The 71,311-nt window shown below is 45.8% G+C and overlaps 1 protein-coding gene across 1 annotated transcript; it reads left to right on the top strand.

Annotated features, from left to right (window-relative positions):
- The first annotated feature begins 30,811 nt into the window (after nt 1–30,811).
- On the top strand, nt 30,812–66,357 carry Atp6v1c1 (ATPase H+ transporting V1 subunit C1). The gene is made up of 13 exons (XM_059247275.1): nt 30,812–31,017; nt 45,242–45,405; nt 47,372–47,439; nt 49,593–49,678; nt 51,241–51,335; nt 52,059–52,150; nt 53,703–53,801; nt 55,080–55,148; nt 60,409–60,501; nt 60,605–60,698; nt 62,144–62,241; nt 64,089–64,215; nt 65,489–66,357. The coding sequence occupies exons 2-13, from the start codon at nt 45,274–45,276 to the stop codon at nt 65,582–65,584; spliced, it is 1,149 nt and encodes a 382-aa protein (XP_059103258.1). The 5' UTR covers nt 30,812–31,017; nt 45,242–45,273; the 3' UTR covers nt 65,585–66,357.
- The last annotated feature ends 4,954 nt before the right edge of the window (nt 66,358–71,311 follow it).

The raw sequence follows: 71,311 nt of genomic DNA, 5'->3' as shown, positions 1-71,311 counted from the left end.
GATAGGCGGAGGTTCTTTGGAGTCAGAGATTCGTCAGGTTCAAGAGTGCACGTGGGCAGGAGAGAGAGACTCGGAAAGGGAGGGTTCAGAGCTCAGGTAAAAGCATGGGGATAAGGTAACTCTTTCCATTTGCCCGTTCGCTGGCAGAAGTTAGATAATTCCCATGAAATATCAGGGTTCAAGCAGCCAATATGCAGCCATATTTTGGGGGGATATTTAGGCATTTCTCAGAGGAGGAGTGGGACCAAGGGGAAGAAGTCTCTATGTCACGTGACTGCAGCTGAGAGGAAAATAAAATAAAAAATTAAAATAACAGATGGGATCCAAGACTCCCAACCTGGGTGTCTCTGAGGGTAGGTAGTCTGTGGACTGGAATAAATTAACAGCACAAGTTACCCCACCCTCCGTCAAGGGAGGGGCAAGCTGTGGGGGGGATACATACCGGAGGAACCCCCGAGGGTCTGGCATGAGAAATACATCCAAGAAACCTCAGTACAGGGTCCTGGACGCAGAGCGCTGGGAGAGCCTGCTTCGTCATAGTGCCGATGTTGGTTTTAAATAATATGACAATCTATTACTGTTAAAGGCTCTCAACAATTGGTCACCTGTGTCTCCTGGATGCTAAACTAATAAAGGAAACAGGTGCCTTAAAATAATCTGTCTCTGATAAGGCTTATCTCAGGTAAAAATTAAAAGCATGTTCCAGGGCTGGAGAGATGGCTCAGAGGTTAAGAAAGCATGTTCCAAATCTCTCTCTCTCTCTCTCTCTCTCTCTCTCTCTCTCTCTCTCTCTCTCTCTCACACACACACACACACACACACACACACACACACACACACTAACCAATATAAGCAGAGTAGTAAAACATTACAATAATATGGTCACCAGCTCAAGATTTTATATTTCCCATGGCTGCTTCTTAACATGTTTAAAAAATTTTCCGAGCTCCAGAAAATCTATCTGGACAGGTTAGTGAGCGCCAAGCTCTGGAACCAGCTTAAATCCATCTGGACAGGTCAGATCTGCTTCAGATAGGTGCAACCCAAACTTTCCTCATCTTGGGACTCCCTCTCTCACCCTGGAGACCTCACCAAAGAAAAAAATAAAAATAATAATAATAATTTTTTCTAAGCTTTTCTCTGTCTCACCAGCATCCTGTCAGACACCAGCAGCCAGAGTCCCAGGCCGAGAGGGATGATGGACAGGTTCAAGGCAGCAGACAACAGCCCACCATCCCAGGATGCCTGTCTACCTCAGAAGCCCCCTTCCCTACCCCCCAAGAGTCAACCAATGCCGACCAAGTCAGTTGAAAGCAGTTTTTCCGGGAGAAACGACACCCTTTTTCCTGTTCACCTGCTTTTTTATAATAAGCAAAATGTCTGGAATGTGGGCTGGAGAGATGGCTCAGTGGTTAAGAGCACTGGCTGCTCTTCCAAAGGTCCTGAGTTCAGTTCCCAGAAACCACATGGTGGCTCACAACAATCTATAATGAGATCTGGTGCCCTCTTCTGGTCTACAGGCATACATGCAGAACACTGTATACATAATAGATAGATAGATAGATAGATAGATAGATAGATAGATAAATAAATAAATAAATAAATATATTTTTTTTAAAAAAAGTCTGGAATGTTAGGATTCTGCCACTCCAGCTTTATGCCCTCACATGTGCAATTCAGGAGCCAAGCAGGGGGTCTTGTGCCTTACGTTATCCATGTGCTGCATGATCTCGCAGATGTGTACAGCGCGGTCACACAGTCAGTACAAGCCCACATGCGCATGTGCAGGGGAATCCTTAAAAAGCCGGTCACAGCATGCCTGTGATCCCAGCGCTTCCCTGGTGGAGCAGAGGATGAAGAGAATATAAGTGTTGACGGGGCTGGTGTGGACTGCAGCACCGTTGACTCCAGCCGCACACTGCTCTGTGCGTGGTTTTGTGGCTCCCAGTGAAGAGTGCTTTTCCTTGAGTACTGACATTGTGCGTGCCCTTGTAGCTGTTGTATTGTGTCTACAGAATGTTTAAAAACAAAGGCCAGTCACAGACTCCTCCCTTCTCTTCTGCTCTCCCCCCTCCCACATGTCTTTCACAGGCCTGGTCACTCTCTTCTGTCCACCCCCCCCCCAATAAAGCTCTGATACTGGGTTTTGTTGCGCCTCATGACCTTTCCTCACAGCGTAAAAGCGCTGCATTTACAACCAACAGAAACAACTTGTGCCTGGTGCATGGCACCATTCCCTGGCAGGATCCTGGACTAACTAAGTGAAGAAGTGAGCTGAGCGTAGGTGTTCATCAATTTCTGCTTCCTGATTGTAGATTCAGTGTTGTCAGGTCCAAAGGAAACTCCAGTTCCCCAAACTCCAAAAGGCAGTTCAGACATGCAGAAATGAGCTCAAGCCGGACTCTAGGATTTCTGGCAGTGAGATAAAAGCCAGCATTCCTTAAGAACTTGTGAAACTGGTTCCCATCTGCCAAAAGGAGTCATTTCTCTTACCTCTGGCAGAAGGGACATACGACTACCTGTGGCGCCTATCATCATCATCATCATCATCATCATCATCATCATCTCAAAGCGCATCGGCCTCCAGGCTCCCTCAACATCATGAGTACCTATTATACATTTCAGCGTCCACACGAGCATCCTAGCCCTTTTCACCTCCTCCTCTACCTTAAACTCCCTCCAGCTCACGCACTTCCCTCCCCAGCCTTATAACCCAGCCGTTCTCTCTTACTCCCACTTCTTATCTCTCTCTTATTCTCTCTTTTGTGCTCTTTTCTCTCTTGCTATCTTGCTGTCTCCACTATTCTCTCCCACTCTGCCATTTCCCTAGGCCTGGCCATGTCCAGTCTGCTGGTCATGTTCAATCTACTTTTTCCTGCCTCTGCTCTGGACTCTTCCAGATGCCTCTGTCTGTCCGCTCTCATGCCTACAATAAAACCTTGACCGTACCATGGAGCAGCCACAGAAGTTTCTTTACTGCACCGCCCCACCCCACCCCCACACACATACAGATGTGACTAGCTACTTCAAGCTCCACTCCCTAGACTTTCCCGCTTTGATGGAGGGACCTTGAACTATGAACCATAACTAACCTTTTCTCCTGAAAATTGCTTTGGTCACACAGTGTTTTACCACAGCAACAGAAACGAAACTAAGACATCATCCCTCCCAAGTTTTCCTCCCTACACTGATGCAAAAACATTGCCATCTTGTGGAAGTTGTTAATTTCTCTGGATTTAGTGTCTTCGGTTACACATGAGTGACCCCTCTCTTTCTCACAAACTTCCCACTAGGATCCATCAAAGTAAAAGCCGTGAACTCGGCAGTGTTCTTGCTATGTGGCATCTTATGGTGTGGAAGAGCAATGGAGGAAACCAGCACCTAAGTCCCTTCCTCTTGGTACCATCTCCCATGCCCCTCCCCACCCTACCTGGACACTCAGCTACCTAGGCGCTCCCAGCACAGTCGCTCTCAGAAAGAGACCGTTTTCTTCCTGAATCTGTTGTAGTTGGTTATCACCACAGGGAGAGCTGCCAGAAAGGAGCCAATGTAGACTCTGTGGGAGCCACGGGCTGGAGAAACATCTCTTGGTTTCAGATGCATTGTGAACGTACAGGAAGAGCTCTACTCTTTCTATTTTTCCCTTTCTATTTGGAACTTTATTTTTTAGATTTACTTATTTTTTAATGTGTATGAGTATTTTGCCTGTGTGTATTATGTTCACCACACATGTGCCTGGTAACCTCAGAGGTTAGAAGAGAGTGTCAGATGCTCTGAAACTGGAGTTACAAATGGTTATGAGCCATCCTGTGGGTGCTAAGGACCAAATAAGGGCCTTGGCAAGAGCAGCAAATGCTCTTACCTGCTGAGCCACCAACATCTGACCTCCCCAGGTGTCTTAGGTAGGGTTTCTATTGCTGTGAAGAAACACCATGACCATGGCAATTCTTAAAAAGAAACATTTAATTAGGGAGGTGGCTTACAGTTTCAGAGGTTCAGTCCATTATCATCATGGTGAGAAGCATGGTGGCATGCGGGCAGACATGGTGCTGGAGAGGAAGCTGAGAGTTCTTACATCTTGACTCACAGACAACAGGAAGTGGTCTGTCCCACTGGGCATGGCTTGAGGGTATATGTGACCTCAAAGCCCGCCTCCATAGTGACACTTCCTCCAACAAGGCCACCCCTCCTAAAAGAGCCACTCCCTTTGGGGGCCATTTTCTTTCAAACCACCACACCATGTGTGTACACATATAAATAAATACATTTATATTGTTTGAAGACATTTGCTACAGAGGTCATGGGAAATTGACAGCATCAAGAGTCTTCAATTTGCTCCCTGAGCAGGTGGGAGCATGCCCATCTGTGTAGGTATGATGGGAATATGCCCATCTGTGTAGGTATGATGGGAATATGCCCATCTGTGTAGGTATGATGGGAATATGCCCATCTGTGTAGGTATGATGGAAACATGCCCACCTGTGTAGATATGATGGGAACATGTGCACCTGTGTAGATATGATGGGAACATGTGCACCTGTGTAGGTATGATGGAACATGCCCACCTGTGTAGGTATGATGGAACATGCCCACCTGTGTAGGTATGATGGAACATGCCCACCTGCGTAGGTATGATGGAAACATGCCCACCTGTGTAGGTATGATGGAACATGCCCACCTGTGTAGGTATGATGGGAACATGCCCACCTGTGTAGGTATGATGGGAATATGCCCACCTGTGTAGGTATGATGGAAACATGCCCACCTGTGTAGGTATGATGGAACATGCCCACCTGTGTAGGTATGATGGAACATGTGCACCTGTGTAGGTATGATGGAACATGCCCACCTGTGTAGGTATGATGGGAATATGCCCACCTGTGTAGGTATGATGGAAACATGCCCACCTGTGTAGGTATGATGGAACATGCCCACCTGTGTAGGTATGATGGAACATGTGCACCTGTGTAGGTATGATGGGAATATGCCCACCTGTGTAGGTATGATGGGAACATGCCCATCTGTGTAGGTATGATGGGAATATGCCCATCTGTGTAGGTATGATGGGAATATGCCCACCTGTGTAGGTATGATGGGAACATGCCCACCTGTGTAGGTATGATGGAACATGCCCATCTGTGTAGGTATGATGGAACATGCCCATCTGTGTAGGTATGATGGGAATATGCCCACCTGTGTAGATATGATGGAAACATGCCCACCTGTGTAGGTATGATGGGAATATGCCCACCTGTGTAGGTATGATGGGAACATGCCCATCTGTGTAGGTATGATGGGAATATGCCCATCTGTGTAGGTATGATGAGAACATGCCCACCTGTGTAGGTATGATGGAACATGCCCACCTGTGTAGGTATGATGGAACATGCCCATCTGTGTAGATATGATGGGAACATGTGCACCTGTGTAGGTATGATGGAACATGCCCACCTGTGTAGGTATGATGGAACATGCCCACCTGTGTAGGTATGATGGGAACATGTGCACCTGTGTAGGTATGATGGAACATGCCCACCTGTGTAGATGTGATGGGAACATGCCCACCTGTGTAGGTATGATGGAACATGCCCACTTGTGTAGGTATGATGGGAACATGCCCACCTGTGTAGATGTGATGGGAACATGCCCACCTGTGTAGGTATGATGGAACATGCCCACCTGTGTAGGTATGATGGAACATGCCCATCTGTGTAGGTATGATGGAACATGCCCACCTGTGTAGATGTGATGGGAATATGCCCACCTGTGTAGATATGATGGGAACATGTGCACCTGTGTAGGTATGATGGAACATGCCCATCTGTGTAGGTATGATGGAACATGCCCATCTGTGTAGGTATGATGGGAACATGTGCACCTGTGTAGGTATGATGGAACATGCCCACCTGTGTAGATATGATGGGAACATGTGCACCTGTGTAGGTATGATGGAACATGCCCATCTGTGTAGGTATGATGGAACATGCCCACCTGTGTAGCGACAGCAGTAAGCAAAGGTGTCTGGCAGCACTTCTACTGAAACCAACCTGGAACTGTCATTTGTTCCCTAATCTTTTCCCATCTCTTGTTTACACTGTGTCTTGACAGTGCAGCGTCCCTCTGTTCAGCCTGCGGAGTATGCTGCGTCTTGTCAGTCAGATGGCAAATTCTCCGGCGTGTGTCTTCTTTTACTAACTATGCGTTTTGAGAAATTGCATTTTAGGTGGATACTGATTGCTTGCATTATAATAATTAAAAGTAGCCTTTGTGTAGAATTTTTACAGCTTAGTCTTTAGTAAACTTAAGCCCACCCCCTTTCTAGTCAAGACTGATTCTCCACTGTGTTTATTGTATTTGTTTGTTTGAGAAAGGGTCTCACTACGTAGTCCTGGCTGGCCTGGAACTCACTCTGTAGACCAGGCTAGCCTTGGACTCACAGAGATCCACCTGCCTCTGCCTCCTGAATGCTGGCATTAAAGGCGTGTGTCACCACACTAGGCTTGATGGTTGTTTTTGAGACAGAGTCTCAGGTATTCCAGGCTGGCTTTAAACTTGATGCATATCAGAGGCTGACCTTGAACTATTGATCTTGCACTCACCTCCAAGGTTCTGGGATGTAGACATTTTGACTGTATATGCCACTGCATCCAGTTTCTCTACTGGGTTTTAGAAAAGAGGCCGGCTTGGTCTGTGTAGCAAATTTAAGACTAGCCTGGGTTGTAGAGTGAGACCCTGTCTTTTCTTTTTATTATTATTTTTAAAGGAATTAATTCAAACGATGTAAGATGGAGAAACACAGCAGAGGTTCTAGAGCTTTCTGCTCTCCATTCTGGTCCAGGATGACCTCACTCCTTCTTGTGTAAACAGGGGTTGTAACAATACTGTATTAGTTTGCCCAGGGTGCTGTAGAAAATACAGTGAACTTGGCAGCTTACAAACAAGAAAAATGTGTATCATCCAGTTCTGGAGACTCTGGGCAGTGGCTTGAAGCTCCAGAAACAAGTAAAATATATTGATAAATGTGACCACATAGATCAATACAAACCCAACACTGCTGTGTTTTTAGATTGTAGCTTCTCTCCCCATGAGTTAACATGCAAATATGTATAAACAATAACTATAGGCCTTTGTTAATAAACCTGCAATGCATAAAGATATGATCTGTGAGGACAACAGCATAAAAGGGGATGAGACTGTATGGGAGCTGTGTTTTTAAATTCATATTAAAGCAATATGAATTCAAAACATTGTTTATTTCTTTCTAAAAATCAAAGACTAGGGAGATGTCTCGTTGGTTAAGAGTACTTGTTGCTCTTGCAGAGGCCCTGGGTTTGGTTCCCAGCACCCACATGGTGGCTGGCAAGTGTCCATCAGTCCAGTTCCATGGATTGATGCATTCTTCTGACCTCTGCAGGCACCAAACATGGGCAGTGCACGTACATACAGGCAGCCACAACACTCATACAAATAAGACAAAAACAAGAACAACTTCAACATTAAACAAAAATCAAACAGAAGGAAGCCATCACAGAGGAACGAGGGACTCTGATTTCATTTCCAGCCCTCTCTTGTGGTTAACCCTGCAGTCATCTGGTGAAATCAAGATGTGGCCTATCTCAGACATGCTTCTCAAGCAGCTGGGCATAAATACAGGAGCCAGTTCTGTTCTGTTCTCTGCCTTTTCAGACTTTCCTACTCTCTGTAGGTCGTTTCAGGAGAGACCTTGTATTAAAAACCAAGAACAGAGCTGTACGAGCGTGAGGACCTGAGTTCAGATCCCCCAGAACCCACCTGAAAAATGGATAGTGTAGTGTGCATCTGCAATCCCAGTACTGGAGGTGGAAACAGGAGGCTCCCCCGGGGCTGACTTGTTGGCCAGCTAGTCTAGTGGAATTGGTGGGCTCCAGCATCCGTGAGAGACCCTGCCTCAAAAGATCAAGGTGGGCCTGAAAGGTGGACCAACTTCCACAGCAAGATGTTTTGTTTTGTTTTTGATTGTTTTTATTCCTTTGGAGGGGAAGATTGCAAGGGCAGAGGGTGGATATGGAGGGAAGGGGAGATGAATGGAACTGGGGTACATGATGTGAAATTCACATAGAAGCAATAAAAAGTTTTTTAAAAATGGTGCTCATAAACGCATAGGGAGTGTTGCTTTAGGAGGTGTGGCCTTGTTGGAGTAGGTGTGGTTTTGTTGGAGGAAGTGTGTCCCTTGGGGGTGGGCTCTGGGGTCTCAGAAGCTCAAGCCAAGCCTAGTGGCTCAGTATCTCTTCCTGCTGCCTGTGTATCCATATGTAGAACTCTCAGCTCCTTCTCCAGCCCAAATGCTGTCTGCCCAAATGCTACTATGTGCCACCATGATGATAATAGACTAAAAACCTCTGAACTATAAACCAGCCCCAGTTAAATGTTTTCCTTTATAAGAATTGCCATGGTCATGGTGTCTCTTCACAGCAGTAAAACTCTGAGACAGTTCTCAACAACTGAACCAGCTAAAAATCAAACAAATCATCAGGCAGTTATGGTGATATATTGTATATCCCAATAAAGCTTGCCTGAGGATCAGAGGAAAGAGCCAGCCACTAGATTAGATATAGAGGCCAGACAGTGGTGGCACACATCCTTAATCCTGGCATTTGGGAGGCAGAGATCCGTCTGGATCTCTGTGAGTTCAAGACCATACTGGAAATAGAGCCAGGCAGTGGTGGCACACACTTTTAATCTTAGTACTGGAAAGCACACACGCCTTTAATCTCAGGAAGTGACAGCAGGGTGGAGAAAGGTAGATAAGGCGTGAGGAAACAGGAACTAAGGCAGTTCAGCTGAGACCCTTTCTGGTGAGGACTCAGAGGGTTTCAGTCTGAGGATTCACAGGGTTGACTGAGGTTGGCTGTGGCTTGCTCTGCTTCTCTGATCTTTCAGCTTTTACCCCAATATCTGGCTCTGGAGTTTTTGTTAAAAGACCATCTAAGATTGAACAACAGGCAGTCCTGTAATCCCAGCACTCAGAAGGCTGAAGCAGGAAGATTCTGAGTTCTACAAATTCAGGGCCAACCTGATGTCACTAAAAAATCCTTTCTAGAGATTAGACATAGCAAAGTCTACCCCTCCTCTCATGGTCCCAAAATATAACAAACCAAAACACAATCCTGCCAAAATCCACTCTGGGGAACCAATGGATTATGAGATTTCCTTACAGAGCATAGGTGAGGTATGAACACCCCCTTCAGTCGCACCCCATCCCACAACAAGCTGTATCTGCTGAAAAGCCTTTCCCAGAAGGAATGAGGCCTTAGGACAGGTTTCTCAACCTGTGGCTCATGACCCCATTTGGGGCTAGCATATCAGATATTTGCATTACATTCCATAACAGTTGCAAAATTATAGTTATGAAGTAGCAATGAAAATAATTTTATGGTTGGGGATCATCACAACATAAAGAACTATATTAAAGGGTCACAGCATTAGGAAGGTTGAGAACCACTTCCTTAGATGGAGCCCCTCCCTAATCTCTATCCCTCTATCCCCTCCCCTAGACTGTGTGCAAAGTGGCCAGGTGGTAGGGAAAAGCTAGATAATCAGGGGGCAATCCCATGTTCTCCTCTGCCTCTAGGGAGGGTATAAACTGTCATCAAGCTCAGCTGGGATCATATTTTTGCAAGGGGGCACAGCTGAATGCTGGCACCATGATGACAGTTGCTTGTAGACAGTTACTCATGACCCCTGGGTTACATAAGGGAAACCTGATCTACACAGTGAGGTCCTGTCTCAATAAAACTGCTATTACTGGAGCTAGGAGGTTTGCCAGTGGTTAAGAGTGTTGGCTAGTCCTCCAGAAGACCTGGGTTCTATTCCCAGCATTGGTGTGGCAATTCCCAGCTGTCTGCAACTCCAGTCCCAGAGGTTCTGATGCCTTCTGGTCTCTTCAGGCACTGCATACGTATGGTACCCAGACATACATCCAGGCAAAACACTCACATGCATAAAATAAAGTCTCAAAAAAATTTAAAAACCACTACTAGTAGTAATAGTAGTCATAATAATAAAAAGCAAATGAACCAAAATGGAATTGTCTTAATTAGGGTTTCTATAGCAGTGAAGAGACACTATGACCATGGCACCTCTTTAAAGGAAAACATTTAATTGGGGGTTGGCTTATAGTTCAGAGATTTAGTCTATTATGGTCATAGAAGGAAGCATGGTGGCATGCAGGCAGACATGGTGCTGGGGTAGTAGCTGAGAGTTCTATATCTTGATAGGCAGGCAGCAGAAAGAGATAATGACCCTGGGCCTAGCTAGAGCATTTGAAATCTCAAACCTACCCCAGAGACACAATTCCTCCAACATGGCCACACCAACTCCAACAAGGCCACATTTCCTGATAGTGCCACCCCCTTTGAGCCTATGGAGGTCATTTCCATTGAAACCACCACAGGAATTCAAACTGGCTTGTCTGTTTGTCTGAAGCAGGCTCCCACTATAGCATTGTGCTGTTTATACTCACCCCAGACTCTGGGAGAGGAGATCTAATAAACAACGCCTCCTCAGTAGGATTGACATCATCTCCTGCTATAATACGTTTTTTTTAAGTGTACACACACACACACACACACACACACACACACACACACACACACACACAGTGCTCTGCCTGCATATATGCCTGAAAGCCAGAAGAGGGCACCAGATCTCATTATAGATGGTTATGAGCATCAGCCACCATGTGGGTGCTGAGAACTGAACTCAGGACCTCTGGAAGAGCAGTCAGTGTTCTTAACCACCGAGCCATCTCTCCAGCCCTATCATACAGGTTGTATTAGTTATTTTTCTCTTTGCTGCGACCAAATACCTGGAGAAAGCAATCTAAGAAAGAAAAGGTCTATTTTGGCTTGCAGTCCATCATGTTGGCAAGGCATGGTTGCAGGAACAGCTCTAGCTGTGGCCGCAGCCAGAAGTAGCTGGTCACATTATGTCAACAGGCAGGAAGCAGAGAGCCGTGAACACTGGGGCTTAGCTTGCTCTCTCTCTTTTCTTCTTTTTATTCGGTTTGGGATCTCAGCTCATTGGATGATGCTACTATAGTCAGGGTGAGTATTGCTTCCTCAATGAAACCCGTATGGAAATGCCCAACAGACATGCTCAGAGGTGCGTGTCCTATGTGACTCCAAATCCAGTGAAGTTGAAGATGAAAATTAACCATTACACAGATTAGCGGGCTGGGTCAATATTTAACTTTTGTCCAGGTTATATGAGGTAACAGTGGAACTGTCAAAACTCTTAGTCTCCACTGGCTTTTCATCAAGAAATAGGATGGCCCAAGGATATGGTTTAATGAACTCTTCTGCAGATAAAGATGTACCATGGGGGTGCACACAAAAGTCTATTGGGTGACTTCACTTCTGAGCCATTAACTAGACATAAGCATCAGTAGTGTCTAACTGGGTGATTGAAGCCAAATTATCACATGTTATAAGACTGCCAAATATACAGGTAGATTGACATCCTTGCAAATTGCTGTTGGTTCTGCTGCATAGCTTCCTTGTCAGTCAGCAGACCTGGGCATCTGTAGTTGAGTTAGATTAAATAAAGAATATAAATAAATGAGTCTCTAGAAGTTTAACTCTACAACAGTCTAAACAGGTAGTTACATATGAAAGTCTGATAAATTCAGTCACAAGGCAGAACAAAGGATGTCTAGTCATGCAAGGATTTTGGTTAACACTGGAAATCCAGAACTTAACTTCCTCCATGTAGAAGCTCTTAATTCTGAGATTCTGGTTATGGAATGGTCTACCATAGCTGAATGGAAAGGAAAAAGCAAGAAGCAGGAGAGAGAAAGGACTAGGGGCTGCATGATAGGGAGAAAGGGCTCTTGATTTGGGATCTCTGGAAACTGCCTACATTCACCATAGCATCTGCTTCTGGGAAGAGACTCGCCACTTTACTGTAAGATCCCCAACGGGTACCAATGGAGTTAGGAGGGCTCTAGAGTTAGAGACATGGATCTAAGACTTAAGGGCCTGAAACTTTGCTGAGGTGTGAGGGATGAGAAGAACTTGACACAGTTCTTCAGTCAGGCTCAAGTTGGTCTTTCTTTGGTATCATTTCCCAAACACCTGATCTTCTGGTTCAAGTCATGAAAGATCTGCTCACCAATCTCTGGAACACAGAAAAAATGCTAGAAATACACTTTGGCATAATATAGCAAGGCCTGGCATTACTGAGTCATATCAGAGATTAGAAGTAGAAAACAGGCCAGGCAGTTGTGGTGCACACCTTTAATCCCAGCACTCAGGAGGCAGAGACAGGTGGATCTCTGTGAGTTCAAGGCCAGCCTGGTCTACAAGGCAGATGCCAGGACAGCCAGGACTGGTTCAAGACAGAGAAATCCTGTCTCAAAAAACCACACACACACACACACACACACACACACACACACACACACACACACGTATAGAAAATAATGAGATTCTGTCATGAAGGGTACAGGTGTCAAGCTTGTGATTTCTAGCAGGAGTAGATCCAATTACCGATAAAGCCATTAGTAAAACTTCTGGCCAGGGAAATCCAATGGATTTCATTAGTTTGGTCAGTTTTTGTTTAAGAATACCATTTGTTTATTCATCCTTCCCAGGCGAGGAAGAAAAAGACAAGGATGGATTTTCCCAGCCTACCCTGCTATGCAAGATGAAGACTGCCTTTATGTGCTGTTGGCCTTGTTTCTGTCACCATGATGCCCTAAGCACAGCTGACAGCATGGGAAGATCAGAGCCTGGAACGTTAAATCTTGGGAAACATTCATAAGGTATCTGCATTTCATCTCTTTGGGTAAAGAGATTTCTCTCTAATCTTGGCCCTGACCTTAACACAGACCAGCCTTTTCCAAAGTTCAGCAACTTACTCTGTAAGTTGTAGACCTATTCTGTTGAAAGAGCTTTGAATACAGCCATTGGGGTTTCTGGGCCTCATAGCTGCCCCTTTCCTTTCTGTAGAAAATGAACAGCCACAGACACCTGATCTTATTACCCCAATATCCCGCTCTTCCAAGTCTCAAATGTCCAATATGCTGTACCTGGTAGCTTACTACTCCCATTGGCACACCTTTCCAGTCCACTCAGTGAAAGGTGTTGTGGAATATCATTTTAAGATGTGTTACATTTTCTCGAAAAACCAAAAAAAAAAAAAAAAAAAAGATGTGTTACATTTGTCTATACTGTAGAACATTTGTTTTAATGATGGAAAGATGTGTTGCATTCTTTTACATTGCATTTGTTTAACTCTGTGAAGCTGTGTTACTTTGCCTGTCTAAAACACCTGATGGTCTAATAAAGAGCTGAACGGCCAATAGCGAGGCAGAAGAAAGGGTAGGCAGGGCTGGTGGGCAGAGAGGATAAATAGAAGGAGAAATCTGGGAGGAGGAGACGGAAGAGCAAGAGAACAAGGAGAGGAGGATGCTAAGGGCAGCCACCCACCCACACAGTCAGCCAGGGAGTAATAGTGAAAGTATAAGAGAAGGAAAAAGCCCAGAGGCAAAAGATAGATAGTTAATTTAAAGTTAAGAAAAGCTGGCAAGAAACAAGCCAAGCTAAGGCCAGGCATTTAGAAGCAAGAATAAGCCTCCGTGTATGATTTGTTAGGGAGCTGGGTGGTCGTCCCCCCCCCCCCCCCCGCAAAGAGTAAAGAATAAAAAGAGCAAAAACAGCCAACAATAGAAAGATTCAACCATTGAGCTGCCACCTGTGCTAGAAGTTCTGCTGTCCATAAGCCATGGGGTCTCATGAGTAGCCTGATGGTGTGTGATCCAATTTCCAAACCTCACCCTACTGCCTGTTTTCTTTGATCATACCCAGCACTCACTGTAGGAGATCAGAGTCTCTGGAAATTTGAGATGCAGGTAGTTATTAACTCTCAGCAAGTGCAGTGGGATGTGAGAGGAAGCAAGATGGTCGTGAGGAAGAAGTTATGTCAGCACAATGAAGCCTTTGGCAATCTCTTGGGAAGATCGGAAGCAAGCATTGCATGTCAGTTTGCCTAGACAAAATGGCAGTGCTTGTGTGGTTCCCCCGCTTCTCAGAGTCTTTGATTGACCTGGAAAGGATGTGACTCAGAGGAAGCCACCAGGACCTTCACGGAGCTCACAAGTGAAGGATTTTTGCTCCACAAACTCTCTACCACTGGCCAGCCTTTCCTTGAGGGCAGATTGGATGACACCCCTGTCCTATCAGAGCTTTAAGATCACATTCCTCAGTCCCAGATCTGCTTCAACTAGACATTCCAGATGCAGAGCAGTTGTGGAACACAGTATAACTTAACAGCATACATCTGATTTTGAGATTTTTTTTAAAGGGGTGTCATTTATTCATACATATTTGGAACAAAGATACCCCCTTTTGCTTCTTCTTTGTTACAACATGGACACTCACAGAGGATAGTGATTTGTATTTTATTTTCCTTTTTAAAATCTCCTAATAGAAAACCTTGAATAATTTCTGCTTCCCATTCTTCATTGGAAATGCAGGGTCACCTAGCCCACTGGGTTACTAACACATAGCCAACTTGTACACAGTTAAGCTCATCTCACATGACCGTCATGGGTTCCCTCTGAAGAGCTGAGTCACATATACAAAAGCAAACTCCCTCAGAAGGAAGTCTGCCTCACAGTAACAGGCGAGAGGAAGCCTCATGGCTACAAACCTTGCAGGAAGGGAGTTTGAGGTCAGCTGACCCAAATTCCTAAGGTGCAGAAATAATAGCACGGTTTCAGCCACCAGCTGTGCGCTTAGGGTCTGACATGCTGCTTCCGTGTTTCCACAGGTCCCAAAGGAGCACTGCAGGCCATAGGGATTGTATCACCACCCTAACGGCCACCCCGACTCCAGTCACCATTGCTCATTCTGACAAGGCTAGTATCATGGCCAGCCCTCCTGACTCCCCGCTTAGCGCTTCTCCTCCGTCTGGTTGTTCTCAGCACTCGATGATGTTTATTTAGTGTCCTTAGGAGGACAAAGCAAAGCAGTGGCTTTGTTTCCACACTTGGTGTCACTCCCATCGCAGGTCACCACAGCAGACGCTGGGTGGGCTCAGGGCCTGGGTGTGCTTTCCCCCTTCCGGTCCAGCCTCTTCTCTGTCTGTGATGGTTTGAATGAAACTGGCCCCCACAGGCTCCTAGAGAGCGGCACTGTTTGAAAGGATGAGGAGGTGTGGCCTTGTTGTTGGAGTAGGTGTGGCCTTGTTGTGGGAAGTGTGTCACTGGGGATGGGTTTTGCGGTTTCAGAAACCCGAGCCAGGCGCAGTGGCGCTCTCTCTCTTCCTGCTGCCTTTGGATCTGAATGTAGAACTCCCAGCTACCTCTCCAACACCATGTCTGTCTATGAACCACCATGTTCCTGACCGTGATGACGATGGACTAAACCTCTGAAACTGTAAGCAAACCCCAACTATGAAAGTTTAGGCCTTCTTTGTAAGAGTTGCCACGGTCATGGTGTCTCTTCTCAGCAACAGAACACTGACTAAGCTGCTTTACCTGTGTGCATCGGGGAGCCCCGAGTGTCTGGGGAGTTCCCTGGTCCTCCCACTCTCAACACACTTACAATGACTAACAGAGCCAGTGTGGCTCGGACCCCTAATGCCAGCATTTGGGAAGTGGGGAATGGAGGATCAGGAGCTCACACAGTGAGTTTGGAACCAGCTCAGCCTACATGAGATTCTGTCACAGACACACAGATGTGAGGAATCCCATTTCTTATCCTCCTAGGGGAAAGCTCTGAAGTAAGACCTACCGTGTCCCCAAGTCAACTTTTCAGTATCATTTCTCACCTTATTTGGTCCCTACTGTGGAATAATCCTTCTGTACACTGTGAATATATATTACTCTCATTGGTTAATAAAGAACTGACTGGCCAGTAGCTAGGCAGGAAGTATAGGTGTGATAACCGAACTGAGAATGCTGGGAGGAAGGGCAGAGTCAGAGGAGTCGCCAGCCAGACACAGAATGAGTGAGACACACAAAATGGGATAGACGTAAAAGCCACATGGCAAATGTGGATTAGTAGAAATGGGTTCATTTAAGTTGTAAGATCTAGTTAGTAATAAGCCTGAGCACTTGTAATTAATATTATGCTTCTGTGTGTTTATTTGGGAGCTGCTAGCAGGACAAAAAACTTCCGCCCACAGGTCCCTTTCCTATACTGTTTACTTCCTCTGACTTCTACTTGTACCTCCCCTCTCCCCACTAAACAAATGAATCAATGTAAAACAAAACAAAACCGCAAAGAATAGAAGTTTATAAACACTTTAATCCCTTCCTGTCAGGCAAAGTGGAAGGTAGCTGCCAGAGACAGAGACGTAGGCCTGTTTGTGAGTGGGTTTTGTGTAGCTGGAGTTTTCCTGTGTCCACCCGGTTCCTGCAGCTGCTCAGGCCCAAGTAAACACACAGAGACTTATACTACTTATAAACTGTATGGCCGTGACAGGCTTCTTGCTATCTAGTTCTTACATCTTAAATTAACCCATTTCTATTAATCTATAAGTTGCCATGTGGCTTGTGGCTTACCGGTACTTTTACATCTTGCCTCCTCTGTGTCTGCCTGGCGACTCCTGACTCAGCCTTCCTGTTCCTAGCATTCTCCTCTCTTTTTTTCCACCTATACTTCCTGCCTGGCTACTGGCCAATCAGCATTTTATTTGTTAACCAATCAGAGCAACACATTCACAGCATGCAGAGCGATGTCCACAGTAGTGGGGATGCTCAGTTGGTAGAATACTTGCATGGCATGCACAAGGCCCTGGGTTTCCATCAACTGTATGGTGGCACCATCTGTAACAACTTGGGAGGCAGAGGAGAAGAATTAAGAGTTCAAGATTATCCTCAAGGAGTTGGAGGCCAGCCTGGGATGCATGAGCCTCTTTAGCTAGGAAACTGGAAACAGCCTGTCTGCACTGGAGGGGCCTGCAGCCGCCAGCTACAGCACGTTGTTTACACTTTTATACAAAGCTTACACCTCTTCAAAAAAAAAAAAAAACCTTTGATTTTTAGGGCAAGAATTCTTTTTTTTTTTTAGTACTTTTTATTTTTTATTTATTTAATTTATTTATTTTCTTATTTTATTTATTTATTTATTTATTTATTTATTTATTTATTTATTTATTTATTTAAATGCCAAATGCCGTTTATTGAAGGAGGGAGGAGGTCTTAAATACAGGCTTACAGCACAATGGGAGAACCCCAGAGCGCAGAAGTTCGCTACCGATGTTTTACAATCTTAGGGCAAGAATTCTTAACCTGGAGTCCAGAAACCTTTAAGTCAGAAGGTCTGAGAACATGGATGGAGGGGAAAATTATATCACTTTATTATCACTTTACTTAAGTGAGTCCATTCGTTCATTCATTCATTCATTCATTCAAGACAGAATGTTAATACATAGCCTATGCTGGCCTTGAATTTGTGACCCTTCTGCATCTGTGTCCTAAGTGCTGGGATTATAGGCCTCTGTTACGATGACATCAGGGAGATCAGGGTCCCTTCTAGTTATTAATCTTAATCTCATTAATAAAAGAATTTGGAGGGCTTTGGCTAGAGACATGTCTCAGTGGTTAAAAGCACTTGCGGCTTTATCAGAGGACCCAACCCAACACTCATGGCAGGCAGTTCACAACACACACACACACACACACACACACACACACGCTTCGAAGCTTCAGGAGACGGGGGGGGGGGGAGAGAGAGAGAGAGAGAGAGAGAGAGAGAGAGAGAGAGAGAGAGAATAGAGAAACAGAAAAGGCCATGCAGGTGGCGTTAAGCCACATAGAAACCAGCCACTCTGTGGACAAACAGCCAGATGGCAAGGAGGGAGGAGGAAAGCCCCAAGTACCACGAAAACGCACACTTAGGCTCTGGCCAGCATCTGAAAGAAAACAGAAGGGAGGAAAAAGGAAGTTACCCTTCCTGAGTCCTGAGACCCAGCAGAATCTCCCTGCAGTTCACAGGAACTGTGCTAGGGAGCGGGGTCCTGGGGGAGAAAAACTGCATTATCTCATTAAAGAGCTAACTATTCTCCTGTCTCTTTAGTTTAGTCCCTTGGTTGTGTGATTGGCTGAGCCAACCAGATTAACTCTTTCTTTGTTGTTGTGTTTTCGTTTTTTGAGACAATGTTACTCTGTGTAGCCTTGGCTGTCTAGGAACTCTTCTGTAGACCAGGCTGGCCCGGAACTCACAGAGATCTGCCTGCCTCTGCCTCCTGAGTGCTGGGGTTAAAAGCATGCACCACTGGGCTGGAGAGATGGCTCAGAGGTTAAGAATACTGCCTGTTCTTTCAGAGGTCCTTAGTTCAGTTCCCAGCAACCACATGGTGGCTCACAAACTTCTATAATGAGATCTGGTGACTTCTTCTGGTAGGCAGGGATACATGCAGACAGAACACTGTATACATAATAAATAAATCTTTAAAAAAAAAAAAGTGCACCACCACTGCCTGGCTCAGATTAACTCTCCCCTCCCGCCTTGGTTTTTCGAGACAGAGTTTCTCTGTGTAGTTTTGGTGCCTATGCTGGATCTTGCTCTGTAGACCAGGCTGGCTTCGAACTCACAGGGATCCGCCTGGCTCTGTCTCACAGTGCTGAGATTAAAGGCGTGCGCCACCACCATCTGGCCTCAGATTAACTCTTAAGGGAGGGGACAATGGCATGTTTCTACCTGGAGGTGGATCCCCCCGGAGGTGGATCCCACTTTGTGGCCAGGAAACGACAGCTTTCCCTTACTGGGCCTTCCATGCTGCTCTAACACCCATGGCCTAGCACGAGACCGGAACTTTAATGATCACTGTTAGGATTTTGCAGTGGAGGCCAAGGAATGCCACAGGGATCACACTACTCAACAGACCTCGGTCATGAGATTTCCTGGGAGGAGGGGTGAAAGGCCGCCTCTGAGCCAGGGTAAGAGAGAGAGAAAAAGAGAGAGCGGGTTGGAGGAATTCTATGAAGGGTACCAGACTCATGGCAATGTGTCATTTGGTGGCTGGTGATGATGTGGCTGCTGGCACTGAGTCGTTGAGGACAGGGTGGAGTAGCACCTGGTTCTGGAATGTGAGTAGTTCTCAGTTTGCCAACAATGACGATAGTCAGAATTAACTGGCACCTAGGACTTTGAAGCCAGACATGGTGGTGCATGCACCCAGCAACTAGAGGTAGAAGGATCAAGACCTTTCTGAGGTTATCCTTAGCTACACGGGACAAAACAAACCTTCCTGGGACTTCGTCACCAGTAGTAATCACGGGTGTTTTCGTATATCACTGTTGCAGTAAATATTTCAGGGTATTTCTTATCACCATATTGGGAAACTAAGAAAAGTGCCAGTGTTGGGCATACTGAGAATCGCCAAAAGTCCTTTGCCCACATTCCAAAACCAGATTCCTCTCCGCCTTCAATGAGTCAGTGCCAACAGCCTCACCGTCACTAATGGACAATGGGACACATTTCCACCATTGCCATATTTTCCCTACGTCCGTGCCCCATTACACCCCCAAACCCCTACACCCCCACCCCCACCCCACACACACCCCGTAAAGCCCACCATCTCAGCCTGGCTCATCGCTGTCTCCATCCCCATTCAGAGGCAGCCATTTTGTGTTCCCCCCTTCCCAATAAGTCTCTTGCATGATGTCTGTCTCGTGGTGTGAGTTTTTCAGTATTCCTTGGCCTCTGATCACCAAGATCACCTTTAGCTGAAAAATCCTTTCCTTTCAATGGGTGAAGTAGCGCATGCTTACACTCTCAGGAGATGGAGGCAGGAGGATGAGAAATTATATGTTTTCACATGAGAGGAGCACAATACAGAAACTCTGCCATCATGACACCCCTCCCCCATGATATGGTTAAGGTTGTTACTGCAGATATGAGAGAGAATAGCCAGAGGCATTTGGGAGAGTCTGGAGCAGAGAGAGAGAAGTAGATTGAGCATGGCCAGCCGACTGCACACGGCCAGGGCTGTTGGTAAGAGGAGGAAGAGTAATCAGAGATAAAGAACAGGAAGAGTGTGGTGAGAACAGAGGGCAGGGAGGGAAGCCTAGCCGTTATAAAGAGAACGAACGGTATCTGGGATGAGGGAAGCCTGGGGAGGTGAGAAGTCTGCATGTTAGCATGGACGATTTGTGATGTATAACAGGTGCTTAAGATACTGATGTTGTGGGGTATCCACCAGAGCGGACTGCTTGGGCATGGGTTTAAGCCAATAAAAAGTCTGTATTAGCTGGTACTGGGTGCTCAGGATCCCAGGGTAGCACCGAGTCTTCCTCAGGGTGAGCTTTTAAGCACACACAAACAAAACAAAACAAAACCAAAAACCCCCGATTCCTGGGTTGACATACTTCAGTTAACAAGAACAGTTAGCCAGAAGGGGAACTACAGAAGCCAAAAAGCAAGTTAGTACATTTAGAGACTTTCCCAGAACTATGGACTTTGATGGATTAGGCCTTTGTTTTAGTTTTGGCAGGTGGTGCTGTCTACCTGCTGAGTTTTATGGCTTGAATGATACTTCCATCATGGAGTCAGTTGTGCTAAGGTCTGGGGGCCTACTAAGGTGTGTGGCCTGTGGGAGCCCACAGTAACTCCAGTTTGTGGCTTGATTCCATCTTGACTCAAGGTCAGAGAGTTCAGGCTTGACTTTGCTCTTAAGGCTGGATAATAGGATGTTTGGCCAAAGGCATAGTTACCAGATGTTTTGAGAATTAAGGAGATGTTTATGCTTGTTTGTTCCTTGACCATGGTGTCCTTGAGAGGGGGAGGTCTCTTTGCCTCCTTGCTTCTGTATAAAAAGGCCCTGAGAAATAAACTTGGGGCTGCTGCGGTATTGACTCAGAGCCCTCCCGAACCTATCCTGTGTCTCTGTCTTTTCTTTCATGTCTCTGTTTTTTCCTAGCTGTTTTTTCTCAATCCTCACTCCCCTATTCAGGACTATTCAACAGGGTGGGACCCAACAGTGGCCCTGTTACATTGAGGGGAACTGGAAACCAGCCTGGGCTTTGATATGCCACCACAGGCTACCATATGTCCCTTCTGCCAGAGGTAAAGAAAATGCTTCCTTTTGGCAGGTGGGAACCAGTTTCACAAGTTCCTGAGGAATGCTGGCTTTTATCTAACTGCCAGAAATCCTATAGTCCAGCTTGCCCTCATATTTGCATATTTGGACAGCCTGAGATGTAACCCTTCTGCTATATAACAAATTCAATGTGGTGTACATAAAACTCTACCTCAAAAAGAAAGAGAGAGAACAAGAAAAAGGAAAGAGAAGAAAAAGGCAGAGGGCCACTATCAAAACACAAAAGAGCAAGCAACAGTCCCTCCCAGGCCTCCCAGGTGCCTGCTTGGTTTGTTTGTGGTAGTCTCTTACTGTTACCTTTCAGCCCTGTCAGTCTTCCTGTTTCATGCTCCAAAGTGCTGAGATTACATGTGTGCCCCATCTCCACATCCTGTGACCGAGTGAGGGGATCCGTGTCTGTAACCAGCACGGCGGTGATTGGCGGCAAAGCTTAAGTAGGACTCTTGTCTAGGGAGGGTAGGGATAGAGGAACATGCTTGGAACAGTGTCCCTGGTTTCCCTAGACTGGACCCCGAGACCCTTTCAAGGTGTCCCTTAGCCCAGGGCAGATGCACACACCCACCCACCCCTCCGTCCCCATTTCTAGAATTTCAATTACTGTCTTTCAGGTAACGTGTGGCCCTATGTTTTTCAAAGCTCTGTATCTGGGGCCTACTTGGGCTGGATGAATCTTTTAAAGCAGGTTCTAAACAGCTCTTGCTCTGAGTTACACTTATTACATAATACTTTCTATGTAAGTTCTAACCTGGTGTGATTGATGCAGGTCTGTCTGTGTGTGTGTGTGTGTGTGTGTGTGTGTGTGTGTGTGTCTGTGTCTGTCTGTCTAAGATGCTATAAGGAGTAAGTCCACTGCAGGGATCAAAGAGAAATTTCAAGCGCTAATTTCCCAGCACTGGGATGTCTGAAAGGATTGTCACAGGTTTAGTGTGGAAGGCACATATTTGACATTCCTATGTAATAACCCTCTCTCAAATTGCATTTGGTTTCCAGAAACAAGAACTCTGTGAGGGGGTATGTGGGGGTACGTGGAAGTACCCCTTTGTCTCTTTGTTTTTGAGGCAGGTCTCAAAACATAGTTGACACTGGCCTTGAACCCTTGCTTTGGCTTCAGGAATTACAGTTTTGCTCCTTCCTTCCTTCCTTCCTTCCTTTCTTCCTTCCTTCCTCCCTCCCTCCCCTCTTCTTTCCTTCTTTCTTTCCTTCTTTCTTTCTTTCTTTCTTTCTTTCTTTCTTTCTTTCTTTCTTTCTTTCTTTCTTTCTTAAAAATAAAGTACTAGCCGGGCAGAGGTGGTACACACCTTTAATCCCAGCACTCAGGGAGGCAGAGCCAGGCGGATCTCAATGAGTTCAAAGCCAGCCTGGTCTACAAAGTGAGTTCCAAAACAGCCAAGACTGTTACACAGAGAAACCCCATCTCAAAAAAGACCATGAAGGAGAAGGAGAAGAACTAGTTTATTTGGGCTCATGGCTCCAGACTGCTGGAGTCTATGGATGACAGAGTGAAGACATGATGCCTGCTGTCTCTTTCCCAGGAACTGAGACTTGGTGAAGAGCCCCTGGCCACTAAGACAGTTTCCTTAAGTCCCCCACATGGTTCCACACCATGGATCACCTTGGAAAGAGCTTGTATTTTCCCAGCGCTGTCTTAGTTCCACATTTGGTGCCCAGAATGAGGAAGTGAAGGGATGGGGAAGAGACACCCATCATGGAAATGTAAGTCTATCACCAGGCCGTAAGAGTCATTTGGAACAAAAGCATTTTTATCTGCCTCAGGCTCAGAAAGTCATGCCAAGAGATTCAGGGAGGAACTGGTTGGGTCTCTCTTTCTCCAAATCACTTCCTCACTCTTATTCTTTCTCAGGTGGTCAAACATGGCAATCTTCACTATTAACAAAACGCCATTGTGTCATTTCAATGGCATGATTCATGGCATCTCAGTTGGTTTTTATTAGGTATTTCCCACATACTCCAGAGTACATCCTTTGTGTATATCAGCTGATGGACTTGGCACAGTAACTCCATGAGGTGGGATTTACCATCCACAGTTAAGAGATTATACAGTGGCTCACACACAGTCAGTACCACGTTAGCTCTTTATTTTCATTGACCCAACTTACATGATAATTTTAGACTTTGACCTGAGCCTTGGAAAATAAGTTCAGTTTCAGTCTTTGGAGGTAGGAAGAAGGCGAAGAGCTAATAAACCCAAGGCAGAAGGAAGGTAACTAAACTGTTAAGGATTGTGTGGGTGACTGGGAGATCACTGGCTTCTCTGGAATGTCTGTCTTTTGACTAGGAGTCATGATTTCGTGTTTCAGTTGAGGGTTTCTGTTGCTGTTAAAAAATACCATGACCAAAATCAAGTTGGGGAGGCTTACACTTCCACATCACAGTTCATCACGATAGAAAGTGCAGGAACTCAAGGGAGGGACCTGGAGGAGGAGCTGATGCAGAGGCCACACAGGAGTGCTGCTCACTGGCTTGCTCCTCATGGCTTGCTCAGCCTGCTTTCTTATACAACTCAGGACCATCTGCCCAGGGTTTGCACCACCCACACTGGACTGAGCCCTCCTGCATCGGTCATCAATCAAGAAAATGCTCTACAGTCCTTTTTCTTAATTGAGTGTTCCGCTTCCCAAATGACTCCAGCTTGTGTCAGGTTAACATGAAACTAACCAGCACACTAGGGGAGACTAATCATCCCAGAGGTCTCATTTCTCAATGTTCTGCAATGGCGATTACATTTTAACATTGGTGGGGAGACATCAAACTGTAGGGTTACTGAATGTATGTGTAGGTACCTAGCTGACTATCTCCCAAATAATCTTGTTTATCTGTGAGAATAAACAAGCTATGGTCATGCCATTTTTTAAAAGCTCCTCTATTTTGGTTAAATAATTACAATTCCTGAAACCACAGCAACTTAGTTCCCAGAACTAAAATTACTTGTTTTTCTGGATTTTTTTTCCTTCCCTGCCCTTTCAGCTCCCTAGTAATGGCCCCCAGTAATGGCTGGTCACCAGGGATGTTCATGGATATTTTTCAATCCACCCCTCACCTTATGTTTCTAGCTAACCCAAGCAATTTCCAACTAGAATCCCACCCCCACTCCACCCCCACCAAAAAAAAAACCAAAAAAACCCCAAAACAAACAAACAACCCCCCACAGAGAACTGCAGTCCCCTCTCCTCTTCCCATTTTCTTTCTTATAAGTACTCTCTTGCTACTGGAATTTTGGTGTTTCTTCATGGGTGACAGATGATATAGGGGAAATTAGGGTCTCCTTTTGGGGTTTTTCATCTCATTAATAAAAGACCTTAAGAATTTACTCTAGCTAGGTGCTGGTGGTGCACGCCTTTAATTCCAGCACTTGGGAGGCAGAGACAGCAAGATCTCTGAGTTCGAGGCCAGCCTCTTCTACAGAGTGAGTTTCAGGATAGCCAGGATTACACAGAGAAACCCTGTCTCAGAAGGAGGAGGAGGAGGAGGAGGAGGAGGAGGAGAAGAAGAAGAAGAAGAAGAAGAAGAAGAAGAAGAAGAAGAAGAAGAAAGAGAAAGGAAAAATAAAGAAAAGAAAAGAAAAAAATTACTTAAAATAAACTGGTGTGGGCTTTTGAAACCTCAAAACCTGCACTCAATGAAACCCCTCCTCCAACAAACAAGGCTACACCCTCTGGTCCCTCTAATTCTTTCAAACAGTTCCACTCTGTAGTATCTAAGCCTTCAAATATATGAGCCTGTGTGAGCCATTCCTATTCAAACCGCCACAGCAGGCAGCCTGTGAACTTCAGCAACTGCTGGAGGAAAGGAATGGAGAAGAGAAGAAGAAAGTCATGCAAGGCGTCGTGGAGGTAAGACACATGCCAGACGAGTAGCCACGTGACCTTACAAGGACAAGATGATCGCAGGCCAGAAGGCCATCCTCGGTGGGCTAGTAGCAACCAGGCTAGATCTAAGAAGCCTACTAGAAGGATTGGCATCATGACAGTGCCAGCTAGAAGGATTGGCATCATGGTAGTGCCAGCTAGAAGGATTGGCATCATTGTAGTGCTAGCTAGAAGGATTGGCATCATGGTAGTGCCAGCTAGAAGGATTGGTATCATGGTAATGCCAGCTGCTTGCTAAGTGACGCTTCCTTCAGTATCCTAAGAGTTGACAGTTCGGATGTGGTGGCACATGCCTTTAGTCCCAGAACTAAGACAGAGACAGGCAGATATTTGTGAGGTCAAGGCTAGCCTGGTCTACAGAGCGAGTTCCAGGACATCCAGAGCTACACACAGAAATCCTGACTCAGAATACTGAAATAAGGGGGCAGGGAGAAGAAAGAGTCCACGGTTTCATGACAAGGACTGGAAAGAGGTGAGAGCAGCCAGGTGTGGTGGCACACACCTGTGACTCCAGGACTTGGAGGACAAAGGCAGAAAAACTTCAAGGCCAGCTGAGCTACATAGTGAGTTCTGGGTTAGCCTATGCTACAATATGACTTTCTGCCTCAAAGAAACAAATAATAACAACAACAACAAAAGAGAACAACCCCAGGTCTAGAACTTTTACTTTCCAAAATATTTTGTGATTCAATAATTAAAAACCTAGCATCTATCTTCTGGAAGACTTGCCTCTCCCTTTTTTGTGCTGGAGTTTGGCTCATCCAGGACCTGTGAAGATGCTCTGCCTCAGAGCTCTAGCCACAGTGGTTTGCTTCACTTTTTATATTAGTCAGTGTTTCACTACATCGCCCAGCTTGGCCTTGAACTCTCTCTGTAGCCGTGGCCAGTCTTGGAAGGAAATTCCAATCTTCCTGCCTTAGCTTCCACACTATCTCTACCACTAAGCCCAGATTTTTTTCTTTTTCTTTTTCTTTTTTCTTTCTTTCTTTCTTTCTTTCTTTTTTTTTTTTTTTTTTTTTGAGACAGGGTCTTGCATAGCCAAGGCTGTCCTAAAATGTGTAATCCTTCTGACTCAGACTCCCAAGTGCTTCAAAAGGCAGGTGTCAGAATACCTGGGTGTGACATTTCGCTGTTTATTTATCTGTCTGTCTATCTAATTATTTATTTATTATTTGGGTTTTTTGAGGCAGGGCCTAACTATGCAGTTCAGGCTAGCCTCAAACTCACAACAATCCTCCTGCCTCAGTTTCCCAGTGCTGGGATTACAGATGTGAGGCATCATGCCCAGCTGATATAATTAAGAGCTAAAGTTAAGGGGAAATTGTTTTTAATTTATATTTATTATTTATTAGCGTGTGCATGTGCACACTCATGCATGCATATGATCTGTGGAGATCAAAGGAAAACTTGAGGAAGTCAGTTTTTTCCTTCCTCGTGTGGATCTGGGGAATCGAACTCAGGTCATCAGACTTGGTACTTTTACCCTGTTCTCCATTCTGCCCATCCCACGTCCCCCCTCCCCTTTGAGACAGTGTTCACTGTGTAACTTCACCTGGTAGGGGAACTCCCAATGTAGACCAGGCTGACTGAAAACTCACAGAGATCCTCCTGCCTCTGCCTCCCAAGAGCTGGAATAAAAAGCATGCACCATCACACCCTGCTCTCCCCACCCTTTGTTTCTTCAAGAAAACTTAAGCTAGATGAATGGTGGCGTACTTCTGGAACCCCAGTGCTCAGAAAGCTTAGAGAAGAGATCCCAAGTGCTAGGCTACTATGAGCTAAAGAGTGAATTCCAGGTCAGCCTGGCTACACCAAAACTTTGTCTCACCAACAAAGCAAAAAATGTAAGCAAAACAAAACAATAGCAACAACAAAACCCCAAAGTCTCTGAGGCTCAAATGCTTGAGCAGGGAACTGAGTCCCTGTTGTAGTCAGCTCACCATGGTGAGGGTCAGAATCATTATGCGTCTGCCTATCTGGTCAGGTGCCTCTGTTCTGGTGAGTTGGCTACTGCCTTTTTGAGATTCAATCCTTTCCTTGTATTCCATTTCTTTCCATAAATGCTGTTGTGACGTTATGAGCAGTGTTTTGTGAAGGACAGATGATATCAGCTGCTTAGTTACACATTATCTTAATCCTCTGAATAAGCCTATTGGGGTTTACATACGGGAGAATCAAGACACAAGTTGCAGAGCCTGGCCCACCCGACTCATTGTATTAGTTTCTTCCCCCTCACAGCTCTGTAAGAAAGCAAAAGCAGCTCTTCTGCCCTTCACCGGGCCCATGTTCACTGCTTGTGTTCAGCTCTTAATGTCAGAAGACCCTCCTGCCCTTTCCTTTCCAAGAACCAGTTACGGCAAGAATATTTCGACAGGCATTTGCTTCTGTCATTTATATTAAATACGATGTTTATTTGTCCTACTTGACTTGAAAGCAACTTGAGGAGGAAATGGTTTATTTCATTTTACAGATTACAGTCTATCATTTGTGGTGATATTTTATTTGGGCAACCCAATAAAGTATCTGAGGGTCAGAGGAAAAGACAGCCACTATATTAAACATAGAAATGGTAGCACATGCCTTTAATCCTATCACTTGGGAGGCAGGGATCTGTCTGGATCTCTGTGAGTTCAAGGCCACACTGGGAACAGAGCCAGGTGTGGTGGCACATGTCTTAAATTCCAACATGAGTTAATCATAAAGGTTTGGAGGTCTGTACAGACAGATAGACAGGAAGTGACAGAGCTGGGCAGGAAGAAGAAGTGATGTAGCTGGACAGAGAGAAAAAATGAGATAACAGAACAGAAAGGCATATAGGCGTGGGTATAGAGGAAGTAGGTCGCTTTTGGAAGCTGAGGTGTCGGTGAGGTTAGGTTGGCTTGTGGCTTTTCCTATTCCTGTGATCTCTCAGGTTTTAACCCCGATATCTGGCTCTGTTTTTTTTTTGTTTGTTTGTTTTTGTTTTTTTTGTAGTAAGACCATTTAGCAATTCGTCTACAATCATTGAAGAAAGCAAAGCCAAGAATTCAAGCAAGAACCTGGAGGCAGGAACTGAAGCAGAGACTGTGGAAGAACCCTGTGTGCTGGCTTGCTCTCTATGGCTTGCTCAGTTCACTTATATGATCCAGAACTACCTGCCTAGGGGTGGCATTGACCATGATGGCTAAGCACTCCCACATCAATCATTAATCAAGAAAACACCCCATGAACATGCCCAAGAAGGCCAGGAGAGGACACTGGAACCCCTGGAGCTGCCTGATGTGGGTGTGGAAACTGAACTCTAGTCCTCTGGATGAACAACACATTCTCTTAAACTCTGAGCCATCTTTCCAGCCCTGTAAGCAGCTGGTTTTGAAGAAGGATCCATTCAGCAGTATTCTCCTCAGGGTCCTTCTTATCCAGTGGATTTGTATTTTCACAAGTTGGAGCTATCAGTGGAACACCTGGTTTCTCTACACCTACCTTGTCTGCCATTTTAAGTATATTCAAGATCCTTCCATCAAACTTCATCTTTCATCTTTCTGATTAAGAGCTGAGAGCAGCGAGCAGTAGCCATTCTGCAGGCTGGATGTTTTACTGCCGTAAAATCCCTTGCCAAATATCTTAGTCCATTCCCTTTGAGCTTAGCCTAAAATTTCAGACACAGCCAGAATGCAGCCAAGCTCCTTTCCAGAATTGGATTTAAACGACTTCTAACCGAGGCGCCAATGGAGTCCTCGTTCCCTGCTGAACCCTTGTGGGCCAGGACTTCACTTACATTTCTGTGGACATTCTGGTCTTCTGAACCCCCCTCAGTTTGTCTCATTAAGCTCTGCTTACAGCTTTGTAGAGCTGCCCTAGCCCACAGTTCCAGACTCCCCCACATTGTTCCAGTAAACCAGTTTCAGGTTTGTTAGACTGGTCTCGTTTCTGCTAACAATTTTGTGTATTATTTGCCCTTTTTGTCATTGCCACGAAATACTCACAAAAACAAGGTAAGGAAGGAAGCTGTGGTAGTTTGAATGAGGCGTCTTGTACAGCCCAGATATTTGAATAGTTGTTCTGATTGGTGGGGCTCTTTGGGGGAAGTTTAGGAGGTGTGGCATTGCTGGAGGAAGTACGTCCCATTTCTAGAGTGCTGGCTGCTTCCCGCTTGTGGTTTGTGAGTTCTCAGCTGTTCCAGTTGCTACGCCTGTCTATCGTTGCCACACTTCCCTGCTGTGATGGTGATTGACGCCCAAACTTCTGGAACATAAGCCCAAATGAATATAAGTTGCCTTGGTCAAGGTGTTCTATCACAGCAACAGAAAAGTAACCAATACGGAAAGGGTCATGTTGTCTCTGTTTGTAGCAGGGGGGTAAGATTAAGCTAGTCCGGAAGGCAGGAGTCTGAGAGAGCTGGTCACACTCTATTTACAATCAGGAAGCAGAGAGATGAATGTTGGTGCTTAACTTTTTCCGTTAAAAAAAAGACTATTTATTTAACACTTTTTACTACATTTATTTGTGTGTGTACACACGTGGGTGCTACCGTGTGAACCTGTGGAGCTTGGAGAATATCACGCAGTAGTTGGTTCTCACTGCCCACTATGTGGGTCCTGGGGATACAACTCAGGTCATCAGGCTTGGTGGCAAGTGCTTTTACCTGCTGAGCCTTCTCTCTCTAGCCATTATTTATTATTATTATTATTATTATTATTATTATTATTATTATTATCCGGAGCTGAGGACTGAACCCAGGGCCTTGCACTTGCTAGGCAAGCGCTCTACTGCTGAGCTAAATCCCCAACCTATTTATTATTTTTTAATATTTATTTTATTTGTATTTATATGTATGAGTGTGTTTGTCTCTCTAGGTGTGCACATGAGTGCACATGAGTAAAGGTTCTAGAGGAGGTCAGATGACGCTATCAGATCCCTTGGAGGTAGCTGGAGTCACAGGCACTCCATGTGGGAGCTGGTAACAGAATTCAGATCCTCTGCAAGAGCTGTATGCACTCTTAACCCCGGAGCCATCTCTCCATTCCTTGCAAAAGCAATCCTGTCTTGGCTCCCAGCCCATGAGATGGTGCTGCCCATTCTGGGGTCTAAGTTAAAGCTGCTGGAAACTCCCTCAAAGACACACCCAGAGTTGTCTCCAAGTTGACAATGAAAATCTATTACACACTCTAGTAAGGATCGTCAGAACTTTGTCAGGAGTGCCCAATCCTTTGTGCAAGCAGCTCCGTGACCTCTGGGCCTTCAGTTTGCTAAGCTGTAAATCTAAAAACGATTAAAAAAGAAAATCCCCCAGTCCCCGAGTTCCTAAAATTCTGAGATGGGTACCACCTATCTTCCCAACCAGTGAGATATGCATGGTTTGAGAGAGCAGCTCGATATTTACTATTCTGGAACCCAAGGCTGATGGTTTTCTCCGTCCTGAAACCTTCCTTGACTACCTGTATTCATTTTGGTTCCCCTAAACCAGACGTGGAGTTCCTGGCAAGGGGTCACTCTACTAGCCAATCCTAAAAAACCAGACTGACAATGCTTGGTGCTCAGTTTTATGGAGCTGAACACTTTATGGAACGAAAAGGTACCAGATTGGATGAAAAAACGTGAATACACTGGCGTGAACTTTTAGGGGAGATTTCGCCGAAAACTGGACTGTCAAATAAAACTTGCAGTCGGTGCAGGAGGTTGGGGAGTCTGAGCCGCGGAAACCCGCGGCCGGTTTTAGGGTGGGCGGGGACATTGGCAGGTGCCTGGGGGGAGGAGCGGCAAGCCCCGCCCACCCGGCAGCGCGCTCTGCGTCCTCCCCGCCCCGCCCACTCCGGGGGCCGGGCCCGTCACCACGATTGCGCGCGGCCCTTCGCGCGCGCGTAGGCGGGGCGGCGTGCGCTGTGGTCAGCTGACTGCTCCGGCTGGCACGTGACCGGCTCTGGGCGCAGGGGTCGAGGAAGCCGAGAGGCCGGAGCTGAGGTCCGGGAGGGATGGAGCGCTGAGCGGTTAACGTCTGCCAGGCTTCCCACCTCCGCACCCGCCGCCGCCGCCGCCGCCGGCTCCTGAGACACCTTCCCGGGTCCGTGAGTGGCAGCCCTGCCGGGAGCTGGCCCTGCAGTGGCCGCCGGGGAAGGATGCGGGCGGGCGCGGGGGCCTAGCCCGTGGCGTCGGAGCTGCAGCCGGCCTGGGCGCCGGCTCTCCGCTCCTCTGGGCCTAGGGCTGGTGTCTCTGGAAGAAGGGGCCTTGACGGGGAACTCAGGGGCCGGAGGGACCGGAGGGAGAGGTCTAGTCCGTTCGGGTCCCTCTTGGCTGGGAGTCCCAGCGAGCCCTGCTCACTTGGGAGGAGGTGAGAAGTACCGGAACGGCTCAGGCGAGGGTCTGCGCTGGTGTGCGTGCTGTCTCCACCGGGTGTTCTCGCCTGTACCCGAGTGGAGGGAGTGACAGTCTCCGGGGCTGAAGAGGTGCCTACCGCAGGCAGGGGGCGGTCACAGAGGACACAGGGTCATTGTAGGCAGCGGACGGGCAGCTAAGACCATTTCCCTAGGATGTGGGGAGGGTAGGCAAAATGCCCCGAAAAGGAACTTGCGGGCAGTGTCTCATAAGGCAAATTGAATCACCTATGAGGCATATGAGGGAAGCGAGTATTCTTTTCAGAGGAAAAATGTAATGGGGGGGGGGGGGATGGCTGCTCAGTAGTTAGTGCTGCCCTGGGAGTGGAGTGGTAGGGTGTGAATAACCCAGCCCTAGGAGTCCTCACTGATGGTGAGAAGATAAGTCACAGGAGAAAGGATGAAGTTGTACACCAGTAAAAACAGAGAGAGGAAAGAAAACTTGAATCTGGGTCTTGGCAAGCCAGTGCGACTGGAGAGAACCGAGGAGAACTTTCTGTTCAGGAAAGCCCCATTGTTTGAGGGCCTGACGAGAGGGAAGACGTGTTTCTGGGGTGCCAAAGGCCAGGTTTGAAGCAGGCTGCATTGTGGAGAAGTGGGGAGTAGTTTTGAGGCCGAGTGACACCTGCTGAGCTCATGAGTGCATGCCCTGCCTGTACCAGATACAGTGGGGACGCCAGGGCTTAGAAAGCAGGCTGGTCTCTGTTCTCGCAGAGTTTACAGACAAATATGGAGGAGGTAGGTTTTAATAATAGTCATACGAGGTGGGTGTGGTAGCCCAAACCTTTAATCCTGGCACTTGGGAGGCAGAGCCAGCCAGCGCTAAATAGTGAGACCCTGTCTCAAGAAATAAAAAATGTTATGCCAGGGTAAAATGTGCTCTGAAGGAGCACTAGAGTGGAGCAGAGCTGTTTCCCAGGAATCTTCGTGGAAGATTGAGGAAGGCTTTGCTGAGGAGAAGAGGTTGGTGTGGAAAGGGGATGAGCAGGCAGGATTGAACAGAACATTCCAGGCTGGGGGAGCACCATCTGTCAAGGCCCTGGAGTGAGAGGATGCATACACCTTTGTAGAAGTTACAGGGGCCTGGGACAGGGACAAGGTGGGGGTGGGGATGGGAGTGGGGGTGGAGGTGGACAGACTGGCAGACATGCAGGCGTGTTTCGAGAGCTGGGGTCAGGCTCTCCAGGGAAGATACAGGCGGTGTAGAGCGTCAGACTGTGGCTTCTTCAGAAGACATGGTTCTGTGAAGATAGGGAAGGATGTATAAGTCAGACTAGTTCAGGGCCGGGCGGTGCAGTCCACTGCAGGGTTTGGGGGTACCCCCTCTCCACACTGAGCAGTTCGGGGGATACTTAACCGTATTCGCCACCAGGGGGATTAAGGAATTGGGGAAGGGAAAGGAAGATCACATCCCACCTACCCCCTCCAGGAGGTAGTTATTGCGGCGCTCTGAGGAGACCTGAAGTATACAGTGGAGGCTGGGTCATTCTGAAGTTGATTGGACGAGACTCTTGCCAACATTTGTGGGCTTTTCCATTTATCCCTTTGTAATGTCATCACTTGCCCTTTCCATGGTTTGGGGCCTCAGACGGAATTCATGCTGACTACCTAGGTAGCAACCACAGTCACATGTACAGAGAAGGGCAAGTGTTTAGAGGTGCATGATACTTTAGATTCAGAGCTTTTGGTGAAACTACCTGGTTAGGACAGCTTCAAGGGGTTCTGCTGTTGCAGTCTGTGCTTTAGAAACTGCTTCTGGCTGGGCGGTGGTGGCGCACGCCTTTAATCCCAGCACTCGGGAGGCAGAACCAGGTGGATCTTTGTGAGTTCGAGGCCAGCCTGGTCTACAGAGCGAGTTCCAGGAAAGGTGCAAAGCTACACAGAGAAACCCTGTCTCGAAAAACAAAAACAAAAACAAAAACAAAAAAAAAAGGAAAAAAGAAAAAAGAAACTGCTTCTGTAAGCTGGACACGGTACACACCTGTAATTCCAGCACGGGGAGGTGGGAGCTGGAGGGCCCCCACAAGTTTGAGCCAGCCTGGTATACGTAGTGAGTTGCAGGTCCACAAGGACTGCATAGCAAGACCCTGTCTGGAGGAACTCAGAACTGCTTTTCTGTGAGCGTGGGTAAAGGACTCCTGTGTACTGTAGCTGGAGGAGATGAGGAGCCACAGGGTGAGCCGAGGTGCTCCGGGAGTGACAGGGTGAGCTGAGGTGTTCCAGCTGTCAATCATGGTTCTTTGGCAACAAGTGAGTCTCCATTGTGCTGAAGTCGGAGCCTCAGGTTTTGGTCACAGAACTACAGGATCCTTTTCCCTTTTGGTTCCTTTGAGATACTAGATCAGATCTCAAGAAATAGTACTCTGCATCCTGAATGTTGAGAGCTAGGTGGCTACTCTAACTCTGAATTTAAAACAAGGCAGGAAATAAACGTTTTGTTTGTTTGTTGAGACAGTGTCTCACTATGTAGCCCTGGTTGTCCTGGAACTCTTTATTTATTTATTTATTTTTAAAGATTTATTTATTTATTATACAGTATTCTGCCTGCACATACGCCTGCAGGCCAGAAGAGAGCACCAGATCTCATTATAGATGATTGTGAGCCACCGTGTGATGCTGGGAATGAACTCAGGACCTCTCAAAGCCAGTGCTCTTAACCTCTGAGCCATCTCTCTAGCTCCTCTGGAACTCATCATGTAGATGAGGCTGACCTGGAACTCACAGAGATCTGCCTCTGCCTCCTGAGTGCTGGGATTAAAGAATTATCTTTTTTGTGCACGTGTGCACACGTGCTTATTTTTATCTGTCTGTCTGTCTGTCTGTCTGTCTATTTATTTATTTGAGACAGAATTTCTCTGTGTAGACCAGGCTGTCCTCAAACTCAGAAATATACCTGCTTCTGCTTCCTGAGTGCTGATATGCCTGTGTGTTTGTGTTTATAAAAATCTTAGCAGTTTCATTTACATTAGTTGTCATTGTCATTTTTAAACTTAAGGGTTTCAGAAATTGGATTCTGTGATTATTGCTGTAACTTGTAAAATAATGTCCAGTGGTCAGGAGTAAGACTAGCATGGCACACTGAACCTTTATAACGGACCTCTGCAGTCCTCCAGCTCCTGGGTTGGTTGTTAGTCTTCTTTGAACCATGAATCCCAGGCTGGCCTGGAACCACCCATCCTTCTGTTCCATCTCCCAAATGCTAGGGCGCAGGTGGGCACTCCCTCTGCCCATCCTTTGTACCTGATTCTGCTTAGGAATAGCAACAGTTTTGACTAAGTACCTTCTATAGTGTCCTTGTACAGATTGTAATATGTCTGAGGGTGCATTGTTTTCACTGTCTGAATGTAGAGCTGTATTTCATTTTAGCTACAAATTAATTTGCCTTGGATTTCCATTTCATCAATGCTTTTTTGTTTGTCTGTTTGTTTGAGAGGGTTTTTTTTTTTTTTTTTTTTTTTTTTTTTTTTTTTTTTTTTTTTTTTTTTTGTATCTTTGGCACCTCTCCTGGAACTCACTTTGTAACCCAGCATGGTCTCGAACTCACAGAGATCTGCCTGCCTCTGCCTCCCAAGTGCTGGGATTAAAGGCATGTGCCACCACCGCCCGGCTCATCAATGCTTTTAAGACAGCATTAGCATGGTGTTCTTGGAAAGAGCTGGGGCATTAAACCAAGGTGATCTGAAATTTCTTTTTCTTTTTGTTTTGAGGTAGGGTCACATGTAGCCCAAGGCGGCCTTGAACTCCTGATCCTCCTGCCTCTGCTTCTCAAGTATCAGTATCACAGACATGCATCACTTCACCCATCTTTCCCTATAATCTGGGTAATGAAGTGCATGTCCAATGGGCCATGTACTTGTAACAATGTACTGCTGTGCAAATGTGCTATACATTTATATTAGTTCAGAGGATTGAGTCGGGTAGTCAGTGGAGGGAGGTGCTTATGTTATAGCAGGATAAAAGATGGCTTGTTAGCTATGGATCTAAAGTGAGAAACAGGATTGTGTATTAGAAAATGGAATGTCGGGTGGATGCAACATTGGCATTTTGTAGAAAGAGGCTGATGCCGATTGTGATCCCCACCTTTAATCTCAACACTTGAGAGGCAGAGGCACACGGATCTCTATGAATTCAATGTCAGCCAGGGCTACTTATGGGTGGGGAGGGAGTGGAGAGGGCAAGGGGAGTGGCATTTCCTAAGCATTTAAAGCAGACTGAATGAATAGGAAATTGTTTTTTTTTTTTAAATAAGTTAGCTCAATTAACTGGTATTAACTTTTTAAAAGGAATTATTTTTGGTTTGTGTGTGTGTTTTGTCTGTTTGTATGTATGTGTACCACATGTTCCTGGTGCTTGTGGAAGACAGAAGAGGGCATTGGATCCCCTGGAACTGGAGTTACGGTGTCTGTGAGCCACCGTGTTAAGTGCTGGGAACTGAACCTGGGTCTTCTGCTAGAGCAGCAAGTGCTTGCTCTTCACTGCTGAGCCGTCTCCATCAGTCTATTCACCTCACCGCTTAGCTTGTACTAGTGTGTGCTTCTGAGCTGTAATGCTAATGGCATTTTAGACATTTTAGACTGTCCTGTGTTGAGACTCATCCACCAAGTTCTGATTAGTGATCCTCACATCAGACAACTCGAAATAGTCCTCTGCGTGTCTCACAGAGACAGATAAGCATGAGGTGTCATCACGTACTTGGACAAATATATGATGAAAATACAGAAAATAGGAGTAATGTTTCTGTAAATTCAGTTTTGTTTTAATGGCTGTTAGTATTAACCACAGAAATTTTCTGTATTTTTATGTTTCTGACTGTATGAAACCTTAAATAGGTCTCTGTCAGTCTCAGTGTAGTTATTAGCTCTGACTTTGGACAGATAACTTCATTAACTCTGCAAGGATCAGTGATAACATCTGCTCCAAAGGAATTTAGCACCAAATTGCTTAATGTATCGAAGTGCTTTTCATTACTCATGCTTCAATTGTTATCTTTGAAGCAGTTCAAAGGCTCAGATGAGCTGGGGAAACCAGCTTTCTACAAGAGGGGAAGTGGCGGGGCCAGAGGTTAAGAGCACTGGCTGCTCTTCCAGAGGTCCTGAGTTCAGTTCCCAACAACCACATGGTGTCTCACAACCATCTGTAATGAGGTCTGATGCCCTCTTCTGGCGTGTGGGCAAACGTGCAGATAGACTACTGTATAACTAATAAATAAAATAAATCTTAAAAAGGGGGAGGGGGAGTGGGGGCTTGAGGAATTGAACCAGAGTCTTGTGCATAGCTAGGCAGGTGTGCACTCAGCGGGTTAGCCCTAGCCCTGATTGTTAAGCCTTGAACTTGAATTTCAGACTTGGAGAGAGCACCTCGGAGCAGAGTGCATGGTGGTCTATCAGGATTATAAATGATCGGCCCAAGAGAAAAGTGAAGTGACATTCTGGGAGGTGGGAGTATAGATGGGTTCAGGAGTTTGTGTGGTATGCTTTGTGTGGTGGTCAGAAGACAATTTTGGGGAGTCATTCTTTCCACCCACCTAGTTGACACAGAATCTCCTGTGTGTACCAGAACCGAGTCTGCCCCCCATCTCCATGGAGGAGTGCTGAGGTCACAGGTGCCACTCAAGCCTCTTTTACTCTGGTTCTGGAGACAGAACTTGGGTCACCAGGCTGTACAGCTAGGGCTCTTACCCACTGAGCCATCGCCTTGGCCCTGTCCTTTTGTTTTATGAACTAGGGTTTCACACTGTAGCCCAGGCTGGCCTGGCGCTCCCTGTAAAGTCCAAGCAAGCTAGCCTCAGATTCCTCTTTCCTGTCTCTAAGGTGCTGAGATTCCAAAGGCAACCGCCTTTCCCGTGCTGGAAGAGCTCTACTTAATGACTTTCAATAATAGACATACTGCAGATGTTGGCCAGTGCACCAGTTTAACATTGTATTTTGTATAATGACTTACTTTTATTCTTTTTGAAAGAGTCTCATGTAAACTAGGCTGGCCTCACATAGAACTGTATAATCATTGATGACCTTGAACTTCAGGTCTGGCCTCTACCTCATCCCTCTAAAGAGACCTTTATCCATTTGCCTACCTCATAGAGGTCTGTGGCCATCATTGGAAGTTACTGATGACTGGGACTACATTTCATTTGTTTTGCTTCCCAGAGGCAACCACAGTTCTGGGGACTTGAGATTAATAAGATCCTAATTTGAAAATGACTAAAATAAGAGAATAGACATAAAATACGTATCTGCCTTGATACATTTATAATGTTTACTTGGGTTTAATGGACCTAGATTCAAAGTGATGTAGTGGGGTATAAATTGATGGATTTGGTGGATAGATGGACTTAGTTGAGAAAAGGGCTTGGATTTTTAGAAATTATTTATTTTTATTTTGTGTGCATTGCTGTTTTGCCTTTGTGTATGCCTTTGTAAGGCTGTTGGGTCCCCTGGAACTGTAGTTAGAGTTGTGAGCCACCATGTAGGTGCTGGGAATTGAACCCAGGTCCTCTGAAAGAGCAGTCAGTGCTCTTAATCCCTGATCTTGGATGGTTTTTGTAGGCAGAGAGGAGTTTGTGTGAAGTGGACTGAGCAGAGAGGCAGATGGGAAAGAGGACTAAGGGCAGCTTGGGGTCAGGGGGGAAAAGGAGGCCCAGGAAGGTTTTGAGGATAGCAGGAAAAACTCATCCAAGGACTGATGGGCAGATTCAATTTCATTCCAAGTGGGAACCAGAACCTGATGCATGTATGTAATAAGTTATTCAGCCTTCTGTTACCTGGAGAGGAAACAGCGTGGGCACACAGCCATCTGTTGTTTGTACATATGACATTCAAAATGCTTTATATTCTGTTCTTGGTAAGTTCACACGCTTACTCAAGACAGGAGCTCACTGTGTTGCCCAGGCTGGCCTGAATTCTAGATCCTGCCTCAGCTTCCCTAGTGTTGGGAATATAGGCATGTACCATCACACCTGGCTAAATTGTTTCTCTCCCTCTCCCTCTCTCTCTCTCTCTCTCTCTCTCTCCCCCCCCTCCCTCTCTCTCCCTCTCTCCCTTCCTCCCTATATATATATATATATAAAGATATTATTTATTTAGTATGCTTACAGGCCAGAAGAGGGCACCAGATCTCATTACAGATGGTTGTGAGCCACCATGTGGTTGCTGGGAATTGAACTCAGGACCTCTGGAAGAGCAGACTGTGCTCTTAACTGCTGAGCCATCTCTCAAGCACCCCTCCCCCACCCCTCTTTAAGACAAGATCTCACTGGGATTAAAAGCATTTGCCACCATACCTAGTAAGTTGTTCATTCTTGAGCAAAATGAAAGTTCACCTGGGTTTTATTTTGTTCTATACGCTTACTTGTTTCTATTTGCTTAATGAATGTGCTAGTTACCATCAAATTCACACAAAAAGTGGGTTGATGTATATGTATATATGTGTTCAGACATGTACACACGTGCATCATTCTAAACTCAGTCAAGTTAAAAAGCATTTTAGTGTATAACTCCAGTGATGCTGTGTGGTTCTTGAGAACTCTGCATTTAGCCATCTTTCATTTGTTTGTTTGTTCTTTTTTTTTTTTTTTTTTTTTTTTTTTTCCTCTCCTCCTACCCTGTTTGTTTTTCAAGACAGGGTATTTCTGTGTAACCCTGGCTGTCCTGGAATTCTCTCTCTGTAGACCAGGCTGGCTTTGAACTCAGTGATCTGCCTGCCTCTGCCTCCCAAGTGCTGGGATTAAAGGCGTGTGCCACTATGCCCAGCAGTCTTTTATTACATAGTATTGCCACCTCTTATAACATTAAATTCACTGTTTCATCGTGGGAATACCTTTTTTTTTTTTTTTCCAAAATAAGGTTTCATTATTTAGCCCTGGCTGTCGTAGAACTCACTATGTAGAGCAGGCTGGCCTTGAACTCACAGATCTACTTGTCTCTGCTTCCTAAGTGCTGGGATTAAAGGCATGTGCCACCAAACTTGGCTGGGAATACAGTGGTTCCAAAGCCTGCTGATAATCTGATTTGACTGTAGGACATGTTTAAAAATAAGTTTTAAATTATTTAGTTTATTGTTCCTGTGTTTGTGGTGTGCATGCGCATTTGGATGCATGTGAAGACAGAGGACAACTGCCAGAGCGAGTTCTCTCCTCGCACAGGAAGGTAGAGTTCAGTGTCAGGTGCTGTTCATCTCACTGGCCTCCTCCTCTCCTTTCATGTGAACTGGGATGAGTTTCCGAGTCTTTATGTTGTCCTTTCAGGGCTGGCTCTGGCCATCACACTGTGCTTCCTGGAGCTGGCTGGCATTAGGGTTTTCTCGGACATACTCCACAGTGAGAAGATACTGCTGTGGCCATCCTTGGTCTGGTGCTTCACATATGGTCATTTTAACAACAGCGTAATGTCCTCTTGCCTTCTCTGTTGTCTCCATCTTCCTGTCTTTATCTGTGTGGGGTGCATGTTTGCCAGCAGGGCATTTGTGGAGGCTGTTTTCTCTCCTTCCCCCTTCACGTGGGTTCTGGGAATCAAAGTGACGTAGTCAGGCTTGATGGCAAGTGCCTTTGCCCCTGGGCCATTGCCAGACTCTCCAGTGTTCTTTGTTGTGGTGGTGTTTATTAGTCTCTGAACTTTTCCAGCTTTTCAATTGTTGTGATAAGGGCATGGTTTGGTGTTTAAAAAGTAAAGACACCTGGTAGGCTGGGACTGTAGCTTGGTGCTAGAGTGCATGCCTGGTGCATGTGAGGCCCTAGGTGTGGTCTACAGCAGCACAAAAACTAAAAAGATAAAACTGAGCCAGTGATGAGGACCAATGATGGGAACCAGTGATGAGAACCAATGATGGGGATCAGTGAAGGAGACCAGTGATGAGGACCAATGATGGGGATCAGTGATGAGAACCAGTGATGGGGAGCAGTGAAGGGGACCAGTGATGGGGATCAGTGATGAGAACTAGTGAAGGGACCAGTGATGGGGACCAGTGATGAGAACTAGTGATGAGAACTAGTGAAGGGGACCAGTGATGGGGATCAGTGATGGGAACCAGTGATGAGAACTAGTGAAGGGGACCAGTCATGGGAACCAGTGATGAGAACTAGTGAAGGGGACCAGTGATGGGGGGATAGAGGATAGTGGGGATGGAGGAGTGGAATATGAGTAAGGTACAACAATATACATGAAAAAGTCAAAAGCCCATTATTAATTAAAAAAGAAGACAACCAGGTGTAGGGGCACACACTTTTAATCCCAGTACTTAGGAGACAGAAACAGGCAGATTTCTTGAGTCAAGGCCAATTTGGTCTACATAGAGAGTTCAGAACAACCAGAGCTACATAGAAAGACACTGTCTCAAAACAGTAAAACAACAAACAAAACGTCAAACCACATGGGTATAAACTTACGTGCTGTTGCTTGGATTATATATTTTTGTGGTACTAGGGATGAGACCTAGGGCCTCATGACCCAGTGGTAGGTACTACCACTGAGCTACAGTCCCAACCCAGTAGTTTGGATCTCAAGTGGTGTATGTGTGTCCATCTGGAAAAGGTGTTAGCACTACTGGAAGATAGTGGATACTTTCAGAAGGGTTAATTGGGAAGTCTTTAGGTTGTCAGTGGTCTGCCTCCGAGACTTGTGGACTCTTGTCCCTCTTCTTTCTCTTCTACAATCATGTGATGTCTTACCACCTGCCCGAATGGAATACCATCAACTGACCCTAGACTAGAACCTCTATAATAGTGAGCCAAATTGTGGGAGCCCACAAAAGCTTCCTAGTGAGATCTGAACTTGCTTGACACAGCAGGGCTGCATTAGGGGATGGCTTGACCATGTGCATGGTCACCAGGTGTCTGGGATGGTCTGCACTTGGCTGTGCTGGGGGGAGGTCTTTTGCTCCACCCTTTGGCATTCCTTTAAAAAGCCCTTTATTAGAAACAGAAGGGGCTGGTGGATAAGGATCCAGGCCCTCCCGAGGCTATCCTATTTTTCTGTCTCTCTCCTCTATACTTCTATCTACAAATTCCTCATTTTTCCCTGCTCAAGAGTACCCTGGGGGAATAAGAGGGAGCCGGTCTCCCTCACCACATAAACATTTGTCTTTATAAATCAGTTATCTCAGATTGTAGAGGCACAGAGCTAACAGTGCAAAGCTGATTGTGTTTCACTTTCTACCAGTGTACAACACTCTAGAATTCAGTCATAACTCAGTTTTGGGGTGTGTGTGTGTGTGTGTGTGTGTGTGTGTGTGTGTGTGTGTGTGTTTAATGGGTACACAGGAACTGGGGAGATAGCTCTGTCAGTAAAATGTTTGCTGTGCAAGCATGAGGCCTAAATTTAATCCCCAGGGCTCATTAAAAAAAAAAAAAAAAAAAAGGCCGGGTGTGTTCGTTGGCGCTTGTGATCCCAGTGCTAGTGAGGCTGAAACAGGCGGATCCATGGGGCTCACTGGCCAGCCAGCCTAGCCTACTGGGTAAGCTGTAGGTCCGTGAGAGACCCTGCCTCAAAAAGAGGTGGTGGATTTTGCTCAAGGTACGACACCTAGGGTTGCCCTCTGGCCCCTATACACCTACACACATGCACAGATATGTGAGCAAATAATTTAAAAGGACATTATAAAGAGAAGGTACACACATGGCTGGTAATGTGAAAAGATACTGACTTTCATGAGCCCTCATGGAAATGCATTGTGGGAAGGCAGGATACCCCTGCATCCTCCGAGAGGCTGAAGATGAGGCCGAGAACATTGACGTTAGTGAGCAAGTGGGACAGCTGGAGCTTGAGTCCTTTAATAACTGAGAACGGAAGATGTTTTCTGCTGTAAGATACCAGTTATCTGCCTAGAAAGTGCATTTCTGGCTGGACAATGGTGGCACATGACTTTAATCAGCACTCAGGAGGCAGAGGCAGGTGGATCTCTGTGAGTTCAAGACCAATCTGGTCTGCAGAGCGAGTTTCACAGGACAGTCAGGGCTACACAGCAAAACCCTGTCTTGAAACCCCCCCTCCCAAAAAAAAAAAAAAAGTGCATTCATTTCTGCAACGTTATCCCAAGAGAGGTAGAAACATGTTTTCACAAAACTCTTGGTTCATAAAATGCCTTGTTCTTGTTTTGGTTTGGTCCCCCCCACCCCCAAGACGGTTTCTCTGTGTAGTTTTGGTGCCTGTCCTGGATCTCCTCTGTAGACCAGGCTGGCCTCGAACTCACAGAGATCTTGCCTGGCTCTGCCTCCCAAGTGCTGGGATTAAAGGTGTACGCCCTACCTCCCAGCAAATACCTTGTTCTTAATAGCCCTAAACCAGTAAATTCAGATGTCCATCTGTAGGTAAACAGAGAGAGAGAGCTTAGTGGAGTCCTACAGTGGCCTACCAAGCAATACCAGGAGCATTCGGAGCCAGAGAAGCCAGGTCCCAAAGAGCACATTACATAGGCTCCCACCAGCACGTTAATAGTGGAATTCTAAATCAGGCAAAGCTAATCGATAGGGACAGCAGAGTGGTACGTGCCAGGGCTGACCGTGGAGTAGGATTGGTGGAGTCTCAGGTAGTTCTGGATGCTGAGATTATAAGCATGTGCCACTATGCCTGACTTTGTTTCTGAGTTTTGAGGCAGGGTCTTGCTGTGTAACTCACTCAGCCTTGAACTTCTGGTAATCCTTTTTCAGCATCTCAAGTGAGTTACCCTTCCAGAATTAAAAATACTTTTTCTTTTCTTTTCCTTCCTTCCTTTCCTTTCCTTTCCTTTCCTTTCCTTTCCTTTCCTTTCCTTTCCTTTCCTTTCCTTCCTTTCCTTCCTTTCCTTTCCCTTCCTTCCATCCTTCCTTCCTTCCTTCCTTTCAGACAGGATCTTATTGTAGTCCTGGCTGGCCTGGAACTCACAGAGAGCTCTCCCTGCCTCTGCCTTCTTTGTTTGGGGATTAAAGGCATGAGCCACTCAGATGTTCTTAATTTGGTTTTGGCGGTGGTTTAACAGGCCATATGTGGCTCAGGAACTGATTACAGCCTTAAGATGAGTGTAGTTCATCGTGTGTAGATTATGTTTCAAGACCAGGAAAGTGAAAGTAGATAAACAACTATAATCAGTTTATCTGTTAGCTCAAGGTGATTCATTCAACAATATTCAAGAAGTACAGGGCCAGGAAGATGGGAAGTGGTCGAGAGTGCTCACTGCACGATTTCCGTTGTCCCCAAGCCCGGCACAGCACTGCAGGCCTGTGATCATAGCTCCTGTGGTGAGGTGGAACCAGAGACCCTGCTCACCCAATAAAGCAACAGCCCAAATCAGTTCTCTGACCTCCTCACATGTGCAGTGGGAGCATATACACATTGGCATTCTTTTCTGGCAAGGCGCAGGAAAGAGCCCTTTAGAGAATGTGGCCTTCTGAGTCCAGCGCTGGACTTGGATCCCAGTTGTGTCCTCAGGTAAATGACTGAGCTGTGAGCATCTCATAGGGTTGTTGTGAGGATGGAACATGACAGTTTGGAGACCTGTGTATTATACTAAGCAACAAATGCAAAGGCCACTTTGCCCTTCCTGCCTCATCTCCCAAAAGGGCTCCAGTTAACAAAGAGACTTAGAGAGCTTTCTGATTTCCCAGACACTGCTCCACTGTGGAGGAAGATTTGTGACATTATTTCCTTTCATCCCGATAAAAGCTCGGTGGAGGAGAGAGGCAGATGTTATTTATAGATGAGAAAATCGGGTCTTCTTCTTTCGTGTTTCTGGAGTCCTCCAGACATCTGCAGGCCGAGAGCAGTATTTTAGAATGGTGAGATGGGCATCTGCTGGCCCTCGTTGTACAAAAGAGGCAGAGCTCAGGTGACGATGCTCTTGTCAGGAGGGTTACAACAGTTGGTTTCCTTACCTGCCATTTGGGGAGAGAGCGAGTAGAGAATATACACATACACCCACAAAAACACTTCAGCAGATCTGCTGGTGTAAACATACAGTAAAACATCAAATTCCCCAAACGGTGACCACCTAGGAAACTGGTATTATTAAAGGTGGTTCAGATTAGGCTAACATACAGGTCTGTAGTCCTGTCTACTTGGATGCCTAGCAGGAGGATTCAAAGTCAAGGCCCGCCTGGGCTATATTAGAGAATGCAAGGCAATTTAGTGAGGCCCCGTCTCTGGAGGGCTGGGGAAGGACTGTATTTACCTAAGGTGCCTGAGGCCCTGGGTTTAATCCCCATGCTGCTAAACAGACACAATAACCAGAGGCCTAAAGATGGAGTAGGTTCTGATAAACTGATGCTTGCACAGTCAGGATAGTCTCCTGATAGGTTTCTGGGGTAAAATAGTTGGATTTAGGGACTGTAGGAGTATTAGGTGGAGGAAACCAGGTTTGGGAAAATAGCCAAGGCCGGTAGCCAAGACAGCGGCAGCATGGAGGCCGACGCTGTTGGGGCTGCTGGTGTATTGGTGCCTCAGGCTTGCTTGTGTAGCTGGAAAGTCTTGGTTTCTTTTTCTTTTCTTTTTTTTCTTTTTTGAGTTGAGATTTCTTTGGGTAGCCCTGGCTGTCGTGGAACTCACTCTGTAGACCAGGCTGGCCTCGAACTCAGATCCCCTGCCTCTGCTTCCCGAGTGCTGGGATTAAAGGCCGTGAAAGGAAACAAGAGAAGCCAGGCTTGGTGGCATGCTCCTGTAATTGCAGCCTTTTGGGAAGCCAGAGTGGGAAGATTGCTTGAGTCCAAAAGTTTGAGGCCAGCTTGGGCAAAACAGTGAGACCCTAGATTAAAACAGAAGGGCGGGAGAGAGCGAAGGCCCAGTATCCCCTTCAAGGCATCTCCCTAGTGCCCTAACTCCCCTACCCCACCCCATGGTCCCTCTGACTGGGGATCAAGCCTTTACCCAGGGCCTCTCGGCCATTTTAGATCCTAACTGTTGTAAGGTTGTACTTTAGGAAATTAAATGTTACTGCTCTGTTTTAACATTACAGCTTCTCCGTTGATTTCCAAAGAGGTAACAAACATGACTGAGTTCTGGCTCATATCTGCTCCTGGGGAGAAAACCTGTCAGCAAACATGGGAGAAACTCCATGCAGCAACCACCAAGAACAATAACCTTGCGGTCTCCTCCAAGTTCAACATTCCTGACTTAAAGGTGCGACTGCACTGTGCAGAAAACTGCCCTGGGGGAGCGGGGGAGGCTGTGAGTTCAGGGTGGGGTATGGGGGGTGGGAGGGGGGAGGCTGTGAGTCCAGGGGAGACTGTGAGTTCAGGGTCGGGGGATCGGGGGAGACTGTGAGTTTGCGGTAACCTGGGGAGGGCTCTCTTTGTTTTGGCAGAAGTGAACTTCTAGGTTCCTTGAGAAGGAAAGTCATTCCTCTCTAGCTGTTGACGTAATTTAGAGTGGCTCTTGGTCTTTGGATGTCACAAGGAAACCACGGAAGTCACAGCTTGTTCTTCTGTTTTCTAGCTTATAAGGAAGCCATGGTGCTGCATCACAAGTGGGGTTTTCAGAAGAGAAAAACCTTGCTATGTATTTTTACATGTCACAGTAATATCTGTTATTGTTTATATTCTGTTACTACAGTACCTACTTAGACATTATTTCATCCATTAAGTGTATTTAACATTTATTGAAGACCCATAATCTAGCAGTTGTAAAATGAAGCAGGCTGCTAGGATGTTAACTGAACTTTTGTGAAGACAGCATTTTACTTTTATCTTCTTTTTTTTTGTCTTTTGAGACAGGGTCTCGCTGTGTAGCCCTGGCTGTCTTGAAACTCACTTTGTAGATCTGACTGACCTAAAACTCACAGAGATCTGCCTGCCTCTGCCTCCTGAGTGCTGGGATTAAAGGCGTGTGCCACCAGCCGGCTAACAGCGTTTTACTTGTAAAGCATGATCTTTGAGACACAGTTATGCACACAGACTCAACCAGGCCCTGACGGACATCCACAGACCCACCTAGGGCCCTGTTGTAGAGCAGACTTCACATTACCATTGTCCCTGGCCTGTTTAAAGCAAGCACAGGCCTGTTCATTAAGTGCCAAGTTTTCATTGCCTAAGTGTTGCTTTCCACTTAGAGAATTAACACATACATACAAATGCACTTAAATGTCCAGCAAACTTTTTTTGGTTTTTGCTATATTTTATGAAATAAAAGTGGAGAATGTAAGATTTGTGGATCTTACAAATAAAGATACATCATCTAGTTTTTTGTGGGTTTTTTTTTTTTTGTTTTTTTTGTTTTGTTTTGTTTTGTTTTTTCAAGACAGGGTTTCTCTTTAGTTTTGGTGCCTGCTCTGGATCTCGCTCTGTAGGCCAGGCTGGCCTTGAACTCACAGAGATCTGCCTGGCTCTGCCTCCTGAATGCTGGGATTAAAGGTGTGCGCCATTACTGCCAGGCCATCATCTAGTTTTTGTTTGTTTTTTTAAGGTAAAGGGGTGTAGAGCTAGGAAGGATGGTGCAAGCCTGTAATCCCACCCAGGACTCAGTCACCAGGAGTTCAAGGCCTGCCTTGGTCACATACCAAGTTTGAGACCAGTGCGGACTAGATGGGACCCTGTCTCAAAACAAAACAAAAACAGTTCCTTGTGGGAGCCCACATAGGTTTCCTAGTGAGGTCTGAGCTTGCTTTACCCAGCAGAACTGCATAAGAGGATGATTGGATCATGGGCCTGGGTACCAGGTGTTTGGAAGGGTCTACACTAGCAAGGAGGGGATCTTTTGCCCCTCCCCTTGGCATTGTTATAAAAAGCTCTTTTGAATAAAGTTCTGGGCCAGTGGATATTGATCCAGGCCCTCCTGAAGCTATCCTGTGTTTCTGTCTTTGCTCTCGTTGGCTAGGCCTATCATTCTGTCATTGCTTATTCCTCTCTCCTCCTCATAGGAACCCTGGAAAAGGTGGGAGCTGGTCCCCCACAGCTCCTCCCACCTTAAGAGCGGGTGGGAGCCAGGGAGCCAGATGTGGTGCTGTGAGCCTATAATCCCAGCACTGGGGAGACCGGAGGATTGGCAGTCCGAGGTTCACCTCGGTCACGTAGTGAGACCTGTGCCAAAGCCCTTCAGTTAAAACATGAAAGAGATGACAGCTGAGTACTAAGCTGAATTTCCCTTCTAGGTCGGCACGTTGGATGTCTTGGTTGGCTTGTCGGATGAACTGGCTAAACTGGATGCATTTGTAGAAGGGTAATGTATCTGCTTGTGTGGAATTGAAGAAGTGAGTCTGTGGTCAGTGTCAGGTTGTCTGGAGAGTGTCTTTCCACACCCTGGGTCCTCTCTGCTAGCTGAATGATTGTAGGAAATGACTGTTTTTCTTTGTGTATCAGTGTTTTGTGTATATTTGTGTATGTGCACATGTGTATCTGTGTGTTCATGTCGGTGCACGTGTGTGCAGGTGTACATGGTGGCCAGGATACAGGGCCTCTCATTGGAACCTGTGGGGCTTGCAGATTTGGGGAAGCCACTGGCCAGCAAGCCTAGGATCCTCCCGTCTGCTTCCCCTCACTGGGATTGCAAGCATGTGCCACTGTGCCCAGCTTATTTCCTCTTATTAGCAAATACTATTCCCTTATATTCATTATTATCAAATACTCCATTATATATCATGTCTTATTAATCCATCAGCTGGTGCACATTTATTTAGTTTACTCTCTTTTTGACTTGTGTATTTTTTGTGTGCTCTGTTACTATTTCTCTTGAGTGTATGTCTCCCTGGGAGTGGACTCGGTTCCTTGGTTCTTTTCCGAGGAGTTGTTTTGAAAGTGGCTGTACCAATTCATATCCGCGTTGTCAGGGCTTGTGGTTTTGGTTTTTGAGACATGGTTTCACACTGTAGCTCAGGCTGCCTTGGAACATGCTCTGTAGCCCCGGCTGGTTCAGAGCTTCGAGCGGCCCTGCTTCAGTCTCCCTGGTGCTGGCGTACAGGTGTGGTCAGCACTGAAGCCGTTCAATTTCGCTGCATTTGTGCCAGGACCGACTGTTAACTGATACTTTGATAACCCTCCTGGTGGGTGCAAAGCAGTATCTCATTCTGGGATTTCTTTTTGGTTTTGTTTGTTTGTTTTTAGTCTTACTTTGTAGCCCTGGGTAGCCTAGAACTTGGTATGCAGACCAGTCTGGCCTCAAACGTAATAGAGATCCTCCTGCCCTTGCCTCCCAAGTGTTGAGACCAACGGCTCACCATGACTGACCACATCCTGATTCTCATTCTCGTTACTCTAACTGATGATGTATGGAGCATTCTGTTTATTTATTTATTATGCATACAGTGTCCTGCCTGCATCCCTGCAGGCCAGCAGAGGGCACCAGATCTCATTACAGATGGTTGTAAACCACCATGTGGTTGCTGGGAATTGAACTCAGGACCTCTGGAAGAGTAACCAGCGCTCTTAACCTCTGAGCCATCTCTCCAGCCCCTATTTATTTATTTTTAAGGATGTATTTTATTTATGTATATGTGTGTTGTCGTGTGTACATGTGTGATGTGAGTGCAGGTGCCTGAGGAGGCCAGAAAACGGCTTTAGGTCCCCGGGAGCTGGAATTCCAGGTGGTTGTGAGCCACCTGACTGGGGTGCTGGAAATGAACTAGGGTTCTCTAGAGTGTGTTTTCATAACTGCTAAGTCGTCTGTCTCTGCAGTCCCTTGTTTTTGTTTTGAGACAGGATTTCACGATTGAGCCCAGCCTGGCTTCTAGTTCAGCAGGAGCCTCCTGCCTCAGCCTCAGAGGCTGGGGCTGGGGTTGTACACCACCATAGTCACAGTATGGTATTCGTGCTCTGTCATACTAAAGGCAAGAAGCCTACTGTAGAAGAACAGTTGTGTAGCTCAGTGAAGAGATGCATGACTGGAGACAGCGCCACATACCTGTTTCCCAGTTCTTGAGAGGCTGAGGTGTGAAGATACCTCTTCAATCCAGCCTGATCTATATAATGAGACCTTGGGTCAGAAAACCAAGTCGGGGAGAGCCTAAAATGAGGTCAAGGGCTTGCCCTTTTAGAATGAAAAAGCAAGGAGGAAAAAAGTAGTAAGTTCCTTTTAGGATTGTAATTCCATGTTCAGCAGGGGGTGGTCTTGAAGTTCTGATCCTCCTGCCTCCACCTCACAAGTGCTAGGATCACAGGCATGTGCTGCCATGACCAGTTAGCATGACTTTCTTTCTAGATTGAGAAACACATTGCATTCAGTCCCTACAGTAGTTATGCAGTTGATTTTTCATAGAACCAGACCTTGGTCCACTTTATTCTTTAAATGTTTTATATAAGATAGGATTCGTTATATATGAATGGAAGTTTTTTCCTACAAATGATGATTTTTTTGTGTGTGTGTTTTTTACTTCCCAGCGTGGTCAAGAAAGTGGCTCAGTATATGGCTGATGTGCTGGAGGACAGTAAAGATAAAGTTCAGGAGAACTTGTTGGCCAGTGGAGGTGAGCTGATCCTTTGTGATTTGTAATTATTAATGTTTAATGTGAGTGGCTCAGAAACATAAGCAAAAAGGATGTAGAAACCTGTAGATGAGGATGCTACTTTACCAGAAAGCTGTGAGGTTACTACTGGTGATGTTACCAGTCACATCTGTCCCCTGGAACATAATTCATGTCACTCTTAGGTGATACAGAATGTAGTGTAAGGTGCAGTGTGTGGTCTCCTGTCTGGAACAACTCTGACATAAAGCTGAGCATCTCAACATTATTGCAGTTAGATGCTCCTCTTTTCTACTTAATAGAACCAGGAATGGTTGATTTTATTACAGATGCCTCGTTCCCCTCAAATTAGAATATTGCTTTTCTGAGTGCTCATAAAATAGACCACTAATGTACGTGTCTGCAGCTGTAAGTTAATAATTTATATTGAACCTGTTCTGGGTAATGATGGCTTTGTACAGAATACTTTGATCTCATTATTGTTGAATTAATTAATTATTATTATTTTGTTTATTTTTGATGCAGTCTCTCACTATGTAGCTCTGGCTGGCCTAGAACTTGCTAAATAGACTGGACTGGGCTTGCCTGCCTCTGCCTGGGATTAAAGGTGTGTACCACTACACCCAACAATACTACGTAAAAATAAATAAATCTGCTGTTCTGGGGCTAGACAGATGGCTAGCCCCAGTGGTTAAGAGCACGTACTGCTAAAAAAAAAAAAAAAAAAGGGCACGTACTGCTCTTGCAGAGGACGTGAGTTCATTTCCTGGCACACATTGGATGGCTCACAACTGCCAGTGACTTCAGGGAATCTGTTTTGCCCTCTGCAGGCATGTGCACTCATTTGTACATGCCTGCCCCCCACCTTATATACATGATTAAAAAATAAATCTTAATTTCAGTGTTCTTCTAATCTCATTCACACCTATTTAATCAGGACCCTTCAGAAATTATATCTTTGCCTATGTTAAAAAACAAACAGCCTTGGGGCTGGAGAGATGGCTCAGAGGTTAAGAGCGCTGGTTACTCTTCCAGAGGTCCTGAGTTCAATTCCCAGCAATCACATGATGGCTCACAACCACCTATAATGAGATCTGGTGCCCTCTTCTGGCATGCAGATATATATGCAGGCAGAACGTGGTATACATAATAAATAAATAAATCTTTTAAAAATAACAACAAGATGCCGGGCGGTGGTGGTGCACGCCTTTAATCCCAGCACTCGGGAGGCAGAGGCAGGCGGATCTCTGTGAGTTCGAGGCCAGCCTGGTCTCCAAAGCGAGTTCCAGGAAAGGCGCAAAGCTACACAGAGAAACCCTGTCTCGAAAACACCCCCCCCCAAAAAAATAACAACAAGACAAACAAAAAAAATAAATAAATAAAAATAAAAAAAAAATAACAACAAGAACAGCCGGGCATAGTGGTACACACCTTGAGTCTTAGCACTCAGGAGTCAGAGGCAGATGGATCTCTAAGTTTGAGGCTAGCCTGGTCTATAGAGTGAGTTCCAGGACAAAAAAATACTACAACTTCTCTTCAGTAATTAATTTATTACCTTGTTTCAGTTGACTTGGTTACTTATATAACAAGGTTCCAGTGGGATATGGCCAAATATCCAATCAAGCAATCTCTGAAAAATATTTCTGAAATAATTGCCAAGGTAAGACAAAAATTGAGGCAGGTGGGACACACTGATATATAGAAGATTTGTTCAAATTATATATCTATATGTATGTGTTTTGAGTGTGTGTGTGTGTGTGTATGTTATAGCTATGAAATACTTTTTAGGTTTTTTTCCCTGTTTTGGTTTTTGAGACAGGGTATCTCTGTGTAGTCCTGGCTGTGTAGACCAGGCTGGCCTCAGACTCACAGAGATCCTCCTGCCTCTGCCTCTTGAGTGCTGGAATTAAAGGTACATGCCACCACATCTGGCCTTGAGGCCTTTTGATTAGTAATCTTCAGATCTGGTGAGCTGGGGTCCTTTTTTTTGGCTTAAGAAGTAATATGACAATAGCAGTTAACTACACAGACTAACATAGTATAAAAGATTCATATGGCCGGGCGGTGGTGGCGCACGCCTTTAATCCCAGCACTCGGGAGGCAGAGCCAGGCGGATCTCTGTGAGTTTGAGGCCAGCCTGGGCTACCAAGTGAGTTCCAGGAAAGGCGCAAAGCTACACAGAGAAACCTTGTCTCGAAAAACCAAAAAAAAAAAAAAAAAGATTCATATGGAAATTTGCTAAAAACAAATTTTGTTTTTTTTTAAATGCCCTTTTAAAGTTGTGCTTTTAATGTAATCACCTACTCTTAATCAGGAACTATTCAAATTGTATTGGTAGGGGCAAACCTAGGGAAAGCTTGCCTCTTTCTCTTCTCTTTTGAAGGGAGTAACTCAGATTGATAATGACCTGAAATCTCGAGCGTCTGCATACAACAACCTGAAAGGAAACCTTCAGAATTTGGAGCGAAAGAATGCGTAAGCTCTCAAGTCTTTGTGGGCCCTGTTGGGGATAGAAGGTTCCAGTCTGTGCTGTGTCTGTAATCAATGGTTGTAAGGGGCTGGAGAGCGTGCTGGCTGCTCTTGCAGAGGACCTGAGGTAGTTCCCAGTGCTTGTCTGTAACTTCATTTCTGGGCATCTGATGCCCCCTCCTAACCTGCAGACATACACAAAGATACTTTTTAATAACTTTTTAAAATTTTTCATGGAGGAAGTTCACTAATTTTACAGAATTTGAGCAATTCAGAACAGATGTGAAGCTGATTGACTAAGCTTTCTCATAAATTTACTTGCCACCTGGACGCTGGCTTATTTCCTTATCCATTTGATATCTCACTGAAGATGGTGTAAAATTATTTTAAATCAAGTAAGTTATTGCCTATCGATCACCTGCCACTTAAAAGATGTTTATGTAATAACCTGTTTATGCTGTAACAGTGATGTCTGCTTTCTCTCCTTTCCAGGTATAGATTTTATAAGCATTGCAACTGTATTTGGTTGACCTCCTGGTAGTGTCACTGCAAGTGTAGTTGGGGCTGTTTTGTTCTTGGTTCCTGGGGGAGGGGGGACATACAAGTGAAGGTTTTCATTTCAGTTTTTATTTTAAATGTGTGTGAGTGTGGTGTTTGAGTGAATGGTGCACGCATCTTTGCGTGTACATGTGGAGGACAGAGGAAGTCATCAGGTCCCCTCTTCTGTCACCCTCTTTGGGCCTCGGGTCATCCTGTCTCCACGCCCCTTAGTTCTTGGTTATAGGTATGTGCATGACTGTGCACAGCTCCTTACACAGATGCTGGTGTCTGAACTCCAGTCCACACGGTTGGTGCGGAAAGTGCTCTTAACCACTGAGCCGCCATCTGTCTAGCCGCCAAGTGCAGAGCTGTTCAGAGTTGTGTCATAGTCCAGGGAAAAGCTGACGGTCCGTGGCGCAAACAGGACAAGGCATTTTCATTACTGGAAGACCAAATGAAAACTGATTTGAAAGTTGACTATTGTGTTAATTAACCAAAGTTATCTGGGATCACATGATATCTAGGGAAAGGGAGGTTGTGCTTAGATGACATAATTTCATGATTGCAGTGAAATAGACTGGTATCTGATGACTAGTACTTTCTCAGTCAAGGCATGTAATTATGAGAAGGGCTGAGGTACAGTAATTAAAATAAACGCAGAGTTAGACATTAGAGGGAAATTCTGGCAAACATTGACACTTCTTAAGTTGCAGGGGAGGATACATCTGGCTAACTGTTGACTTCTTAAATAAAAATGTAAAAACTTTACTTCCTGTGTGTGACTGTTTTGCCTGCATTTATGTCTGTGCACCAAGTGTGTGCCTGGTGGTCCTTGGAGGTCAGAAGAGGGTTTCAGATCCCTTGCAGCTGAGCCTCCGAGTGGGTGTTGAACCTGGGTCCTCTGCAAGAACAAGTACTCTCAAGCACTGAGCCTTTATGACGTGTGTTTAGCCCCTTTCTTTCCTTTTGCCATGGAAGTGTGCACTTACCCACCAGTGACTGTCCTTTCATTCTTCAGGGGAAGTTTGCTGACTCGGAGCCTGGCAGAGATCGTGAAGAAAGATGACTTTGTTCTTGACTCAGAGTACCTGGTCACACTACTGGTGGTAGTCCCCAAGTATGTCTGTTACCAGAGAGTCCCTAAAACTCAAGCACAAAACATTTGTTCATGTGGCACATATAGCACAGTTTGGTTCATAATGTTGTAGTGGAGACATCAGTTATAAATTGGTAGGCTTGGCTGACTAATAGATCAAATAATTTTGTTATTAAACTTTTAAAAATACATATTTTAGATTTTTCAAAATCAGGCCATTGAATTTGTTATTCTGAAAAATATTTGAACTTGAGCCCTGTAAGAATGAAGAATGTGAGCTGGGCAGTGGTGGCACACGCCTTTAATCCCAGCACTCGAAGGTAGAGGCAGGCGAACCTCTGTGAGTTCTGGGCCAATCTGGGTCTATAGAGTGAGTTCCAGGACAACCAGAGCTACATAGAGAAACCCTGTCTCAAAAAACCAAAAGGAGAAAAAATGAATACTGTGTTTTTAAGGGCTGCATAGTCTTTATGGCTCTACCAGCTGTCATAACTGCTCAGCTCTACCATGTCCATTGGTTGTCAGAGCTGAAGCGGCCACAGTGATACACAAACAAATAAAATTTTGTTTACTAACACATTGGAACACATTATTTATTCAGAATTTCTACTTATCTTTGATTTTATAGCTTACAGGAAAATAATCTTTGCCCATGTTTTTTTTTTTTTTATTTAGCTTTCTTTAAAATTTGTGTTTAGAAAATTTCAGCTTTTGGAGACAGGAGCCCTATAGGTCACTTTACATAATGAATTAGCCGTGCCTACAAACACTTTATTATAAATCACACATAGTTGTCTCTCCACGCCCCCAAAGCCAGTGGCCTTTCCCGAAAGCTGTTGCACAGTGTTCTGGGGCAGCATCAGTTACCGCCACTTGGTTCCTCCTGCCTCCCGGGGAAATGCCTCTTTCTGTACATAGAGTTTGAGTCAGCCCTTTGTACTGACCACCAAGGGTAGTGATTGCCCACGGCCTCTTTTGTTGAAAATGAGGTGTGGTTTTCAGCCATGCAGTTTAAGAAGAACAGAGACTCTGTGCGGTGCTTTGCCACCTTAACAAACCAGGCTCTTGACTGGCTGAGCCTCTGGTGCGACAGTTACTAGCTCTGAGGGAGGCGGGCGATCCGTACTTCCTGCTTCACTCTGTAGGTGAGGCATGTTCTCAGTAGGAGGCTGGGGGTTCTGCTACGTATCTGTGATGTATTTTATTGGAGCCACGTTTCCTATCTGTCCGTGTTTTCTCTTCCTGGGCATGGCAGAAGTAAGACTCATTCCCCCCACGCTTCCTGTGCCTTTTCTGCAGGCTGAACCACAATGACTGGGTTAAGCAGTATGAAACGCTCGCAGAGATGGTGGTCCCCAGGTCGAGCAAGTGAGTAGCCGTCCGACAATGGCACTTTGTTCCCTCCAAGTCTCCCTGCAGCTTGTGGGATTAGGAGATACCTTTGTGGTCTGTGTTTCCTTTGCAGTGAACCTGTAACTTTAGAGCCATCAGTTGACTTGGTAAATTGTCATCTCTAGTAATCACTTTATGTCTAGAAGGGACTGGGCGCAGCCAGTGTGACCCCCTCCTTTCTATAGGTGGAGAAGTTTGAGGAGAGCGAGATGAAGTTGTCTGTCCAGAGTCACACTTCTCGCTGGGCAGGACTATGACCAGAACCAGCGAGGGGACTTTCTCTGCCACACCTCTTTGCCTTCTGAAGCCTTGTCCACCGTGCACTTGGCCCACTAGGAACTAACGTCGTTGACCTCACAGAGGAGTCACCAGGCAGCTCCTGGAGGCTGGATTGATCAAATCCATTGTCACTTGAGAAGAGAGTTGGGGCCAGATCTGCCTATCCTGAAAAAGCAACAGAGGGCTTGCCTTTTTAGTAAACGGTTGGGTTGCGAGTTCAGTGTGTATTGTCTGTCTGTCTGTCACTTTAAGCAGTGCTGTGAAGCATTTTACGCAGCTCACTTCCTCATAGACGAGGAAGCCATGTTGACGCTCTCTAGTGCATGTGGCTTTCAGTTCCCAGTGCCAAGGCAGTGACATTGTAGCTCATGAGCCAGGTTATCAGCCAGTGTCTGCCATTGTCTCCCAGATGTTCTTGTAAAGGACGGTGTGGAAGACAGTGAGGACGTGAGGTTGGTAAGGTTAGGCCGTGGGGTACTTCTGCTCTAGTTCAGTGGGAGTTCGCTCAGTGTGAGGAAAATCGTGGGCCCTATTGAGGTTCTTCTCAACTTGCTGTGTGACCTGGGCAAGTCTTCGAACCTGTCTGGGTCTCATTTCCTCCTCTCGTGACCTAAGTTAGGAGGTTACAGACTTGATAGACTATATAAAACACAGGGTTGTCCCATTGGCGCTTGACAAGTGTTGGCCCTTGGAGAGCTATAGTCTGAGCTCATTGAGACCCCCTCCATCTGAGGAAATACCCTTCACTCAAACCAACTCTTTATATGGTAAGCTGAAGACAGTGGTTGTGTCTTGACACACATTCTCGTCCAGACTGTTGTTCCTGACCAGTGATAACTTCTCTGTAGGGCGTTTGAGCTTGGGTTGACGTGGTCTCTGGGAAGCGGGTACCTAGGAGGAGCGTGAAGGGTCAGTGCAGTGTCCTCTAGAGGTAGCCATGATAGGCAGGCTGCAGGGTTGGGTGTGGGAGCTGTGTAGGACGGGGAGTAGGCCCTAATTTTGGAAGGAGGACTTTTAAGTATACCATCTCAGAGAGTTAGATCTTTTGCTAATCACTTTAATAGTTTAAAGGAAGAAGAGTTCAATTCAGGCAATACTTGTCCCAGTGGCCTTCTGGATCCCCAGCCCCACCTCAGTCAGGGTAAACATCCACTCCACCAGGTTCAAGTGTGAAGTGCACTTGGCATCACTGACTAAGACATGTGGCCGTTGAAATGTCCTTGGAGAACATGGAGCCGGCTGGGAGAGCTAGGCTGGGGCCGTGCTCTGTCCCTCACTGTGCGGGAGAGCTGGCTGGGGCCGTGCTCTGTCCCTCACTGTGCGGGAGAGCTGGCTGGGGCCGTGCTCTGTCCCTCACTGTGCGGGAGAGCTGGCTTGAGGAAGACCGCTGATCGGCTTGCCGCTGACATTTTCCTTTGTGTGTCTGTGGTGTTGGGGTCAAACCCAGAACTCGGCTCATGCTAGGCACGGATTATCTATTCTGAGCCTCATCTCAGCCTGGTGAGGCAGCCACTGTTTCAAGTTCTTTACTCAGATTAAGTCAATTAAATATGGGTAGTAACGGGGCTAGAGAGGTGGTTCAGCAGTTCAGAGCGCTGGCTGCTTTGGCAGAGGATCCAGGTTTGGTTCCCAACACCAACGTAGTAGTTCACAACCATCTGTAACTCCAGTTACAGGGGATCTGACTCCCAGTGGCACCAGGCACACACATGGTGCACAGACATGTATGTAGGCAAACACCAGTACTCTTAAAAATAAATATTTAAAAAATAATGGATAGTATCACTTGACCAACCCTCCAACCGACCGACTGATCTCCCTACCTACCTCCCTTCTTCGCTTCCTTCTTCCCTCCCTCCCTCCCTTCCTTCCATTTTTATTGAGACAGGTTCTCATGTATCCTAGGCTGGCCCTGAACTCTTACTTTGCCTGCCTTTAACTGCCGAGGGCTGGGATGATAGGCCAGTTTCACCAGGCAAGCTTGACACATTTTGTTGCTGTTTTAAATGTCTTTTGTTTTGCCTTTGTGCCAGATTTTATTAAATGGCCTTGCCCCCTGTATGCAAAGTTTTACGAAATTTCTTTGTTGTTGTTTTGTTTTTAATTTTTAAAAACTTAAATGAAGATATAACAGGAAATAACTCAAAGAGTCCTGTTCCCAGCAACCGTGGTGACCCGGTTCTGGCAGGGTCTGATGGAGGACTTCACTGGGCTCATACTGCTGGAGCAGAGCCTGAGGAATCTCGGCCTCGTTCCTTCTGTAGGCCGTGTGGCTCCCTCCTTGAGCTTCATAGACAGCTCACACATCGGCACACTGGGTTGGTCCTTTTTTAAAAAAGACTTGCTGTATCAATGATGAGTCTTGGGAGTAATGAATGAAGGATGAATTTTTTTTCCCCAAGACAGGGTATCTCTGTGTAGTCCTGGCTGTCCTGGATCTTGCCCTGTAGACCAGGCTGGCCTCAAACTCACAGAGATTCACCTGCCTCTGCCTCCCAAGTGCTGGGATTGAAGATGTGTTCCATGAAAGATGAATTTTGAAGTAGAAGAAAAAACTTTAAAATACTATCCTCAGAAAATGCCGTAATGAAACATATTTTAAATGTATTTTAACTTTTAAAATAAAAATGCCACCCTCAAACCTTAATGTGGGAAGGGTGTGTGTGTGTGTGTGTGTGTGTGTGTGTGTGTGTGTGTGTGTGTGTGTGTGTGTGTTTTGGGGGCCTCTCTGTGGAGGCCAAAGGACAGCTTGGGTGGTGGGGGTCAGTTTGCTCCTCCCACCATGTCAGTCCCAGGTCGTCATGCTTGACAGGAAGTGCTGTGACGTGCTCATCCTGCTGGTCTTCTCACCTTCGTTGTCCATGCACAAAGCCTAGCTGTTTAATAGTACTCTATATTAAAGTTTTCAAATGTCCGATGATTGGAAATCCTGCTGAGCACTAGGATGTGTGCAGATGTGTGTGAAGCTGTAGCCAGGGAAGAGGTTGGTGCTGTCGTGAACCTCTTCACTGACGCGGGCTCAGGAGACTCGGCACTTTCCTCTTGTATTTTCACGACTTTTCTGTCTGTCTCTTGGTGGGTGTTTGAGATAAGGTTTCACTGTCACCCTGGCTGGTCTGGAACTATGAAGACCAGGCTGGCAGTGTCTCTGCTTCTTAACTTGTCTGACTGGAGGCTGGGGAGGAGGGGTAGCTCAATGGTTGAGCTCTTACCCAGCATCTGGGAGGCCCTGGGTTCAGTTACCTGCACCAGAAACTTAGAAAAGCCAGTCTGGGTCAGCTCACTGGTTAACCCATACCTTCCTCCTAGAAGTCACTCAATAGAATTTCTGAGGATCGGTTTAGTAGGCTTGAGTGCTAGGATGTACATACAAATTGTCCTAGGTGTTGTGCAGAATTCTCCTGTGTTCTGGATTAGGGTTGCCAGAGTGCGCTGTCTAAAGCAGGGGGAAGAACCAGATGGCTGGTTCAAGCCTTAGAGAGGCAAGGGAGCAGGAAGAGCAGGAAGAGCCGGGGGGCTCTAGAAAGCTCTGCTTCCGGCAAGGGTCACTGAAATGTCCCGAGGCAGACCTAACAGTCAGTTCATCTATTTACATGTAGTAATTGTTATGCTCATCGGGTTAAACCAAGCCTCCCGGAAGCCATAGTTGTGGCTAACACTGTGTCTGGAGAGAGTTCAAGTCCACATTTAATCATGAAGAAATACTGCTTAAACTGTCAGGGCGGCTCTGGGTAAAGGTGCTTGTCACTGGGCATCCCAGGACCTACATGGCAGAAAGAGTTGTCCTTTGACTTCCAGGAAAGTACCCTGTATACATGCCCACGCACGCACGCATGCACGCACGCACAATTTAAGAACGAAGCATGATTTTTTCCCTTTTGCTCGAGACTTGTGTCTCACCCTGTAACCCTGGCCCCTGTGCCAGGTGGCTCACAGATGCTGTCACTCCAGCTCCATGGCATCCAGCACTCTCCTTAGGCATGTGCAAGTGAGGTGCGTGCGGATGTGCACCACCCCCCTCCCCCCAAATAGAAGTATTCTTAAAAAACCAAAACATAAACATAAAAAGAAAAACCTTTCACAAGGCAACTTCAGAAGGATGGATATTTGTTACCTTAAGTGTGGAGATGTTTGTGGGTGTGCACCTGGCTTGCACACACTGAAGATGGAGAATTTGCGTGTGTATCACCTATACTTCAGAAGCTGTTTTTCTTTTACAAAACCGTAAGTTAAACATTAGAAAATCCTCATGGCATGAAAGGTAGAAGAGGCCCCACCCCCAGTGACGTCACCCACCCTGGGCCTTGGCTGTTGAAAATGCTGAGTGTGGCTTGGCAGCCCCTGTGCATGGGTTCTCTTCCTGTAGAGTCAGCTGATTCCTACTGTCTGAGCCACAGTCCACCCTTTCCAGCAGTGGCCTGCTCCTCGGGGCCTTACACATCTCTGTGGCAGTTTCCCGGCACTTGTGTCTAGAAAGGTTTTTGTAGTGATGTCCATGGAGCTCTGGCTGGAAGTTAAGAGCTCACTGACACTGTATGGCCTGAAAAGGAGCCCGACACACAGAAGTGTATTCATTCAGAGCTGTTGAGACTGTTGCTTGTGAAATTCTGATTGCGGATGTTATGGGAAACAGGAATGAATACCTGGGGTATGAGGTGATGGCCGTGTGCAGCCAGGCCCTGGTGGCTGGCTGGATTGGACTGGAAAGAGGGATAGTCCGTGAGACAAGAACAGACCGTTTGACCAACCAGCCTGATGCAGCATGCCCCTTAGAGTGTGGCTTCCCTTAGTGAACAGATGGTTTTGTTAGCTGATGAGTGGAGGAGAGGGTGTACAGGCATCCTAACCAGAGAGCATCCCAGACTGCAGGGGAAGAGTGAGCATGCCTCCAGTCCCTCCCTCCCCCGTTTGTGAAACCCACAGGACATCTAGAACTCACAGTGACTTTCCCCTCTAGTGTTCTTTCAGAGGACCAAGACAGTTACCTTTGTAACGTCACCTTGTTTAGAAAAGCGGTTGATGATTTCAGACACAAAGCCAGAGAAAACAAGTAAGTCTGTCTGTCCCTCTCATAAATGTATGCATATAATTTTAATCTGTTGCATTTGCTATATATGGTGTGGACAAATTTGTTTTTTTTCCTCCAAATTTAGGTTCATAGTTCGTGACTTCCAGTATAACGAGGAGGAGATGAAAGCAGATAAAGAGGAAATGAACAGGCTGTCTACTGACAAGAAGAAGCAGTTTGTATGTGGTGTTCCTTAGCATTGTCAGTGTCCAGGGGAAGTGAAGTAGTATTGCCTGTCTTTGACTTGGAAAAAGACAAAGCTTCTCTGGTTTTTCCTTTAAGAGAGTTGATTTTAGTTGCTGTACTCTTCCATTTCTTTTTTGAGACAGGATTCATCCCATGTTCCAGGCAGACCTCACCGTGTGGCCCAGAGCTGTCTTGAGCTCTTGGGGATTCTCCTGCCTCAGCTTCAGAGTGTTGGGATTATAGGCAGCCATCAGTTACCAGATCTCTCCTGTCACCAGTTCCCACAGCACGGGGGTTACAAATGTGTGTCCATGTCTGGCTTTTTTTTTTTAAACCTGGGTCCAGAGATCTGACCTCAGGTCCTTGTGCGTGCACAGCAAACGTTCTTACCCCTGAGCCATGCCCTCCTTTTGCAATCTTCATTGGATTTTTTTTTAGAGCTTACTTTGCTTTTGAGTCTTAGGAAAATGGAAAAATACATTCTGGAGATACTGAAAGCCTGGAAGTCTCAGAGAGAAACATTATGAAAAAACAGTTTATAATTTGGTGCTAGAAAAATGCAAGTATTGGGGCTGACGATGTAGCTCAGTAGGGTGCCTCACCAGCACATAACAGCCACGGTGCCACCCTGACCAAAGCTGGCTGTGGTGGCATAGCCTGTAATCCCAGCACTGGAGGAAGAGGCAGGAGTGTCGGGAAGTTCTCACAAACAAATTAGAATATATATTTATGGGTAGATTCCCTGCAGCTCAGGGTTGTGTGAAGGAGGTGCCTCTGGAAGCACACCCCGAGTCCAATCCAGATGTTCTTCCATCACCAGGGAGCAGTCTGACACTGTTTGCTTGGTACGTCCGCATGGTCCTGTGCATTACCTAACCTAAGTGTTAACTGAGTCAGTAATGATGTCTTTATAGGTAGACAGGAGGAGGTATTATTGTTTGACATCTTTCAAGAAGTTTTTAATTGTGCTCAACATTTAAGTTCGACAAGAACTTGCATTGTCATAGAAACAGAAAAAATGTAAACATGAGCAGGTTTCAGGGCCTCAGAACAAGCCCTTGTTCACAGAGTAGAACACTGTGAGCATGGCTGTGTTGGGGAATGGCTGTGTTCCCAAGAAGCTTCAGGTTGAGTTCTTGTAAGTGCATTAGATACGCTGGGCGTTACGTTGTGTGCTCAAGTGTTTGTGCTACAGCTTTCAAACCCAGTTTAGACTGCTTCCATGAAGCCACCATGCCTTTGCTGTTTTTGAGCCCGGTTCACTGTAGTCTGTTAAGGGTACAGAGTACTGGCTCACCCTTTCATTTAAGAGCAGGAAGGAAGGTAATAGGGTGTCCAGCATAATGTTTGAAACTTTCATAATGTGGTCAGATGTTTGACTTTCTAATTGCCATTTACAAACCAAATTTGTGGTAATTTTGTGTTTTTCTTTTTAAAGGGACCACTTGTGCGATGGCTCAAAGTGAATTTCAGTGAGGCATTTATTGCGTGGATTCATATAAAAGCATTGAGGGTTTTTGTCGAGTCTGTTTTAAGGTAAGACAGTTAAAGTTGGAGCTGCAGAGCTCAGTGTCCCTCTTTCTCATAACCGTCCAGCCATATGAAGAGGCAGAGACTGTCAGGGTCACACAAGCTTGTCCTCTAGCACCAGGTTCAGGAGAGGGATCCACACTGCTTCACTCTGCCTCTAAGGTACATCACGGGCTGTTTAAGGAGAGTAGGTCTGTGCAGCCAGCGCGCTCATTGTGGGGTACACTGAATGTGCTCTGTGGTCGGCCGGTTGCCATGGTGTCAGTTCCTCAACATGGCCACTTGTTTTGCTTGATACAGTCTCCTCCTGGCTGACTTGGAACTCATTTGTAGCATAGGCTGGTTCACACTTTGATCTTCCTGCCTCAGCCTCCTGAGTGCCACCGAGGCAGGTGTGCACCACCATGCTTGTCCTACGTGGCCTTTTGATGCAGTCTGGAGATGTTGTGTGATACAGCACAACCTTTTCTAGTAGAGTCTGTACAGCTTGTCATCAGAAAGGCCTGAACTTGGGCTTGGGGATTTAGCTCAGTGGTAGAAGGCCCTGGGTTCGGTCCTCAGCTGAAAAAAAGGCCTGAACTCCATTAATCCAAAGTGCAGTGTGGTAAGTAGTGAACCAGTAACTCAGTCATTTACCGTGATGATCATGTGTCCTGAACTGTGAGTGAGTATGTGCGTCAGACATTTGTAAGGCTGGAGGTGCAGTGAGCTTGCTCCAGCTCTGCCAGAAACCGCAGGACTGTGCACAGTGATGGATAGCACTAAGCAAAAGAAACTTGGAGCTCCATTATAATTAGGGGAGCACTACCATTAAAAAAATTATTTATTTATTGTGTCTGAGTATTTTGCCTGAATGCATGTCTGTATATCACAGTGCCCGTGAAGTCCAGAAGAGGGCCTCAGGTCCTCTGGAACTGCAGTTACAGACAGCTGTAAGCTGCCACGTGGGTGCTGGGAATTGAACTCGGGTCCTCTGGAGGGGCAGCTAGTGCTTTCACCCCTGAGACGTCGCTCTAGCTCCGTGGGATCACCATCGTTCCTCAGTTCACTCAGTAGATCTGTGTGTGGCACATGACTTGTAATTAAGTGCAAAATTAATTATAAAATGTTAAACAAGTTGGATGTGGTGTCGCACACTTTTAATCCCAGCAGGCAGGACGCAGAGGCAGGCAGGTCTCTGGGTTCAAGGCCAGCCTGGTTTACACAGTGAGACCTTGTCTTTAAAAAAAAAAAAAAGCCAATGTCTGTTTAAAATGAAGATTTTTTTCAGATATTTTGCATGTAGTGTGATGTACGTGTAGATTTTAAGATAACAATACCCTTTGAGCCTCTGCACATGCTGCTCCTATTAGAAATCATTTAAAAACTTATCTGTAGCCATGCTTCTCATCTTTAAATTTTTTTAAATGTTTCAAATGAATATGGAAAGTCTCAATTTTTAATTATAAACATATCTTCTAACCCTATTTTATTTTTATGTACTGGGCATATGAATAGATGACTGTGAAGTTGAATATTAATTAATTACTAGTGATTGGCTTGCCTGTTTCCCGTCTGCTACAGCTTAGGCTGGCCTCAGACTCACACAGCCCTTGTCTAAGCCTCCTCAGCACTGAGATCACCACCCCTGCAGTGGCTCAGTTTTAAGGACGGACTTCTGGTGGACTCGGGCTTGTTTACCTGCTAGTGTAACCTTCTGTGGCTGGTGGCCGACTTGTAAAGGGATTATTTAACACAATGCATGCTGTGTCCATGAGGAGCCTTTCAGAGAAGCAGGAGGATGTTTGCTCTGAAAAGAAAATGTGTGTGTGTGTGTGCGCTTGTGCTACACACTGCTTCTGCTGCTTTTTAAGGTATGGCTTGCCGGTGAACTTCCAAGCGATGCTCCTTCAACCTAATAAGAAAACAGTGAAGAAACTCCGAGAAGTTTTACATGAACTGTATAAGCACCTAGACAGCAGTGCAGCCGCTATTATCGATGTAAGTACCTGTTCGCTCAGGAGACAGGGAACTGTTTCGAGAGGATTGGTAGGAAAGGATAGCAGGCGTCCGTGACCCAGGCCGGGTCTTCCCCTGAGCGGCTCGCTAGGTAAACTCAGCAAGAACTTTCTTTGTTCGAATTCTAGGTGTGGCTGTTCTCGGTATTCCAGCGGCCCAGTGTTGTCTTGCTGTGTATTAGATGTTTAAGCTGCAGATGTTCAGAGACACCCAGTACTTCCCCTTGTTCTTAAACAATATAGATTGCAGAGAAAATAGGAAGTTATTTTGTCTGGTAGAAATAACGGAGTCAGTAGATTAGCAGTTTACGTTTTTATTTATTTGAGGAGGATACACACGTGTGTGTGTGTGTGTGTGTGTGTGTGTGTGTGTGTGTGTGTGTGTGTAACTTTTCCCTCCACCATGTGGATGGGTCCCAGGGTTCAAACTCAGGTCATCAGGAGGCTTGGCAGCAAGTACCTTCACTCCCTGGAGTCTCTATGGCTCAGAGAACAGTTTAGAGTTTTGTGTTTATGTGTGTTTTGCCTGCACATATGTCTGTGTATCAGTGAGTGCCTGGCACCCAGGGAGGCCAGAAAAGGGAGGCAGATCCCCTGGTTCTGCACAGTTGGGAGCAGTGTGTGGTGCTGGGAGTTGAACCCGGGTCCTCTGGAGGGAGAGGCGATGCTCTTCATGCCCGGTTGTTAGCTTTTAACCAGAACACCACAAACAGTGTGTGTGGTTTTGTTGTTACACCAGAGTAGTGGGCTTTTATTTTACAGTTTAAATTTCACATAGCTTGCTGTTTTTCACTTTAGTTGAAGACGGTAGTATCTCACGTATATATCGGAATAATGAAAAATTAGTTTTTTTGGTAAGAGAAAATGCATTAAATGACTTGCTATCTTGGAGAAAATAAGAACCCTAAGTCTTTGGTACAAACTTGGCTCTCAGTAAATTCTTACAAGGTGTAAATAGATCTGAGATCTTTAAAACTACACTTGGTTTATTTGGATACTACATTTTGTAAGCCTTATCCTCTAAACCCAAGATTTAAAAAGTTAACTTTTGCAGTTTTACACAGGGTTCAGTCACACTTTTCAGCATTGGAGCTTAGCTTAGTCTGGCCTTCCTGCTTGCTGTGTGACTCAGTGTGACTCAGCAAAGTGAGTGCCTGGTCAGGTTAAAGTTAGTTTAAATGCACAACTTCAGCCCAGATGAGGTGTCCATAAGAGGTCCTGTAAGTACCTAACTGGCGTTTGTGGTCTCTCCATAGGCTCCTATGGATATTCCTGGCCTAAACCTGAGTCAGCAAGAATACTACCCCTATGTATATTACAAGATTGATTGCAACTTGCTGGAATTCAAGTAAAAATGAGCTCCTCCTAGACAGTCCTCTTCTTGTGTTGGTGTGTGCTCACAGGATTCATTCTCGTGACTCTCATGCCCTCTGCTTGCTCCTCACCCTTTCCCCAGGTGGATCTTCTCATGTGGTCCATATCTCAACATTTGCTTTTTAAAGGAAAAAATATATATTATATATTGTTTCTTTTTATTGATCAGGTCTGTAAATGTGTACTGAAAAAAATCAGAGTTTATTTATAAATAGAATAGTTTATTTAAAGAGGTATTTTCCTCCTTGATATCATGGTATGCATAATTCTGTGTGTTACTATTGTGCACAGCCTTGTTTACAGGAGAATGGTGTAAACATACCGTTTTGTTCACTGTATTTAGTAGACATAACTGTTCAGTAGTTACTAAGTCGTGATGTAGAGCAATGTGACAACATTCAGGTGTGTGCTTTCTAATTTTCCCAACACTATCTGTCAGCACCGTTGACATCCACAGGACAGAATAAAAGAACCTGTGCACAGTGTGCTGTGTGTGTGACTTGAGGATTTCCCTGCAGTGTGGGCTCAGGGAAGGTACAGTCTGACGCAGTGGGCTGCCTTCAGGATTCCACCACTGCCAAGCTGTGAGCATTGTGTCTGACCTGCGTATGATTTAATTGTGCCAAATTGAGGTCAGAGCACAAATCTGAAGGTTATTTTTCCAACACATGGTGATATTTATATTTGGACACTGGACGCTTAGTTCTCTTAAATAAGAAGTGGGGCCAGAATAAAGTGTAGCAAAACTGTGCAGCATTGGTCGTTTATTTTGTCTAAGTCTTTGTTTCCTAACATCCATAATTATAAAGGCCTCACTCTGATTTCGTCATTCTTACATTGTCTGCAGACAGGCATTATTGGCCTTTAAAATTCCTGAAATGAACAACTTGGCTAAAATCTAGAAGGAGCTCCGAGAGTGGGACTTTGTGGTAATCCTGTACTCACTGGACACAGCTTTGCAAGTGGGAGAACTAAGCACTGTGCTGTCCCTTTTAGAAAATTAGCCTTCGAGATCTTTGCTACTTGGGATTTTGTATTTTTGTTTCGTAAGTAATTACTGACTCCAAACATACAATGTCTACAAAGTAGACCATGTGAGAGATACCCCTGCCTCCCTCTTTCCACCCTCAGGGGAAGTCTGTGGCCCTTTTCTGTGTCCAGCATCTATCTGTCTATCTCCCCTCCCTCCCTCCCTGCCCCTCACTTTGAGCTGGTTTGAATGAAGCAGGGATTATACTGCCCACTCCTGTCACTTGCTGTCTGGATTAGTGGTTTATCCAAGGTCCACATTGTGAGACTTGAGCTCCTCACTCTTCCTGATCTTGCGGTTCTACCAAGTGTCCGTCACAGAAGTCAGTGCTGCGTGTTCAGGGTATTCAGAGTGTTGCACTTTTACTCTTGACACATCCTTGTGTACGTACGTCTGTGTGCACTTTGAATAGTACCCTGTAAGGGATTCTCCAAATTTTGACACGTGCTGCCTAATGCGTGTCAGCGTTCTGAATTTCCAGGTACGTTAGGAATGCGGGTGTGCTTGTTGTGGAGTCAGTCTTGCTGTGTGGCTTCAGCTGGCCTGGAATTTGCTGTGTTGGCCAGGCTGGTCTTGAACTGAGAGCTTGCCTGCTTCAGCCTCGTGCTGGGATCAAAGGCATGGCCGTGACACCTGGTAGGGATGCAGTTTTGTTTTATTTTATTTATTTATTTATTTATTTATTTATTTATTTATTTATTTATTTATTTATTTATTTATTTATTCCTGTTAGAAATGCTTACAAGTAGGGTTTATTTATTTTTTCTGTAGACAAGAGGAAGCTGAAAAGCTTTCATTTCAGTGTTAGAAATTTCTCTGAGTTTTTCTCTTTCTTATTTTGCACATGTTCTTTGAACCTTAGTATCTCAGGGATATGGATAGTCTCTCCTATAAGGAAATGTGTTCAGTTAGTGACTGGTAGGCCACACAATGGCTTGATGGTTGTGTCTGGGTAGGGACTGTGCTCTGGTGTTAATCATTATGTGTTTGCAGCTCTGGGACTTTACTGTCCTTTCCGTTAGGTATAGTGCAACAGAGGGCTGAGATGGGATTCTAGAGCTAGTCCCCAGCTCTGCTCCTCATGAGCTCTCCACCCCAGGCCAGCCCCATCAGAGGTGGTAAAGGCTGTCATGAGTAACTGACCCACATGCAAGAGGGTGCCGAGTGTTGCCTGGAGAGAGCTTAACGCATGCATTTCCTTAGGGCTGGGAGCTGCTTCCCTGGGATTGATAGGGAAACTTCAGGGTGCACATTGAGGGAGTCTACAGTTAGAAATGCTTACAAGTAGGGTTAGAGTCTGTGTCTGAAACAGTCTTAAAGCTGCTTCAGTGTCTGTCGTGGAGTTCAGCCCGTGTGGTGTGTTTATCGTGTTGATGGTGGCCGCCACTGTGGGAAGGGCTGCTCCTGCTTGCTTGCCTTCTCAAGGAGTCTCCTGGGTCCCTCCTGTGTGAAGAGTAGGCGATTGTGAGAGATGTCTGGAACACTTGGAGACCATTCTGTCCTGTTGCTTCAGCCTTTCTCTGTGGTGATGGGAGGACTGGTTGGCCCTGTTTCACAAAGAAGTTAAAAGCCAAAATATGTATTTATGTGTGTGTGTGTGCGCATGTATTCATTGATTGATTGACTGATTGTGTGGTGCTGGGGAATAGAACCCAGGGCCTGGCACATGCTAGGCAATCATTCCACCACTGAGCTACATTCCCCGGTCCTAACAACTTGGGAGTGACTCAAAGGGCAGACTTTGAGTCGAGTCATATTTGGACCTAACATTTCTGATCGCTGAGATTCCCCACCAGTACCTGTCGGTAGAGATGAAGTGAGTTTGGAAGATGGACACCCACGTACTGGATCGTGTTGGTGTTTGACCGTAATAACCGACAGCATCAGCCCAGGAGGTTGTTTCCCTATGCAAGCCTGCCAGAGCTGCTCCTAAACGAGCCTCTGAGGACGAGCACACATCAGGTAGTGTCTTCAGAGACAGACTTTGTGGACATTGACTCAGCAGTGTGAGCATCTCTGCCTGCTCTCTTCTCTTTTCTTCTTCTTCTTGTTTGGTTTCTGAGACAGGGTTTCTCTGTGTAGCTTTGCGCCTTTCCTGGAACTCAGTCTGTAGTCCAAGCTGGCCTTGAACTCACAGAGATCCACCTGCCTCTGCCTCCCAAGTGCTGGGATTAAAGGTGTGCGCCACCACCACCCAGCCTACCTGCTCTCTAAATTACACTCTCAGGTATTGGAAATGAAATAGAAATTCCTGTCGATATGAGAGTTTGCTATCATCTTCCTTTTCATTTTAAGAAAATGTGCACAAGGTGAAAAGCCACATGTAGAAATATTACAGACTGCTTACAGTGGAAACTTTTGCCGCTTTTGGAAAAATACAGGGTTACTGTTTTATTAACATCAGTGAAAGAAATCGCTTCTTGGTTTCTTAATTAAAATCAAATGCAGTAAATCAGTGAAAGATAGTTTGCCGTGGAAAGTCTGTAACAGTATTGTGTTCTGTGGAAAACGTTACAGTTTAGAGACAAGCGCTCAATTAAAAATTAATTACCGCCTGGTGTGATGGTGCACACCTTTACTCCTATCACTCAGGAGGCAGGTAGATCTCTGTGGCCAGGACAGCCTGGTCTACGTAGTGATTTCCAAGACAGCCAGGGCTCTATATAGGGAAGACCCTGTCTCAATAAAACAAAACAACAACAAAGACCTTAGAATAAAATATTTTAAATTGCCATTTCAATATGTAAACGTATTCATAGTTTGTATTTTTATAGTGTTGGGTCCTTTAGAAACATGTGACTGTGGAGGCTGGAGATGTGGCTCAGTGGTTGATGCTCTTGCGGAGGACCCAGGGTTGGTTCCCAGCACCCACGGGCTCACAGACACTGTAACTCCAGCTCCAGATGACCCAGCGTTCTCTGGCTTCTGTGGACACTGCAAAGATGTGATTCACATATGAAGCAAACACTCATACACATAAAAACAAGTCTTCTAAAGAAAAATCTGAACGTAATTCTGCTTTCTTAATAAGGAAGAATATATCACATTGGAACCATTTCATTTTCCAGAAGATTCGCCTTCGTAGTCCAAGTCCATTATCTGAGAGACGGCATTGGAGTAAAACCGTAGCGTCGTTCAGACAGAGAAGTCTTTTGCTGTCGAGTAGCTGTGCAGAAGAGACAGCCAGGAATGGTCAGGATAAAGAGTTTTGAAGCTGGAGGCAGCAACAAACGAGATTTCTTGCCAGTTTCGCTACTGAAATCATGACCTATCCATGGGGCCACTGGAGACATTTAATGAAAGTGCCGCTTCATTATTAAACCCCTAGGAGAGGTAGTTTACAATCCTGCATAGATCTGAGGAGTAATCCACAGCGTGACCGAACACCCAGGAGCTCCTTAGGCATGTGGTCAGTCAGGAGGACTCAAGCCTCTTTAGGCCTTATTCAAATAGTGATTGTCGTCTGTCGTAGATGACTGTGGTCCAACCGGGTACTCCGATGTGTCACCGAGGAAGAGTCCCATCCCATCTTGTCTGACCCACAAAGCCCTCTGAGCCCTGCTCCTCAGGCTGGTCTGTATACAGATGGTGTCGTGTACAAGGCTTCCGTGTATCAAACCACATTTTATCTTTTGATTGAGAACCTGTTGCCATGATTGATCCGTATGTTTATGAAATGTAAAGAAAGTAAGACGTGGAAAGAATGAACGGTTTGTATGAGAAAACCATAGAAGGGAAAATGTGGAATAAGGAAGCGCTGTCAATGAAGGAATAATTACAGCTCCACCTCGACCTTGGAGGAGAAAATGTCTATCAAATCCAAAGAGCACGTTTCATTGTCTTTTGCTGGTAACTACGTACGTGGTTGACCCCAGCAGATAAGCTGTGGCAGCTTTCTTTAAAGGGGGACTTACTCTGCTCACATAGTTCCTTTTCCCTTAACACAGATCTCCCTGTTTCACAGGCACCCATTATATTCGGATTGATTCTCAGTGTAGATCTGTACAGAGTTTCTGTTTATTCGAAGCAGAGTCCTTTCTGTTTCCTGTCAAAATTATGACCATGCAGGGCTTGTGTGCTGCCACAAGAGGGCACTCTAGTGCTGCTGAAAAGTAAGCTCGTTGCTTGTTCTCTGCCCAGCTGGTTGGTTCTGAAATGGGTGTGTGGTAAGGGGAGCCCACACTCAGCAGCTTTCTCACTGGGGGTATTTTATTAAACCATATTAATAGAAAAATTACAAAAAGCACTAAACAATTCAATTTATTCTGTGACTTAATCCCAAACCTGCGTGTGTGTGTGTGTGTGTGTGTGTGTGTGTCTGTCTGTCTGTCTGTCTTGGTCGAGCATATATCAAACTATTGGCTGTAGTTACTGAGCTTGTACTGGGAGCCCTGCATTGCTCTAAGCTCCTGTGGTCTGGAGTTCCAGACTGAACTTTGCAGAGAAAGCAGGGGGTGTGCCAGTACTTGGTGCCTCCTACCGTCAGGCAGTGTCCCTGGCCGCCTCATGTCCTGCCACCATGCCTTCCACCATGGTGAGCAACCCCTTTTCAAACTGTGAGCCTCCTTCCCCTAAGTTGTTATTCTCAGGTGTTTGATCACAAGAAGAAACACAGCTAATGCGGAGTCATGTGCCCATCCAGAAAGTTCAGCCTGAAGACCCACACCTTTTCAAA

This window comes from Peromyscus eremicus, chromosome 20, assembly GCF_949786415.1.
Source record: "Peromyscus eremicus chromosome 20, PerEre_H2_v1, whole genome shotgun sequence".
NCBI classification, from domain to species: domain Eukaryota; kingdom Metazoa; phylum Chordata; class Mammalia; order Rodentia; family Cricetidae; genus Peromyscus; species Peromyscus eremicus.
Note: the sequence above shows the minus strand (reverse complement) of the source record. Positions and strands in the feature narration are given on the sequence as shown.

What these genes read in the sequence shown, in the direction of transcription:
- Atp6v1c1 (XM_059247275.1), top strand. Translation starts at nt 45,274, where the DNA reads ATGACTGAGTTCTGGCTCATATCTGCTCCTGGGGAGAAAACCTGTCAG. An exon ending in TCAACATTCCTGACTTAAAG is followed by an intron (nt 45,406 to 47,371) that starts GTGCGACTGCAC and finishes TTTCCCTTCTAG; the next exon opens with GTCGGCACGTTGGATGTCTT. An exon ending in TTTGTCGAGTCTGTTTTAAG is followed by an intron (nt 62,242 to 64,088) that starts GTAAGACAGTTA and finishes CTGCTTTTTAAG; the next exon opens with GTATGGCTTGCCGGTGAACT.